Below are 72,089 nucleotides of genomic sequence, written 5' to 3'. Positions count from 1 at the left end.
ATAAAATACGGACAAGGTAAACTAAAATAGAGCATAGAACATGTAGTGCACAATAGACTGCACTACATCCGTGATGGGCACACCTGGCATTCTGGCAAAAAAAAAGAAGTGTCAACCAACGTCCACGCAAAATACGATTATGTCGACGTACATACGCGTAAAGAAATAATTGAAAAAACAGTTAATGAAAGAAATTCGACCTGAATAAAATAAACAGAGGGTCCGGAAAAAAAGGTAAGGTGTGACAGTGGAACGAAGATAATATTGCAAACAATGCCAAAATACCATGCCATTATGCAACATGCACTGCATCATCTTTAATGCCTCCTCGCCCCGCCTCCCAATTTCAGTACATATATATGCATATAACATGTACGTCTACCTTGTCTGCTATCGCTTCGACTTTGGTTTACATGCCTTTCCATTATGTACACATAGCTCACTCTCCCCAAACCTCAATAGGAGTGGAGGACGAGAAGTTTCTTAATTACCGGTGTCCGTAAGATGTCCGTCTAATCTTTTATTCATGGGCTGTCCTGTTCACCGATGTATTGTTTGTGGCAAAACGAACATTCCAGCAAATAAGTAACGTTAGAACTCGTGCAGGTAAAACTTAAGTTTAACTTTTGTGCACATAATAACTTGCAGTGTTCCTAACGTTTACATCGTTTTGAACAGGGCTCTTGCACCTGGCGAAAGAGCAGGCTTTTACGTTGGTGTTAAATTGAGGGCTTACATTTGCGTGAACTAAGTCCTTGAAGTTTCGATTGCAACGATACCAGATCCTTGGTATACCTCCGGGAACACTTTTATAAGGCACCTATTGCTTGATATCGGCGAAGAGGACAGCCAATGAATGTTAAATTAGACGGACATCGTACGGACACTGGTAAGAAACTTTGGAAAGCACTCACACAGCATTTAACCTGACAGGCCACAATTTTGACGAACTTGAACTTCATATTCTACAGTCTCACTTTCGTTCGCCCAGATGCAGAAAATATACAAAATAATATCCTATCAACAGGTTCACTACACTGCAACCAATAAGCATCGCTGTTTCAAAGGGTGCACTTGAATCCATTCGTTACCCCAATAGCACGAATATAACAAGCAACCCATAAGCCACGTTTACATGAATGCGACAGAATGCGACAGTAGTAGCGCATCACATTTCCTAGCGCATCACGAGTAATGCGATGCGCCAGCGTTTACATGCAGCGCATCAGCCCTGGTGCAAAGGTAGCGGTGTCGCACATCGAAGGCAAACCAGCGCTTGCAGACGCATCCGGCGTCCCGCCACGCCGCAGCTCGGCGAGCGTAGCAGATCCACACCAAATTGCATTGGTCATAATTCTTAATGCGATGCGATCGCGTTTACATGCACTGCGAAAGTCGACTTACTCGTCTCAATCCACGTATTAATGCGACGCGCTTACTTAGCGCATTATCTTCGTTAACATGGATATGATGGGCTAGAAAGTTAATGTGATGCGATGCGACGCGCCAGTTGTCGCGTTCATGTAAACGCGGCTATAGTTTCTCGCCAATCTTACACCCGAGTATACCAGAGGTGATCATATCATTACCTCATCAGATGTCCCTGTTTATTTTATTTGTTTTATCTCCTCACAAGCGATGCTCTACTAATATACTTTTGCCAGGAATTTGTTTCTTGTTGCATTTATTTAATATTTGGTTAATGTCGTTTTTTTCATCCTCAGCTCTAGTAAATATGTGTATACGTACCTTCACTCCCAACCTATCCTGTCTCTATAAAACTCGGTTTCTTCTACCGGTTTTCCTCTTCTTTTCACATTTTTAAACAGCATATTTCCTTATTTCTTGTATTCCCGGAACATAGGCCCGTGGTGTCAGCGGTTGTCAGCGTGTGTTTGCACGCTTGGAATGTTTTTTTTTTATTTTTATCAGCCAGGCTTTTAAACCAGCAGCAGTACCCCCGACCTGATGCCTCTCTGTAACTACTAAACTCCCCCTCCCCCTCACACCCGCCTCCTCTAGTTTCTTTTTCGCGCTCATTTGAACAATTTGACTTCCGCTTACTCGGCGCACCGGCTTATTCACCATCACCTCCCGCACTCAGGATGGGGGAACCGTGCATAAAAACCCTGCTAAGGAAAGAACTTGCTACCCTGACGAAGACAAGCCCCCTTGTCGAAACATTGGCTTAAGGCGAAATTTCTTGTGCGACCACTGCTCCTCGCTTCAAGCCTCCACCTTCCTGTGGACCTGTCTCTCTCTCTCTCTCTCTTGTTTTGGAGTAGTATACATCAAGTTAAGCAAGTTAGTTTCCCTTCATCATGAATATGTAAAACAAAAAGCGAAAAAAGACAGCTACCTTGTCCCTGACGTTATTTTAGCAGTTCGTACAGTCATCATAAATCATTCTATGACATCCCTGTTGAATTTCCGCTTGGCACTCCAGACCAATGGCGTGTACTCATGTTGACGAAGACATATGAATGTGCACAATTCGAGGAAAGGTGTTGGCGAATTGAATTATCTCGATAGACTGCAAGCAGAACCGAGCGTTGGCAGAGACCGCATTGCAACACGTGAAAGTCATAAGTTACCCTTAGCAGCATTTAGATGCCGTTCAGAAAACGAAAAGAAGCAGAACTGCAGAATACGACAGTCATAAGTACAGTGCGAATTTCCTTTGAAATCGTGATGTCATCGGCATATAGAAGGAAGGAGGAATTCCGGATACCGGAAGAAACGTCATTAACAAAACTTCAGAGAAGTGATCCTATAATACTGAGGGATGAGAAGCGGCGCTAGTGACCTTTTACAAAAAAAAAAAAAAAAAGAAAAAGAATATTGGTCATTGGCGCAAACATAACATAACCTATCAGGGAGACAGCAGTGCGGGAGAGGGACAATTGAAGAGTCAACACCAAGTCTGTAAGCACTTTAAAGGGACACAAAAGAGAGAGCGAGTGAAGTTGCATTGGTGAATCACGCTTCAACAATAAAAAACCGCACCAGCTTGGCGTGATGTCATGGATTTTGACAGCGTCTACTCGAACCTAATTAATTACTTCTCGGTAAAGAAGGACCGCATTGCATGTTAAAGGAATCAAGGGTCCCTAGAAGCAAGTTTCGACATTTTCGTAGCCAAAATGGTGCAAATACTTTGACAACTAGCTGTGACGTCAAACTAACTGACGTAGCGGCGCTAATGCTTCGGAACTAAATTCAATAAGGATAAATTGGGTTTCTTTTCACCAGTAATAATATTTTTCCTAAATAATATTTACGATAAGGTTCTGAAACAATATTTTACTCGCATAAACTGAGTTAGTATTGTTCTTCAGTGCCCCTTGAAAATCTCACTATGGTGTTGGGACTCGGGGTAGCGTTTGGGCCGGTGATCCTTCAGCCAAAGAGATGAGTACGTCCGGGAGTAAGAGCTAGAGAAAAAAGGGTTTATTCTACATATTTACAGTGGCTCCAGATATGGAAGCCCACTCCATGGGGGAACACTTTGAAAGTCTCAGCTCACTACATGTCTGAGCACCTATCAGAACACGTCAGGACACACCACTGCACCCGAAGGTGCCCAATTATAAAACAGTCGTCTTCCCTAGTTGACCCGACTAGGGAATCTGATGAGCTTGGTGCGGCCAATAAGAGGTGTCGTATTGTTCACAAAACTCCGCCTCTAATGCTGCACCCTCGCATGTGCCGCAACTGCGTGGCCATCTGGGAAACCGACATCGTCGCGTTCCCACTGTAGTAATTCCACGAAGTTGGTGGTTGTGGTCGCTTCTAAGCGAGCTTCTTTGTCATCGCGTCTCAGCCGGTGTCGGACCGCATCGCCAGGTAGGCGGCCGCTGATGAAGGGGTGGCATCGGGGGAAGCACGCAAACGATGCGCACTGCCGATTTCAGACGCTTGCTTGCCCGTCACCGTCGGTGTCGGGCACTGTCGCCGTCTGGGCGACGCTGATGAAAGGGCCTGCCTCGATGGAAACAACCAAAGAATACGCCCGGCCGATTCGGGACGCAACAATGGGCTTCATTTGACGTACCAAATCTGTGAGAGACACCGCGGGGCTCCGGGTTAATGTCGACCACCTCGCGTTCTTTATGGTGCATGCACCTAAATATAGGTACACGTTTTGGCATTGCGCCCAAGTCGAAACGCAAAGCTTCTTGTAACAGCACTTAGATGGGGCGGAGGGGGGGGGGGGGGGGGGACCTGGACTTGGACTCGACCCCTCTCTTCGGTTCACGTGCTACTCGGGCCATTTTCCCTTAGCAATCACTGGGGACGCGCCATTCCAGTCTTGCGGATATTCTCGACGGCCGCTAGCGCCGCCGTGACTGGGAGCCCGTGCGCTCGGATTAGGAGCGGAGCCGTCTGCGGCCCTCGACTCGGCGTCTCTCTCCTGCATCATCCGTGGCGCGTGGGTGCCTTATTTCACCGGCAGATTCACCTTCGGCGCTCTTGGCTGTGGGATCCGTGTGGTTGCGCGTCCCTCTGAGCAAGGCGCGGAACCAGATGTACAGGGTTTGTCCGGGAAATAGTAGGACTGATTTTTTCCCGCCAAAACGTGGTGAAGGAGGGGAATGTTACTGCACTGGTTGAGTGGTGGGGGTCTTAGCTACGAGCGCACCAGTCGCCAGTCGCCTCCAAGCCTTCACGGAGTGTAGATTGAGTTTCAGGTGAACACCTTTCAAGGTGCCTTGTCATCTGCACAATGAATCGTTTGTTAGAGCAGCGTTATGCGGTGAAGTTTTGCGTCAAACTGGGTAAAACTGCGAGTGAGAGTTTTTTTTTTCGGTTTTTTTTTTTCATTCAGACTTACTACTTTCTGGGCATGTATTACGCCAGAATGGCATCCGAGATTTGCGCGCACCGGCTGGTTGAGAAAAACGTGCCGGCGCGCGGTTTTCATCACTGAGAATATTATCACTGAGAACCGCCAGCCAAGAAAATACCTCCGACGAAGGGTGTGAGAAGTCGCTTATACAGAGCTTCGCTGCCTTTGATGTGCCAGTTGCACATCAGAATTAGATGCCCCTCACGGTATGACTGATTTTTCATACATTCCAGAAGTGTACTTCACCGATACAGTTCACTTAATAATGAGCTTTAGTGCCCCTTTAAGTAGTTCAAGTCTCGTGGTCTGGACCTAATCCACGAGGCCATATCTACAGGTAATTTAAAATAGCAACAGACGAGCAACAGACCAGCACTGCTACATGTGTGCTGATACTAGAGACCGGAGCTTTAGGCAAAATGCCTATTTTTTCCTTACGTCCTTATCGTGCCTATTTAACACATAAGCACAAACTACGGGTGTAGAAACATTTTAGTGGCACCTTTAGTGTGCCTATATAAATGCCTATTTCGATGTTGACCCCTATATTGGATTTTCGGGGCCTAAAAATGTATTTTTCCATGTCTTGTCCTATCCTCATCTTGTTTATAATATTATAACCCGCTGAGAACTAGGCTGAAGGCAGCCACAATTACCAAAAACACTTTGCCGGTGTAAAGGCTGTTTAACAGCTTTACAGTAGACTAGAGCATTGCTGTGGGAAGGGTTCAAACCATAGTATACGCGACGATGTGGTGGCGTGGAGCAAAGGTAGAAGACCCGGCTTCTAATCTGAAGGTCGTAAGTTCGAATCCTCCTTCAGTCCACTACATTTTCAGGCATGGAGTGGTGCCTGTCACCAGCAAAAAAAAATATATATATATCGCCGAGAGCTAGTGGGGCTATACTAGTCCAGGTGCAACCAAATTAGGAAGGGCCACTAAGCTTCAACAGTCACTCCCTTACAAAAACATGATTTGGCCTCCCTGGTGCAGTATTCGGCCACTACCTCCCTCATGACTCCTACAATTAACCCATGGCCCTCAGTCCCCAGCGGCTGCGGAGCACCTGACCAAGGCGGCGGTCAGACCTGCGACGCGGCAGAGGGTGCTAAGAATCTCTGGGTCCGGACAGGTCGCCACTGGAAACTGAATCTGGCAAAGTTCAACACGCGCACCCTATCGAGTGAGGCTAGCTTAGCAGGGCTATTTGAAGAATTATCAGGCATTGCCTGGGATATTATTGGCCTTAGTGAGGCGAGAACAACTGGTGAGGCTTATCCAGTGCTGACTAACGGCCACGTCCTCTGCTACAGAGGTCTTCCAGATAAGAGAGAATTCGGAGTAGTACTTCTAGTCCATAAGGACATAGCGGGCAGCATTGATGAATTCTACAGCATTAATCAGAGCGTAGCAGTCGTCGTAATAAAGCTGAGTAGGAGGTATAGAATGAAGGTAGTACAAGCCGACGCCCCAACCTCCAGTCATGATGATGAAGAAATAGAACATTTTTATGAGGATATTGGATTAGCAATGGGAAAGGTGCAAACTCAGTATACTGTAGTCATGGGCGACTTCAATGCAGAAGGGGAGAAAAAGCAGGCTGGTGGCAACTATGGCATCGGTTCTAGGAACACTAGAGGATAGATGTTGGTAGAATTCGCGGAAAGGACCATGGCTACGATTAATGAATGCCTTCTTCAGGAAGCGCAGCAACAGGAAGTGGACCTGCAAAAGCCCTAATGGCGAAACAAGAAATAATATAGATCTCATACTCTCTGCCGATCCCAGCATAGTGCAGGATGCAGCAGTGTTAGGTAGGGTAAAGTGCAGTGACCATAGGTTAATGAGGTCTAGGATTTCTCTCAATTTGAAAAGAGAAAGAATAAAATTAGTCAAAATGGAAAACAGCGCGAAAAAACACGTCAAGAAGACAAGAAGGGGGGCACACACCAGCGCTGCGGAGCGTGTCCCCCTTCTTGTCTTCTTGACGTGTTTTTTCGCGCTGTTTTCCCTTTCGAGTATGCACCGACTAGCCCAAGCCTCTACGGTCTTGAAAATTAGTCAAGAAGAAACAGGCCAACCTAAACGCAGTAAGGGTAAAAACAGACCAATTCAGGCTGGTGCTCGCACACAAATATGTAGCTTTAGATCAGGAAGTTGAAGACAACGTAGAGGTGATGAATAAAACCGTAACTAGGCTGATCTCAGAAGCAGCAATTGAAGTGGGAGGTAAGGCACCAAGGCAACCAGTAGGTAAGCTCTCCCATGTAACAAAGCACCTAATAAAGAAACGGCAAAACATGAAAGTGTCAAACTCGAGAGATCAGATAGGATTCGCTGAACTGTCGAAATTGATCAACAAGAAGAAAGTAAGGGATATCCGAAATTATAACGTGGAAAATATAGAGGAAGCAATAAAATATGGACGCAGCATGAAATCAGTGAGAAGAAAACTTGGCATATGATGAGGCAAAATGTATGCACTGAAAGATAAGCAGGGCAATGTTATCAGCAATTTAGATGACATAGTAAAAGCAGCAGAAGAATTCTATACTGCCGTGTACAGTGCCCAGAGCAGCCAAGCTACTTTCATTCGAAGTAGTGATGAACAGGATACAGAGGCTCTTTCTATAACTAGCGATGAAGTTAGATGGGCCTTGAAAGACATGACCAGGGGAAAAGCTGCTGGAGAAGATGGAATAACAGTCGATTTGATCAAAGATGGCGGAGATATCATGCTTGAAAAGCTTTCGGCCCTTTATACGCAATGCCTCATGACTTCAAGTGTACCAGAGAGCTGGAAGAACGCCAACATTATACTAATCCATAAGAAGGGAGACGTTAAAGAACTGAAGAATTATAGACCCATTAGCTTGCTTTCAGTATTGTATAAAATATTCACCAAGATAATTTCCAATAGAATCAGGGCAACACTTGACTTCAGCCAACCAAGAGAACAGGCTGGCTTCAGGAAGGTATATTCTACGATGGATCATATTCATGTCATCAATCAGGTAATAGAGAAATCTGCAGAGTGCAATCAACCTCTCTATATGGCTTTCATAGATTATGAAAATGCATTTGATTCAGTAGAGATACCAGCAGTCATAGAGGCACTGAGAAATCAAGGAGTACAGGAGGCATACGTGAATATTTTGGCAAGTATCTACAAAGAAGATTATGGGGTTTTACGTACCAAAACCACGATCTGATTATGAGGCACGCCGTAGTGGGGGACTCTAGCAATTTGGACCACCTGGGGTTCTTTAACGTGCACTTAAATCTAAGTACACGGGTGTTTCCGCATTTCGCCCCCATCGAAATGCGGCCGCCGTGGCCGGGATTCGATCCCGCGACCTCATGCTCAGCAGCCCAACACCATAGCCACTGAGCAACCACGGCGGGTAAATATCTACAAGGATTGCACAGCAACCTTGGTTCTCCACAAGAAAAGTAGAAAGATACCTATCAAGAAAGGGGGTCATGCAAGGAGACACAATCCCTCCGCTGCTATACACTGCATGCTTAGAAGTAGTATTGAAGCTCTTAGACTGCATGAGACTGTATGGGAAGGCTTAGGAGTAAGGATCAACGGCGAATATCTCAACAACCTTCGGTTTGCAGATAACAGTGTCCTATTCAGCAACAATGAGGATGAATTACAGCTAATGATTGAATACCTTAACTGAGAAAGTGTAAGAGTAGGGTTGAAGATTAACATGCAGAAGACAAAGATAACGTTAAATAGCCTGGCAAGAGAACAATAATTTAGGATCGCCAGTCAGCCTCTAGAGTCTGTAAAGGAGTACGTTTATCTAAGTCAATTGCTCACAGGGGACTCTGATCATGAGAAAGAAATTTACGGACGAATAAAATTGGGTCGGAGTGCATACGGCAGGCATTCCGACTGGGAGCTTATAACACTACATGTCGTTGAAAAGAAAAGTGTACAATCATTGCCTTCTACCGCTACTAACATATGGGACAGAAACTCGGAGGTTAACAAAGAATCTCGAGAACAAGTTAAGGACCACACAAAGAGTGATGGAACGAAATGTGTTAGGCCTAACGTTAAGAGACAGGAAGATAGCGGTGTGGATCAGAGAGCAGACAGGGATAGCCGATATTCTAATTGACATTTAAGAGAAAGAAATGGAGCTGGGCAGGCCACGTAATGCGTAGGATGGAGAACCGGCATAGGCGTATCTACCGGGGGGGGGGGCACTAGCCCCCCAACTGTCAAAAGTGTGTGTGTGTGGGGGGGGGGGGGCAAAGCATGCCATTTGCCCCCCCCCCCTTTTGAAAGTCAACACTTTCCAACAAAACACAGCTGAAGCAAAATTTTATTTCTTTTCGGTGACGGAAGCCGATTGCCAATCAATACTGTGTTTTTTCGTGATGCTCCGCCAGTGCGCTTGACACCGTGTACCCTTTGGCTACACCATTGCGGTGCTGCCTGTAGGCTTGTTTTTAAGTTCCCAGTTCCGCCTTATAGCACGCCTGGCAGTCTTGGCGCAAATTTTTGTAGAACGATGTCAGGGTAATTTCTTTTTTTGAGATGGTCTTTGACTCTCACGAGTTGCTGCGTTATTTGCTGGCAGATTCGCACTTCGTAACCTTTGAAAATACTTGAAATGACTCGCTCACCCCTCGTGCCAAAGGAAGTGAAGCCCGTTTACTTGTTGTCCTTGCTCTGTCAGGAGGGTTAGCAGCACGCCTTTTTGCCGTCGTTATAAGCTGGTCGGGATAGCCATTGTCGAAGAAGTCTTCAGCTCAAGTTTTCGTGCGACAGCAGTGGAGCATAAAACTGGAATGCAAAATATATAGGCGAAACTGGGAACTTAAAAGGAAGGCTACAACAGCGCCGCAATGATGTAACCAAGTGACATACTGTCAAACGCACTGCCAGAGCATCACAAAAAAACAGGACACGGTATTGATTGGAAATCGACTTTCGTCATCGAAAAGGAGAATAAATTGTCATCCCGCTTGTTCCTTGAATCATTTTGCATAGAATCTACGGCACACACAATTGACCGGACACGGGTACTCCCCCTGAGCTATACGCAAACGCATTACGTCATTCGGCATGTATATAATAAAGACCGTCATAGCACCTCGTTCATTGTGAACAAGGCACCCGTATTGGGTGCAAAAACGCCAAAAACATTCTCGTTTATTTTTTTGTTTTTCGGTTGGCGAGTGCTCGTTTTCTTAAACCATCTCGCCATTTTTATGCGTTATACACGGCATTTAGGTGTTTTTTTCCGGTATCCTCGGAAACTATGCGAGGAACGTTGCTTATATTTCTTCGAAGTATGAAGCAATGTTCTGAGTGAAGAGCGATAAATGTTTATTCTGTGTAGGTTCATTACAGAGTTTGTAGAAAGTTACTCATCCAAGCATTCCAGGGTGCCATAATGCCACAAATGTAAATGTGTTCCGGACTCATAAAACAACTGCACGTTATAAGAACTTGAAATTTTGTCAGAATATGTAGAATTTTGAGTGAGATGCGTTGCTAAACATTCACGTTCCTGCTTTAAATGAAATTACTGCAGATAATTACTAAACCCTTGTTTTCCATGTGCTTCTTGTGCATCATATGAGATTCGTAATTTGTTTCTCTGGTGTCTTCGGTGAGCGAAACAAGGCATCTTGTTTATATCTGGGGAAAGCTAGGGGCATGGTATGGGTAATGTGTAAGGGATGTTTCAAATGAGTAGGTTAAATGCGCCTTTTCAAGTAACTTAATGGGAACAACACGCCAAGTTTATGTATGATGGTAAATGCGTGTTGATCAAACACAGTTTTGAAACATCGCAAGCAAGCATTTGAAAATATCACACTACTGTTATTGGAGCGATAGCTCTACTACTCCAGGTACTAACCCAGAAAACGCCTGGTTTTCAAATCTGACCTTCAAGCTCAGCAAAGGTCAAACTGGGACTACCACTACCGGCGGCTGCTGCGTACGCCGCGTGGGCGCTCATATCTCGAAAGCGATCTGCGATGTGGACAAAGTGCGCCGAGTGCTGGTAGCTTCTTACGCGCTTTGCTTTTGACCCTTAGTTCGCGTTGAAGCGAGACGCAGCATGAAGGTCAATTCGCTCGCTGCTGCTGCCGCGCCGAGCAGCGTCTGCGTGTTGTATTGTGGAATAATTGCAGATGCGGTAGTTGCTGACCGCGCTGAGCAATGTGGTTTAACTTGGTTTAACCGCGTTGAATCACGGCAAATATTTACCTAGGTTTCCCAATGTCCCAAGACAAATCTGCGTTTCAGAAATTTTATACTTTGAAGGAATAAGTAGCATTTTAAATGCAATGTGCCGCGAATTTCTAACGTTAGTGGCTTATTTAGAAGCGTTACGAATAATTCTTGAACTTTCTTCTTTTTCTTGCGTGATATATTAGGCTCGCCTGGTGTTCTCACTGAACTAAAGGCAGCTTCTATATGTTTGGTAACTGTAAGGACCAAGTAATGGGTGATGTGTAGGTAAAGCTTAAAATAGATAGGTAATCAATAAATTACTTATGCAAGTGCTCTAAAGCGTTATGAGCGTGTCTAACGAGCGGGGCAGAATTGAGACCGCTACCCTGGTACACTATGGTAAATGTTCCGGCGAAGTAACATGTGTGTTGAATTACTGGCTTTTTAAAAATGTATCCCAACACGAAGAGCTCCAAAACATTACACGTGGGCATGGTTTCAAACCGAACAGTCATACACGGGCAACGTTTTCAAGCATGCGATATAATTACAGGAAATTTAAACTTTTATTGCAACTGCTCGAAACAAACAGCTTCGCTGGAAATGGGGTAGTAATTCTCCAAGGTCGCACACATTTGCTGTCTTTCTTTCTTGTGAATATTGCAAGTAATTTATGTGTATTGTATTTTGATGCGTATGACCTCAACAATACTATTACGTTAACTAGCGATACATTCGTGCTGTACACTTCAACACCAAGTAGAATTCTTTGTCTAATTATTAAAATTGTTTGTAGCAAATGTACTTTTTTATTATTGCGCGCCGTACTGCTGCTACAGTGCGGGATCAGGGACCTCTGTGAGGAACTCATTGCCTTAGTACATGGATAATCTTGAAATTTAGTATAGTTCCAAGAAATAAATGCAAATTAAAATAATTTCTCGGGCCCTGACGGTTCACCATGTGTGATTGATAAATAGGCCATACAAAAATAATTACCAGACGCCTTTTCCGGGCTCTATCACATAATATAATTGTAATTCGCAATTATAATATATATATATATATATATATATATATATATATATATATATATATATATATAAGATCACGTGCTCGTGACGCCTGCGGCAGAAAGGATGTTCCACATCCGCCCTATGGTTTGTGAGTGGTGGCGCTGGCTAACACTCCAAGGGTTAGTTCTAGTTGTAAAAACATAAATACCCCAGAAAGTGGATGGGAAAACGGTTCCGCGGTAGCTCAATGGTGAGAGCATCGCACGCGTAATGCGAAGACGTGGGTTCGTTCCCCACCTGCAGACAGTTGTTTTTTTCATCCATTTTCATTTTCATTAATTTATCATTTCTTTAATTCAATTAATAAGTACAAGTAATTTCCCCTACGTAGTCCTTGGTACTATTGTTTGTTGGCTTCTTATGATATACTTTATATATATATATATATATATATATATATATAGAGAGAGAGAGAGAGAGAGAGAGGAGCAGGTGGTTTGCGGTTTGCCCCCCCCCCCCCCCCCACTCGAGAAATAGTTGGTACGCCACTGAGAACCGGTAGACCATTAGAGTTACAGAATGGATACGAAGAGACGGGAAGCGCAGTTGAGGACGGCAGAAAACTAGGTGGGGTGATGAAGTTAGGAAATTTGCAGGCGCAAGTTGGAATCAGCTAGCGCAAGACACTGGACAGGGTTAATTGGAGATCACAGGGAGAGACCTTCGTCCTGCAGTCGGCATAGATATAGGTTGATGCTGATGATGATGATGATGCTGATGATGATGATACGCGACGATACACTAGAAGGCGACTTTGTGTACTTGTGCGCTGACGTCACGTTTTTTGCCGACATCATCTAGAAGCTTGAATGCTCGCGTGCAACTCTAGTGCGGAATATGGGCTCACTTTGGACGTTCAAGCAAGGTTGGCCACCATCCACAACGGACCTGTTGCTGATATATAGTTAGATAGAGACTTCAATCTGTCATGGACAAAAATCCTGGGTTGTCGGCACTAAAAGTATTATCACAAGTTCTGATCGGTGAATATTCCACATTTCCAGAGCGCATTGGATCATCGAACATGCCGAAAACAAGTATGTGCCGCTAACTTCAGTAGATGTTGAGCGTCCCTCTTTTTCATACAAACTAATAATCAGTGAAAAATGGCTCATGAAACCCGACAATCTTGGGATTGTGCTTGTTGTCACTGTTCTCACAGCTTTTTTCGTGGTGTCTAGTTACCCTAGATTTCAGATAAATCTTGTAACCTACGTGACCTGCCTCATTCCGTTTTATTGAGAAAGTAAAACGAATTTCACAAAACAGGGGTTTAGTAGGCTGTGTTCCTTAGAAAATCATAATTTATCCTCAAATGCCCAGCTGAAGTTCTTATTGAGCTTACACATACCTAAAGTAGAGTAATTTCTGCCTATATTGCCTAAAATGGCAGCTTTAGTGCCTGTTATAGATGCCTAAAACAGCAATTTTTAGCGCCTAAACATTCTGACGCTAACGGTGAAGACATGAACAGTGGCGAGCGGAAACCCCCATGGTGTTATCAAAAAAAAAAAAAAAAAAAAATCCAGCACAGCTCCGCAACCTGGAACTGCCTGACTGAATTGCATTGGTCGAACAGCGCTTGTCGGCATTACCACTTGACTTCAGCCGGCATGATCAGCAGCGAAGAAAAAGAGGAAGCATCTTTTGTCTCCAATGCTATCTTCTGCTCGCCATCGCAGACAACGCAAACGCCACACCATGCCTTGTAGAGCCGCATACCATTTAGAAAGGACGTGACTCATGTTATCCACGCACGATGGCACCGATTCAGATCACGGGCACTCACCGATATTGTTATCGGCGCAAACAGCTGGCACAAATGCTGAGCGTTATCGGTGAGGGTCAATGCCGGCCATGCAGCCCAATCTACCCCTTCTGAATGAACCCAGTACACAGATACCACCCATTATTCTATAGTATCGCCGGATGCGAATACCGCGACGACCACGACTAGCGTCGTTCGCAATTGCGCGAAGACGGACGTCTCGCTCCGCAGCGCATCCGACGACGCCAGATGTTTATCTCCAAGAATAAGGAACCGGCTGGCCATCTGCAAGTGGCGCCTATGACGGGACTACGCGCCGCCGAATTCTTGCCACAAGTCGAGTTCTTGCTACCACCATGCCATCTTATTGCATACATGTCGTTTCGTTACGTGATCTCGACACGCGCTAATTGAATACTATACATGGTGCATGCTCGCAGCGCAGCCGCCGACGCAGGCACCCGCTTTCCTCGCCTGCCCCACAAGGTCAATGTGCCCTATTAAAACAGAAAAAGAAATAAAGTAGAACCTCGTTGATATGCTATTTAGGGTACCACGGAGAAATAACGTATGATCTGGGAAACGTAACAGATAAGCTTGCGGTTTCACTACTCATGGTTCAAAAAGCTACTCTCACACGAAACCTTATTGGAAGTTGAATAGGGAGCTAACAAACTAATGAAAAATTTCGACAGCCTTTATGTCCTCCTTGTATTACTGCATAGGTACTGCCAGTTGTCATCCAACGTGTCTCTGCTCGATAAATCATTGACTCAAAGCCGTGGCCACCACCCCATGGTGCGCGCACTCATTGTTCATCGCAATTAAGCTCTTGTTTTTATTGCGATACCAATTATACGGATGCTCGCGGCGCGTTGATGCAGTCAGCGCCGCCGCCGACGTCGTGCTGTCCTGCTGTCAACGGCGAATCCACAGCTCGCGCGCGGAGGGCCTCCTGAGACGCGGAGTGCGTTTGGCTGCAAAAACGACGAAGCGAAGTAGGCTCGCCCTTCGCGCGATACAGCCAATATAGTATAGTAAAGCCTTCTTCGCCTACCATCCCATGGTTTGGTCTGGGTCGGTCGGGCGGTAGCTGGTCAGGTTCTCGCCGAGTAGATTCAACCTCACTTTAAAAAGTAAAACGTATAATTTGGCGTCAGGATTCGAGCCTCGGCCGGGCAGCGCAGCAGCCCGTTGCTCTAATCATTAAGCCACAAACGCACGTATACCTCTCACACGCCAACGCCAGCTATATAGCTATTTCAGAAGGCCACCAAGTGCTGATTACGATAATGATTTCTATACTATGTCCACAGATCCACAACGGCGAAGTATTTGAGCGGGCGGTGCATATCATGCTACCAATTAGCCAACATTGTTTATCTGCGGGAAAAAGAAAAGAAGAAAAAAAAAAAAAAAACCGGACCACAGAGACAGCACGGAACAAGGACGGGCGCAGACTTGCAACTAAAGTTTATTCCACAAATACCACATATAAGTACAACCCAGGCATACACCACTGCGCGTGCGCGAATAAAGAAAATATACAAAAACCTTGTTTATACCAAACGCAACCTACCTACGCTCGTCAATAAACCTCATCTCACTGTTGTGCAGATAAACTGAGATAAACTGAGTTCCTGCCCCATGTATACGTTATAGTAGCAGTAGAATGCAATGATTGCAGGTACATATACGTCTGCCGTATGCGCTACAACTCCTTCTTAATTTTTTTTTTCTTTTTTTTTTTTAGATTTCCTTCTCTAGATCGGGGTCCCCTGACTAAATTTAACTGGCCTAGATAAACGTACACTTGCACATATTCTAGAGGCTGCAGACTGCCAATCACGAATCCTCGTTCGATCTCTTGCCAGACTCAGTAGCGCACCCAGGATCTCTGCGAGGGGGGGGGGGGGGGGGGGGGTGACAGTTTGCCAATACCATCTAAACAGCACTAATTTCGATTTCTTCACGGAAAATTGCAAAAAAAAAATGTGTTTTTTGCGAGTGTGCAGACGATTGCGCGTCTTACATCTTAGTTGCAGTACTCAAATGCGTAAGGAAAGAAAAGGGTTACACAAAAGGGGCGGTTAAGTCGGCCTCAGGGGGGGGGGGGGGGGGTACAACCCCCGAATCCCCCTCCGTCGGTGCGCCACTCAGACTATATCTTGAACAATATACCTTTGTCTTCTGTATATTAATCTTCAACTCTACTCCGACGCTTTGTCGGCTATGAAATCCTGAAATCATTTGGTGCTCCAGTGTTGCTGAATCGGACAATGTTGTTCGCTCTTCGATAATCGCGCGTTGCCCCTTAGCTTTGCCTACTAAGTGGTTCCTTTGGGAAAGGAAAGGTTGGCGCTATCTTCTGCAGCCCTTGAGGGAGCACGGCTCAGCGCCAAGCTTTTCCGGCTAAATGTGCTGTTTTGCACATTTTCAGCTCCCCCCCTACCCCCCCCCCCCCCCCCCTCCAATCGGTGCGCCACGGATTCAGGCCCTCGTGGTTACATTTCGGCATCGCTTGCGAACGGTGTAGTGCATAAAAGTAAACATTACATGAGATAAAAGTTGGGATCTGTGCGGTGCATAAAATTAACATTCCATGAGATCGCATTTAGTTCTATTAGCAATTAATTCATGGCTTCATTAAAGGTTCGCTTCACACAAGTTGAAATATCTTGTAAAAGTATGTATGTTACAGTACTAAATACTGCATTGTAAAAGTATTGTGAAAAACCAAAATGATCACAAAAGCGTTTGAAATACAGTATTTTAAGCGGGCGCGCTTCGCGTACTCCGCGTGCGATCGTCGCGCCGCGTCAGGTTTCATACAAGTGGTTGACTCGGCTCAGAGTCGCCTGCGCACTCGGCTCACTTGCTCAGCTGTGCGTAGGCGGAGGCTGCTTTCGTCTGGCTGACTGTGTTTGCGTTCGGCCGCATAGTGTAATCCAGGCGCAACAAAGGTTTGTCCCCGTCGCAACAAAAGCTGCCGGCGTGTTTGTTGTGAGCCAGCAGCAGTAAGAGGAGAAGATGAAATTTGTCCCGTTGTTTCGTTTCTGCGCGTCAAATTAGGATGAAGGAGGCAGTGCGCCGTGTGAACTTATCCCGTGCCAAGATTGTTCACGTGTTTACTGGTTGTGCTTCAACTGTTTGATCGCGGAGTATCGTGAATGTAGTATGAAGGTGACGACACATTTCAAGATTGCGCCGTCCGTGCATCATTTGTCGCTTGGCTCTGCCAAAATTTTTATTCTGTTCGGTAAGTTCAAGCATAGCCTCGAAAGTATATAGGAGGCTATGGTTCAAGGCAAGGAGGCACAATTACAAAAAAACAAAAACAAAACAAAAAAAAAGTGCACGATTACCTGCACATCCCGTGCCGATCGCCCGCGTTGTTCGTTCTTCGACAATCGCGCGTTGCCCTTTAGCTTTGCCGGCTTACTGTGTTTGTTTTGCACATTTTCAGCTTTTACTAGTCACGTTAGCAGCACGACTGTGAAGAACTGCACGAGAGAATGCGAAGCATGTGTTCCAGGGACGCACGCAAGCTCAGGTGAAAAACAAGCCATGTTGGAGAAGCGCCTATTTTTGGCACGAAATAGTGCCGGGCATTTGAGGGTAACGATTTCCTGTTTTCGCCTGCAGCGTGCAACTGTTGCCCCACCCGAGGCCACTGTCCGAAACCAGCAGCCGACGATGCCTCTAATAGACTGTGTGTGCCATGCAACACCGGAACGTTCTGCAAGTAAGTGATGGATTTGTCTGTGTTATTATACAGTACGTATCTAAATACGCAACAATTCTAGGGACCCGGGTTGTCCAGCTTGCGAGCCTTGCCCACCGGGCACATTCACAGCTCAACGAAGCACACAGAACTGCACACCTTGCGAAGCAGGTAAGGAACGACGCAGCACTTGAATAGCCCATCATTTATGCAGCCCGTCGCAGCTGGCATTCCACCTAGATGACTGAATCAAAGACGTATTTAATCCAACTATAGCCTTACGAAATTGTACATTTGCCTTTTGCATACTGCCATCAATTCAATTAAAAAGCTGAGCACTCAGTACACCTTGCATTTCAGAGATTTCTTTTGATGACACGATTGCCTAGGTATGTTCTATCACATGCTATTATCAGCCTTAACCCATTGCTGCATACATTTTTCTTTTCTTTTAAGGAAATGAAACAAGCCATTGTTTAGGCCAGAAATGCCCAAACAAATGTCAATATTCTAAACAAATACATGCTTGTGATTTGATAAATGGAAACTCTGTATCATATTTAATACATTGTGACAGTTATGGGTTTATTTTAGGGCCACACAGAAAGACATACGAGTTGCATAGAACAAACAAAAATATCAGTCACTGAAAACTTTGGTGTAAAAAATAGGTGACATTAATTATAGCTCCAGCTAGAACTAGGTTTTTAAAATTTTGATAACATTATATTTGATAGACCATATGATAGCTGGATGTAAGATCTAAGTGTGCTTCATATGTGTATTTTTGCTTTGCATAGTCTTTTGGAGCTTCATGCAAATAGAAAAAGAATGCTTTCTTCCTTGTCTTTCAAGAGTTTTTTTTTTTTTTTTCTTAATGCTTCTCTCCTTAGCTCTTGGAACATGGCAGGCCCCGTGCTTTGTTTATCATAAACATTGCTGGAATTTTCGTTTTCTGCCATATTCATTGCAATTATAGTTCTAAGAAGCAGTGCACGCCAGTAAAAAAAAAAATTGCCCCCCACTTCCCCCAACATGATTAACAAATCTCTGCTTTCCTTGAAAAAACAGTCCATGCAGGCTGTTGCATATATGAAACACCAATTAATGTTTGCCTCACAGAACAACAAGAATGTATCTCTCATTGAAAAGATCAAAGTAGGCTGGTAAAAAGCAAAAATAATTTTTGTGGAATTTTATATGCACTCACTTGGGGTGTAAGAATATCCTGTTTGTTTACAGACTGTAAATATCTTTTTTGTTCACAAACCTTTAGCAAGTTGTGTTGCCATACACATTTCAACAACAGCAAAAAAAAAAAAAAAAAAGTTACTCAAAAATTATTTACGAATTAAGCTAGAGCTGCTATATCTTTTATTGGTAGACATGACACAGATTCAAAGTAAAAATGTTGGATTTTCTTTTTTGATTCTGTATAAGTTTGATGTACGTCTTTGTGTAACATATGATGCGCTGATGGGTTAAAGGGATACAGTCGTTCCTGTTTAATATCAACATTTTAGTTCCTGATCAATATTGTCTATAAAGTGCGTCGTCCATAATAATGAATCTTGATGGAAAACTAAGAACATTTATTGGGAAAAGAAATCACTGTAGAATTTGTTCCTATGCATTGCACTGTGAACTGGAATTGGAAGTTTGAGAAAACCTGACTCATGAAGTGCATTATTCTGGTCGCTGCTGTGTGTGAAAGAAATCGCCATGCAGTTTGAAGCATCCCATGCGCCATTTGGGCTGTGACAGTATGTAGCTTTCACTCAAAGAAAGTGAATCATACAGAGGGAGAGTGCAGCATAGGAAGATAAACAGCTTGTTGACCAAGTTAGCAACAAGAGGAAAAACTGCTGTCTCCATAGACTTTTGTGTAAAGGATGCCAGTAGAAGAACTGGAAGACATAAGAGTGACAGTCTTTGTCTCAGAAAGCACTTTTGCTTCAAAAAACACGTACTGAAGCTATCGTGTGACTGCCGCAGCATGTCTTGCCGCCACCGGCACACCATGGGCGTTTCACTTTCATTGTGAGTAAGCCTGTTGGCTTCCTTTATGAAGAGGAGGTCCTGGGCATACCGGTGATTAGCGAGACAAAAATACCTGGGCTTCTATGTGCTTTGTGCTTTTCCTCCCTCGTCATTGTCCAGCAGTACAAATACATTGGAAAGGTTTGGTACTTGCAAAAGATTGCCACAAGTCAAGTTGATCATAATAATGAGACACAACTGTACTTGCCTCAGTGGCTGATTAGTTGTGGCATCTTGCTGCCCAGAACGAAGTTGTGCCTCTGATTCCCTGCCCCTCATTAGGATGTCACATTCTGGCACACATGCACACTAGATGTGTGATACTAACAAAGGGTTGTATGTTTAATGGCGATGTCCGCTATAGGTTTCAGATTTCTTTTTTATTGTTTTATTTGAATATACTGTTAGTCCCACTTGGGACTGTTACAGGAGTGGATTTATGTGAAAAAAATAATAAAAGCAAATTAAAATCAATAGTACAATAAAATAGCAATAAGGTGTAAAAAGACAAGAAATAAAAGCATTCATAAGCTGACACATCGAAGGCCAAACATGAGAGACCGAAGAGAGCCGTCAATTTTGGTCATCAAAGCTAGCGTTCATACACATCGCAAAGCATTCATTCGTACACTCATACAAAGAGTATACATAGAGCAAGTAACGACATAAATCAATAACATACTGAAGATGGTCATCAAATCTGGCTTGTTGACATGACTGATGCAGCCGTGAGCTCAATGAACTTTTTAAGGTATCCTGCGAAGTTGTGAATTTATCTAGGGCATTCCAGTCCCAAGTGGCTCAGGGGAAGAAAGATAAGTAATATATGTTGTTAACACAAGAGTACCCATTTATGGTAAATTCATGCTTGTGACGCGCTCCCTAGAATGTTTAAAACTAATGTAAGTAGCAGGATCCATATTGAATTCATTATGTATTAATTGATATAAGAACTTGACTCTATGATGTGTTACGCGACTTGATAATGTGTGTAGGCCTGCACGGGAAAGTAGCTTCATGGGGGAGTCAGTGAGTCGGTATCTGCTGTAGATAAAGCGAACCGCTTTTCGTTGCACAGATTTGAGCATGTGTATATCTTTGCATATACGGAAACCAGACGATGTTTGCGTATTCTAAGATTGGACGGATAAGGACCTTATATGCGAGTAACTTGGTATCTGAAGTTGCAAAATGCAAGGCGCGCTTAAGAAAACATAAACTGTTCATTGCTTTTTTGGTTATGTTTTGCACTTGGGTTTTTGAGCATAGATCATCAGAAATATGACACCAAGGTATTTCTTTTCGGTTACTGTTGTAAGAATGCCATTGCCAAAGCCATAGAGGAAACTAAGTTTTGATTTCTTATTTGTGACTGACATCGCTATAATTTTTTCTAGATTGATCACCATTTGCCAGGTATTACACCATTGTATTATGTTGCTTAAAGCTGTATTTAGTCGTACTTGGTCTTCCTGAGTATTTATTTTTTTGATATAGAGATCTAATGTGTAATGTCATTTATGTATAAAATAAATAAAAATGGTGCTAGCACAGAGTCCCTGTGGCACTCCAGAAAAGACTGGCACGATATCGGAGGCATGGTTTTATATTGGATGTATTGTCGGCGTTCCGATAAGTAGCTGGCTATCCATCTCGTAACTGAACCATCGGCAAGTATTTGATTTAGTTTGAAGTTCACTTTAGCATGTAACACACGGTCAAACGCCTTCGAGTAATCAAGGAAAATTAAAGCAGTTTGGGGACTTTGATCGGTGATTCCCTGCGCGAGGTCATGAAAAATTTCTGCAAGCTGAGTAACAGTGGACAATTCCTGCTCTGAAGCCATGCTGGTTGTGATGTTGTTAGTTTCAGTATGTTGTTTGAGAAATTTTAATAACTTACGCTCAAGAGTTTTGCAACAGGTACAAGTTAGAGATATAGGTTGGTAATTAGATGGGGACATTATGTCACCTGATTTGTGAATGGGGGACTATTTTTGCTACCTTCCATTCAGCTGGCAGACAGCTGTCCTGAAGTGACATAAAAAATATAAGGTAGAGGTATTCACTGATTCACTCAGCATAATGCCTAAGAGAACAGTTTGGAATTCCATCAGGACCACAACTCTTTTTGTCATCAAAGTTCAACAACAGAGAAAGAATCCCAGGTACATTTATGGCCGGAGCGCCTAAAAGTTGTGTTGACTCAGTACTATTACATGGTATTGTCCCTAGAACATTGTTGCCGGCAGTGAAAATTGACTGGAAGTAACTGTTAAATGGGAGTCAGCTTGCTGTTTTTGTGTGTAGGCGAACTTGCAGTAACATTCTTTCTGTTGCTTTATCTCCAGAACTTGTGCGGTGAATCTTTAATGAAGTTGTTGAGCGAAGTGCCACTAAATCGTTTTCTGGCCTCGAGTACTTTCTTCTTTAACTGTTTTGTTAGCAAACTTATGTTCACCTTTAGTTCTAAGTATGTACGCTGCCTATTTCTTTTCCTTAATCTTTTAATTTTTCGTTTCATGTGGATTATTTCTCCACGTGAGTATAGCATACAGTATAGCATACATAGTACCATTTCATGGACAGAAATTCCCTGTGATACTTCCACTTTACAGTCATCTGTTCTAAAGTGGTTACTAACAAAGACCAAATCTAGTAAAGAATTAGATGTTCTTTGCACACGAGTAGGCTCACTAACAATTTGTACAAGTTCCAAAGTAAACAGGATATGATACATAGCATTGCTTGTTGCATCGACTGAACTTAAAAGTATTCCAATCAACAACTGGGCAGTTGAAGTTACGAGCTAATATTATCATAGACCCGTGGACGTATCTATACATGTAATCAAAAAGATCTAGATACACAATTTCAGCATTTGGCAGCCTGTAGACCGCACCAACGTTAACAGAATTACTTTTAGGTGAACTTTGCACCAAATGGCTTCTACACCTGGAATATCAGGCATTTTTGAAAAGGAGAAATCATTCTTCAAGATCAAAGCCACTCCCTCGCCTCTAGATTCCGTGTCTTTGCAGATGATTACACAGCCCAGGGGAACGATTTCGTGATCTTGAACGCCTGAATGCAGCCAAGTCTCAGTGATCACAACAATATCCGGATTCAGGGCAAGAAAGATAGCTTCCAAGTGGTTGATTTTATTTAGAATGCTGTGCGCATTAATATTCAACAGGGTTATCGGCATCTGCATGTTCTTTTAGCCAGATTGCTCGCATTTTCATGTTCTTCCACTTCTTTTTTATCATTTTTTTCTATTTCGACCATGCTGTCAAATTCCTCATCCCATTTAAGAAGCTGGCCATTGATACTTTATCGTATGTTAAAAAGACCTTCTTCTTTCTGTCACGGTTTGCTTTTGTTTTGTCCCACAGTTTCTTTCTAATCTCCTTGAGAGTACTTGAGAAGTCTTCACTAATATCCTGAATTCTTTAATTTTGAGCAGCATTTGAAGATCTTGACCTTATCTCGATAGTCCAAAAGTTTCAAAATTACTGGCCTATTGGCTGTTACTTGGGCATTTCGTATTCGTCCAAGACAATGAATCTTTTCAATACCTGCTATTTCAATTTGTAATTTATCTTTCACGAAGACTTTGAGTGGATTCACTCTCTTGTTCATCCAATCCATAGATGATGAGGTTCAACCTACAACTTCTTTTTTCGAGTTCGTCTACTTTTCTTGCAAAAAAAGACATGTTCTGTTCGATTTTAACTATTTTTTCATTACTCTCAGTGACTTGTTTCTCAAGTATGCCGATCCTTTCCAACTTTTTGTTGACTGCATCAAGCTTTTGGTTAGTTTCTGTTCTACCTTTCTTTATGTCCTGGATATCTTTTGCAATGGCTTTTAGCTGTTCTGCAATTGACACATCATCTAGGCCTGGATTTGTTTCAACGTCACCTCTCAGTAGTAAAAGAGTCCGAAAAAGAGCATGCATCGAAGACGCAACTTCGATCAAGGGCCGTGGGCACGGCAGCAGGAGCAGACCGACATTGTTACTGCGGTGAGCTTTTTCATAGCACTTTCTCGCCTGTAGAAGGTAAAGAAAAGGGTTGGCCTGCATCGTAGCACCGCTGCCACGCCCACTGGCTGGTGATCTGCTGCATCTTGTATTTATGGTGTGGCCGTATGATGTCAACAATGGTGCGCTTTCCGTTTCTGGTGTTGACAGCGTGGCTCCTGATGGCACCACAAAGCTGATGTCAAGCAGAGCTTTAGAATTCTGGTCAACAGTTGTCGATCCGAAGATAGGCAGCAGCAATTCCAGCGTTGAAGAGTTCACTGTTGGTCCCACTGGCACGAGCAGCAAACCGAGCGAAACCTGTAGAAGGTAAAGAAAAGGGTTGGGGGGGGGGGGGGGGGGACCTGCATTTTAGCACCCCTGTTGCGCCTACTCCGTTTCTACAACTTTCTACATTAAGAAGAAATCTGTTTTTGCTTGCTAATTATATTTTGGATATTGTGTTCTTTTCCACTCTTGCAAACTGTGCAAACAAAGTGGCAAATGGGAACAAAATGATATATTGGCCCTCATTTTTGAAGGCATGCCATCACCTGTGCGATTTTCTGTGTTCAGCAATATGCTCCCATACCTTGCATTGTTTTACAAAGTGGACGCAGTGAATGAACATAGCTCCCTTTTAACTGTTTCTGGTAGCTGTTCAAGGAAACCATTAAGTAATAATATTGATTTATACTTCCCTCCGCATACTAGAATGTTCTGATTTGTCATACATTTTCTGGCTGGTGACAGTTATGAGCGCTATGGAAAATCAATATAGATCACATTTGAATTCTTCCTTCTTGTGGCCCCCATCACTTTGTCAATACAGAAGCAATTGGTACAACGCATTGTGACCAACTACCCTTTTTTTGGCATTCACACTACATAGCATTAGCTTGTGTCTCACTTGTGAGCTTCCTAAAATAAAAGTTTAAAAATTTCCCACTTTTTAAAAGTTACTACAGCAAATGGTCATCGCTGTCAAGGTGAGCAAGCAGTCTATGAAAGGTGCACAGCCACACAGTGTGCTTGCTGCAGCTATCAACACTGTTATTACAGAAACGCTTGTTGCTGGTTGCTTGCTCTGTCAGCTGAGGACATTTTTTACACCCGGCACTTTTGCATTGCCTCACTTGTCTTTTGCACTGCCTCACCTTGCACTTGGCACTTACTACCACTGTGAACATACCATTTGTCATACATGAATGTCCCCTTATCTAGGCTTGCCATCCCATGTTTCAGCTTTGAGTTTGCAAAGCGCTAGAACATGCAGTTGAGCATGGAAAGAGCTGTGAGGAGCTGCATCCTCAGCATTACAAGCTTGACATTGTTCACTTACGCTATTGTTGTGGCATTTGAATGACCTCAAATATTGCGCTCGTAAGGCAACTTATTCAATATTTGATTAATTCAACAATGCAAGTTTGGATAAATGCTACCCCATTTACATTCGCCATATGACCTCTCTTTAGCAAAACTTGTACTAAACATTTAAAAAATGGATCGTTAATCAGTCTTTTCATATATACTAGTTGTGCTAGGCTGGACCAGATAGCAAATAAGTTAACTCTAGATAATTTCATACTTCTTTCATTGAACCGCCTTACGTACCATGATGTCTACTTATAATGATTCCACATGACATAATCAGTTACTCCGGTATCATCATGTTACACGTTGGCTGTTTGCAAAATAATAAACTCTGTACTGACATACAGATATGTCACTGATAGCATGCGATGCGGCAGCAAAATTTGGTCATTTGAAAAGCTTTGCTTTTTGTGGGGAGATACAGGCATCAAATGAAATACAAAGGATGTTTCTTTAAGCAAGCTAGGCTGTAATAATTGCAGGTGTACCATTGAGCATGTGCAATTTGATGCAGCTCAAGCAGCTGCTGTTGGCTTTTATTAAAGGGCCTGAGAAATTCAAAACTTTATTGCAATGTGATGACCACTCGTCACAATAAACCATCACTGAGGTAAAAAAGTTTAAACAAAGCCAGCATTAAATGAAACGAAGGATAGATAAGAGGAGGGAAAATGCTGTGCCTCTCAACTTCTCCAGCACCGGAGAGTCCTACTTCCGCAAAAGATGATGACTTACATTTGCTCATGTGCATCTGTGAATCTTTACTGCAAATGTACACTATGACATCTCCTATATGACTGCGATTAGTGATAGCTAGTTTGTGTCATCTCAAACTAGTCCCTTTGAAAAATGTTTGTTGTTTCTACTTTTACGCAACCGATGCACCTTCAGAAATGAATATCTGGTATCCCAGCTGTCCAAGTAGGTGGAAAACATAGACTTCTGTCATATGTTATGTTCAGCACGCATTGTTCCAGCAAGCAAGCGGTCGCCAAGCTTTATGTCCTTGTTTTCATTTCAGCTATTCTGAGAAATTTATGAAGAAGTGAAGTATGCAGCTACAAAATTTTGCCACTGCATTCATCATTGGTTTTAACAAAGCTCAGCACAATGTAACACTATTGTTTGGCATTGTTTTTTACTCCTGTTGAAGACAGCCTATTCTAAATTTAATAAAGAAATATTGCATTAGTTACTATAAAATATAGCCTTGGAGTACACATGCATCAGCAGACAGTATACAAAAGAAAAAAAATTATTTATCATGTATTCATATTTGTTCAAAAGACAAGCTAGTGAGACATGGATCTGCCTAGCAAAATGTATTGCAGTGCTGTTAGCACAGAAAAATTATCAAGGCTCATATCAAGTTGTTTCTGTTTGTGCCTATGGGATGCTTTGCAACAAGTTGTCAGGAACGTGCATCAGCTTTTGTGAACCGAATAATGGCCAACTCTTGCTTTTTTTTTTTTTTTTTTTTGCATTGACTCTAGCACCTGACAAAGCAGCGGTTGCTATGTAACATCAGTATGCTGCACGAGGTGTGGCTCACATGGCTTGCATCAACTGAAGGCGGCAGGCATTATTTGTAGCCTTCAAAATTGGTCGGCCTCATTTTTCCGTGTAAATCTTGGTGTGCTATTGTAGGTGTGTGCAGTTTCTAATCCATAGGTTAGCTGTGTGCAGCTGTTGTTGGCCAGGCGTTGCTCTCATGACTGTACAATGCGACAATTAGTTGCCTGCAATCACAAGATCATCTCTGGAATTTCTGCTGAAATTTTACTTTGCTTTTTCATGAAATGTTGCCAAAGTATGTGTTCTGGGAACATGAAAAATTATGTTACTAAAATGTACAATGTTTTAATAAAGTTTCTGAGTAAGCACATGACCTTCTAATGCAGGATTTCTGCCATTACAGACAAGCTTTTGCTTTTCTTAGTCACATCGAATCCTTAGTTATTGTGATTTTGAATAAGAGTTTTGCATAAATTTTTATTGTTTAGGTTATACTGCCCTGCTTTTTCATTTATGTTAGCCTGATCCTCTAGCAGTACCAGTTATTTTACAGTCCCGGTGATTTATTTCTATATTTCTGATCCTGTGCTTAGCACCATAGTGAATGCAGACTGCAGAAAACTCTAAAACATAGAGTTGCTCATGGGTGCATCATTGCGCGAAGTTATTCTTACAAATGGACCAAGAGTGATCATTTACAACATCGTAAATTACAGACCATATGGCGCATTGGCTATGGTGTTGTGCTTCCGAGCGCAGGGTTGCAGGTTTGATTCCTGGCCACAATAATGGCATTCAGGTAGGAGCAGAATGCAAAAATGCTCTTGTGCTGAGCTTTGGTTGCATGTCTCAGGCAGTCAAAATCAGTTCAGAGCTTTCCATACAGTGTCTCTCACTGGCCATGTGTTACGTAGGAATGGTAAACCCACACCAATCAATCGCCACAAATTTCTCCACTGAAATGTGCACAATACTTCACAGGTTTCTACAAGCCCTTGCTTGGATCTGGAACGTGCAGTGCCTGCTCTCAAGGTAGCTACACTTTGCTGAAAGGCTCTACTGAATGCACGGTCTGTCCTGCTGGCTTCTACTGCTCGGTAAGTGACGTGAGCGGTGTTTCGTTTTCGAGACCAGAACATTCACGCTTGTCATTTTTGCATGCTAGCATGTTTAGTATTGCTAGTAAATAGCTGTCGCAAGGAGACCCAGTCAAGTGTAATGTAAATTGTTTCATTCTTTATAAATAACCTGAAATTTTCTGTGTTTGAGCTATCCAAATTGTGACTCTACATTGCTGCATAATTTTGCTAGAATGGCAAAGCTTTCACTGCATTCTAGCACATTTATATCATCATCAGTACCTTTATCTCTCAAGCCACCAGCCCTGTCAGGCGTGTACATGTAGGTTAAACATAGCTTGTACAGTCTGGGTTCAGTAGTCTTCGATCATAATACTATTGTGTTGGGTAATATCATTAAACATAAGGAAAACATGTTTCAGCTGAGTAGCAAGCTACAAAGAAGAACATTTCTAGTACTCTTCAGTACCAGCTTGAATGCAGTAAACAGATGTGAAGAAAGCTTGCACTACATTTTTGAAAACCACTGAGTTGAAGAAATATATTCCCCCACCCTAAACTCAGAAAAGATATCAATTCTATAGTGCAGCAGATAGCACAGTTATTTTGTAATTACATCAAGTTTTTTAGATGTAAGCCCGGTTTTATGAATACAGTAGAACCCCGCTGTTACGTTCCCAGGCGATCCTGGCACAGCTCCCATAGAACCCAATGCATTGGTAACCCCGCTGTTACGTCGCAACTGTGGGACCGTTCCCGCATCATACGTTGCAAACTGCCACCCCGCGCCGGCCCGAGCGGCCATTTTGACTTTTCATGTCGCTTGGCTTGGTTGCTTGACGATGGCATTGGCCGCCCAAAGTGCCGGGGGCGACACTTATGATGTATTTTCGGTTTCCGCCAGCAAAAGTATTGCCCTTGAGATCCGTATTTGCTATCTAAAGATGGTGTCTATGACGCGTTGAGGCCCTAAAATTGGTTTTGGCTCATAGATGTTCCGTATAAAGTCCAAGGGCGATAACGCCATCGCCGCGCGCCGTATGCTGTATGTGCGAGTGAAAGCGTGCAAGGGGACCCGAAGACCGCGTCTAAATCTCGCGCGCAAAGGAAAGAAAAGCAGGGAGGAAGCGCGCCTTCTTCCGTTGCGCTCGAGGCACTTGCGAGGGAGCGAGGGGGAAAGGATAGCGGGCAGCGTTGTGCTCTGGCATCAACTGCGTACTGCGCGGCGGCGCGCGCGCGTGCGGGCCTCATCTTCAAAGTAATCTGCGTTGGGGGCAGAGTCTACGCAGTGTAGGTGCGTCGGCGGCTCGTAGCTTTGTGCGTGCCGTGTGTTCTCGGCGCTCAGTTTGCGTTAGACAACAGTACGAAGGTCACTTTGCTCGCTTCTGCAATGGCGCTTAAATTTCTCACGCTAGCGTTTCACAGCACGTGTCCGCGCTCATCGAGTGTGATGTGTTCATGTTTGCCTGTGGGCGCTGACATCATGCTTGTTAATATAGTTAGTAAGCGAACATTTACAAGTTTATACGGACGATAAAACTACTATTCTTACTTTGTATAGCTGTCTACTAATTTGCTATCGCAATCGATACTTTGGCTGTCGGGCGAAACTGCGACTTTCTTTCACACGTAAGAATTAAAATAATATTGTGTGCAGTTCAACACTACTCCCATTTCTCAATTTTTCCTGCTTCCTGGCGCTTGCGTTTCCCGGCTCTTAAGTTTTCTTTAACGGTCCCGTGAAAAACGTATCAGCGGGGTTCTACTGTATCATTATTTAATAACATAGCTTTGGGTCTGGCTCAGCTACTCTCTGAAAAAAAAATAAAAAATTTCATTACAAGTGCATTTGATCTTTTTCTCTTGAGGTTTGATAGCTGGCCTTCTAGGAGTTCTACACGCCCTAGGTTTTGGTTGTAAAAAATGAAACTGCACAGAGCTGCAGGTTCAGTGCACCAAGATATTACACAGCATTGAGCGAGCTAGAAAAGCCTCGGCCAGGAGTTGTGTTTTGATGAGGGAATTTGTCAAAATACTAGCTCTCCTGACCTTGCCTATCATCCTTCGATGGTTTCGGCCCAATTTTTTTCTATTTCCCTTCTTTTCTTGCTTCATGGTGTGTTTCCTGTGGCAGTTTGCTAGCTATACGTTTCACTGTGTTGCTGCTTGCTATTTGTGCAGTGCATGTGAAGCAAGAGGCAACAGCCATGATGTTCTCTAAAACTGGATGAGAGGCCTTTTAAGAAAAGTGAAGGCTTTATTGCTATTTTGCACTGTGCAGACATAAAGCATTGGCACTGCTGTTTACAGAGTATGGAAAGCCACTGAGCATGTTTGTGAATGTAATGTCTGTCTAGAGCAAGTTTAAACAAAAGTTTCCCATGAAAAAGTAGGGAGCTGGTATCTTGCGCCTTCCTGTACAAGTATAACAGAATTCATGAATCATCATCTCTGCCTATGCAGACTTGCAGGCTTGTAGAAGTGTCACACGTATGTGCTGAATAAAATTCCACTAACACAGTGCAGCCCGCTTGTAACAACAATAAATGATTTGGTATCTGACTTTACTGCATTGTATATTCTAGGTATATAAAATTGGCCTGGTTACCACTCTGTATGGTTATAACGATCCAACATTAGGAGTTTGTGAGCATCACTATAAGAGCACTTTAATCATTTAAGTGTCACTGGAGGTACTGGTATTATTCCACGTGCGCGTCAAAATGAAATAGGTAGGAGATAGGAAACGAAGGTAGGCATGTGAGGACCATACCACGGGTACATTTGCCATTATCTGTGGCATTTTTTCCATTCTACATAACCAAAAGTAAATCGTTGTGTTCGTTTTATAATAACCAAGAAAAAAACGCGACACTGGGGGTGTAACACTTCTGAAAAAACCCGACACTGATAAAGTTAAAGACCTTAAAACATTTTATTTAATTTTCATTTCATTTCAAAAATTGTGGCTGTCAAACAAAATGGCAGTATTCTGCTTAAGAGTACTGTGACACAAACAAATTGTCTGAAATATGTTGGTACACTGTATTATGCTCCTTCATATTTCCAGTCGTGCTGTGGGACTGCTGGTGATGGTCTGCCTTCACAAGCAGTCCTCTTTCACTTCATGTATCAGTACATTCAGTTTCCTTACCACAGACTATATTATGTAGATTTTAGTATGAAATAAGTTGTAATTTGACGATTTATGATGCATATTTTTTCACATTTTTTTGTCTAAAATGTGCTTTTCAGTGCACATTTTTTTACCCGAAACAGTGTTTTGTGCACAAAGATGTCATCTCTAATGGTGCTATAAACGTCAATTTCACGCCGGCTTTGATGATTGTGACAATGGTGGAAAAACCCAGGTGTTTAGTGCTGTTGCTATAGGTTGGCATAATCACTCACGAGTACGCCGACTCATACTCGCTCCACACTCATTTCACAAGTGCGAGATAGAGCATTAATTAGTGACGAAGGGTGTGAGTGGACGATATTATTAACAGGAGTGAATGCTGGCGAGTTTGAGTGGATGTGAGTGTGAACAGGAGTTAGTGCCGGTTAACAAGAGTATGAATGAAAGTCATTGACGGTGAGTTTGAATAGACATGGGTATGAACATGAGTGACTGTTGGCAAGTGTTGGTCGATGCAAGTACGAGTGTGAGTTGGCACCAGTGAGTGTGAATGGAAGCGACTATGAGCACAAGTGTTGACGAGTATCTGTGCTCGCGAGTAGGAACCTGGAGTGAGTACTGATGAGTGCGAGTGGGAGTGAGTACGTAGCCTGCAAAAATATTGCTGATTGTGTATTGAACATGAGTGAGTATCCATTCATTCTGCCAACCTGTGGTTGTTGGAGACTGCACTAGGCATCACTGCTGGCCATGCCTCTCAGTAGTTACAACACTGATGAGCTATGCATTTCTTACTTATACTGATGCGGTTGCCATTACCATTGAATGTTTGTGTTTGTGTGTGCGTGCATCTATGCATGCCTGTGTGTGGCTTAACAAAGTGCACCCTTCCTTCGCTTTATTTGAACAATATTTAGTGCTGTTGATCATATAGCTAATCTGCCTTTTTCATTTTCCTGTGCTGCCCTCTGCCGCACGCCACCGTAAACGTTTTGGTAGGGTGCCGGGGCTTTCGCCGGTTGATTTGTGAACCTGCGCCCTTGTTGAGTGCGCATCGGTTGTGCATTTCGTGGATCGCGAATAATTATTAATGGATTCTGCGGGGCAGCATGCCGTTCCTGGAAGCCATGTAGCACTCACCAACTATATATATAGGGTGAGCAGGCGTGATAGCGCTGTTTTGTTTATAGTGTGGCCTATAAAGGTACGCTGAGTACCCTCTGCCGGCGCGGCTGCTTTGGAGTTTGTTGTCGCTGACTCCTGCACTTGCACCTCGCTTTTCTTTCAATTCTTTTTGCACATTCTTTAGACATTTTGCATAAACAAGAAGTATTCGAGCACGCAGCCTTCCGCGTCGGATTTAGCAAAGCGGTGCGCTTGTTTACATCGACATCTACAGCCACAGATCGTTGTTAGCGTCAAAAATTGGGAAAAGGTGCATCGCTGATATGAAAAAAAAAAATGTCAAAACGTCGAATAAAACCCACATATCTGCTCAATGAGCCGCGTTACTCCACCGTGAGACGAGTCAGTATGAGCGCCTGAGCTACTCAACGGCAACTGTGATCCAGTTACAAATATCGGGCTGTTAATTTATTACTGATTCTCGCTTTTCTTTAACTTCATCATACTTAGTTAGCGTGTTTCATAAAGCATTATTAGAGAAAAATGTGCTCACATAAGCGATCATTTACAGGCCGTGTTGTTCTCCCACAAAAACGCGGATGCCATCGCAGAACTGAACTATAAAAGCAGTTTCCTTCGTCCTAACTTGCTTACTTTTCAGTACAGGTCCGCCGGTAGCGGGTGCACGAACTCGCCGGAGCCAGGCCTAAGCTTCGCTGAAATCAACATTGGCTCAAACTTCATGTGCACGGCTTTATACTGCCGCAGTAGCAAACACTCAAGGGAAGGTGCAAGATGCCATCACTGTATTTACCAAAGATTCCATGGTGGCGGAGCAAGTGGCAATTGCTCTAGCCCTCAGGAACAATAAATGGACTTTTATTTACAACGATTCCAAAGCTGCTATAAAGGGTTTCGATAAAGGCCACGTGGCCGCGATTGCAGCTAAACTTATTGAAAACACTATGAGTATGAGAACTGAAATCCAATGGTTTCCTGCGCATATGGGAGAAGTGGGCGAGACCCGGGCTAACCTCAATGAGGTTACTCATAACTTGGCACGAGGACTTGCTAGCCGTGACAGTCACAACCGAGCCGTCCACCACCAGGCCGGGGAATTTAGAGATCATTAACATATAACGAGATTACTAAAGACTACTATCTAGGACGCAGACAATTTCCATTGCCACATTCAAAGCAGAACAGGGCTCAGGCAGTTTCAATGAGACTATTACAAACAGGAAATTATCCGACGCCGTACCACCTTGATAAATTGTATCCAGAAGGAGAGGTCAAGAAAGATTGTCATGCGTGTAATGGCATCATTGGGATCAGACACATGCTCGCGGGATGCCCTGCGACTCTCACCAACCCTGAAGAAGAATGGCTCCATTGGAAGAAGATGCTACAGAGTTCATCTTTTCAAGATCAGCTACGGGCTGTCCAGAGGGCCCACGATGTCGCTGAAGGGCTGGGCCTAACGGTGCCATCGTGGGAGCGGCCCGCCTCGACTTGAAATAGTCGAGCCTCAGGACTTTTGTAAATAAAAAAGTGTTTACACACACACATGGCTTGAGAGGGTTGAAGCCTTGCGCATTTCAACCTTTCAACTTCGTAGGCATGTTTTGACTCACTTTGAGCGCGATTATTTACATATACCAACGAAGGCGTTGCGGCTATCGCGTTATCGGTTCGACGGCTATCGCGCGGGTTTCGGTCGAACGATGGTTTAGGCACGGTGATTTTATCGGTGCCGTCGACAAGAAAGCCCGTCGCAGTACCAAAGCCAGTCTTACGCTATACGCACACTTTCAGTACTGCACTGACGTCGAGCTACCAGTGGAGTTCCAACGCGGTACACGGCACGAGTTGTCAGTAGAGCGCGTCCGAGCGCTTTTTTCTTTCTTTTTTTTTTTTTTTCCGGGGACGTTTCCCCGAGGTGGGGGCCGCACGGCCGCGCGCGAGACCCTTCCAAAACGTTTCGCGACTAATCCGCCAGGGCAAGGCGCATGCGCCGTCGGGCCGTGAAAAAGGCGGATTGTGCAATCTTGAGAGCATTAAGTCTATGCTATGTCCTTATCATTAATATCTGCATGTGAAGGTTTTGTCAGAAAGGTTAGGCTAAGGCTGCCATGATGCATCCCTTATTTGTTTCCGGATTAATCCCTTGCAGTGCACACATTGCGGACCACTGCCTTGCCCTGATGACGCTATTTGTCCTGTTGGGAGCACTCACCCGACTTATTGTTACAAACCACTGTTCGTCAAGCACGGCTATTCCTGCTACATGTCTGATTCAGCGATTGGAATCATCATTGGTGTCTGCATCTGTAAGTTACTTTCTCTGCTTTATGGACCACTGTATGGTGAACTTAAACTAAGGTCATCTCTGTTTGCTGGCTTGTACACAAATGTAAAAAAATGGCATCTGTTGTGGCAATGACAAGTTAACACACCGATGCCGAAGAAATTCTTGGCTAGAACAGGCTATGACAACTTCATTTTTTTTTCACTTGGTGCCTACTGCTTTTCGAATTGAAGCTCTAGGAAAGCAGTGATAAAAATGTGACTATTTTTCTATTTAAGAAACAGTGAATTTGTTGTCAGTCACTCAGAATTATTAAAGGAATATACAGGTACTACACAACTTCAAGCAGCCAACTGAGCAAACCATATTTGGTAACTGTTGCATCCCGAATCGGCAGGGCGCATTCTTTGGCTGTTTCCATCGAGGCAGGCCCTTTCATCAGTGTCGCCCAGACGGCGACAGTGCCGGACAGCGATGGTGACGGGCAAACAAGCACCCCAAATCGGCAGTGCGCATCCTTTGAGTGTTTCTCCCAATGCCACCCCCTTCATCAGCGGCCGCCTACCTGGCGACAGTGCCCGACACCGACCATGACAAGCTGACCGTCGCGGAGATGCCACTGATTGATGGGAGGGGCCAACTTCGTGGAATTACTACCGTGGGAACGGCAGCGATCTCGGTTTCCCAGATGGCTACGCAGTTGCGGCAAATGCGAGGGCGAGGGTGCAACATTAGAGGCGGAGTTCTGTGGACAATACGATCCCTCTGATTGGTCGCACAAAGGTCATCAGATTCCCTAGTCGGGTCAACTAGGGAAGACGAATGTTTTATAAGCAGACACCATGGGTGCAGTGGTGTGTCCTGACGTGTTCTGTTATGTGCTCAGACATGTAGTGATCTGAGACATTCAAAGTGCTACCCCATGAAGTGGGCTTCCATATTTGGAGCCACTGTAAATATGTAGAATAAGCCCTTTTTCTATCGCTCTTACTCCCAGATGTACAGTTCCCTGTGGCTGGAAAGATCACCAGCCTAAACGCTACCCCAAGTCCCAAGATAACATACTTAGGTTGTATGGCTGCATTCCTGGCCACTTTCGTTTAACGGGAAATTTAAATAAGTGGTGTGCATTGCCAAATGCGCAAAAATTTGTTCGGAAAAGGTTTAATTGTTCTCAAAGATGATGTATTCTTGAGGATGAAGTTTACAAATGTGATTGTTGCCAAGGACAGCAACAGGTAGCCCTTTGTTACATACGACTAGTTCTTCATTTATTAGACAAATTTTTTAGCACTATGTATTTGTGACTTATAGTTTAGAACTAGGATAGCACAACTTCCACACTATTGTGTTGTAGCACACAGTGTTCTTAGAAGGCTACAAAATAATTTGGAAGGATATCTGGTGCAGGTTTTCGATGTGTGGTGACAACTTTACATCTATCAGAGCCGTGTCAGATTGATGGACTGAGACTGGCCTAGCAAAACCTGTCTGCTAGAGTAAAGTAGCGTAGCGTAAATGAGGTCATTATGAGAGAGATCCACACGCTGGACGACTTTTATCCTAGTTTTATTCGAAAATGGCACTGTATAGTAATATATGCAACAGGTGTCCCTTTTAAAGAGCCTTTCTTTCTGTCTTTTTTCATACATGTTATTTCTCTCACTACTAGATCATAAGGAAAAAAAAAATGCATGAACACCGTATTACAGTTTGCTACTGAGGACACTGTAGTCACAAGTTCACAAAATGTATTGTGTTCTTGGCTAGCTCTCTAGCTTCACGTCAAAAGAGAGATATATACATAAATTGATAAAAGAAGCATGCAGCTTATGACACACTATAGTATGTGCAAGTTTTACATCGGGTACCATTAAGTCATGGCACTTAGAGTAGTGAACAAAAAGATATATTTTGCATTTGGGCCCTTTGAGCTAAACTGCTCAGAATGTGGGTGCTGTGTTAAGACAGACCACTAGCCTAAGGCAATAGTCTCTGGAACATGCACCTTGTGGCTGCACCACGGAGTTGGATAACATTTTGGTTATTGATGGTGCCACAATACTTATTAATGGTGCCACAAGAAGAGAACACAACGATACTCGAGCGGGCATGTAAGCACTGGCTATCTCTCGGTGCATGCGCAGCCAGCAGTAGTTTGCGAGCCCACAATTATGACACGGGAATGGCTTATCGCATGACGGATGACGTCACAACACTTCCTTCATGCACAGTTTTAGAAATTATCATGTTAGGCAATCAGGTGGGCGCCGCTCCCTTGTGCTCCTTCGTAAAGGCAACGGCTGCTCGTGATTGCCTGGATGCAGTGGAGTCGTTGCTGGTGACGACGACTCCGGGCGTTCGTCTGTCGTCGGTGTAGTATCGGTGACGTCGGATGCATGTGGCAGTTCCACTTCAGCCACTGGGTCATGTCGTACCTTTGGCTTGATGTTCGATGGTCGCAGGTGGTTCGCGTGCACGAATTGCACTGTGTTTCGCACGTACACTAGATATGTTGAAGATTACTTTACACGCGTCACTTCTCCACGCACAGAACACACCAGTACACGATCACCCACTGCAAACACTCGCGGTGACCCTCTGCGCATATCAGTGGATGTTTTTATTTTTGCGGTCATAGCGCTCATTGCATCTTTTACGTCTGGGCGCATCAGCGACACTCGGGTCCGCAGCCTCCTTCGTACAAATAATTCAGCAGGTGTTCTTCCCGTGAAGGTGTTATTATTCCCGTGAATACAAAGTTATCTATTCTGTGTTGAAGCGTTTTATTAGTGCCATTTTCTGTGTCTTGTAATACCTTTTTGAGAAGTGCTTTTTTAGTTGTCTGAACTGTGCGCTCCTCTGCACCGTTAGACTGTGGGTGGTACGGTGGCATCAGTGTGTGCCTCACACCATTAGCTTGAAGGAAGTCTTTGAACTCGGCGGCTCGAAACTGCAGCCCGTTGTCCATCACTACCTCCAGAGAAAGGCCATGCGCCGCGAACCAAGAACGCACGACCTCAACTGTCTTCGAGGCGGTTGTTACATTCATTGTTTTAATTTCCAACCATTTGGAATACGTGTTGATAGCGACAAGAAATATTTTCCCTTTTTTTTTTCGGCGAAATCTAAATGTACTCGTTCCCATGGATTTTGACATACAGTGTAGACCGCTTACAACGTAAATCGCCGGAGTCGCGAATATCCGCACTGTAAGCGGTACCGCACTATAACCAAAGCAACAATTTTCAAGGCCCGCACATATGCAAAACGTACACTGAACCGCCACGCGTATGCGACAGTCGATGAATGCGGCTAGAACGTTTGCATTCAATTTACAGTCGAATCTGGTTAATTCGAACCAAATCACGCGGCGGCACCTCCGACCGGCATTGCTCCAGCACCACCATAGAGTAAAAGCTTAGGAGAGACCCCTCAATGTCGCGCGCGAACAAAACACACAAAAAAAAAAGAAAACGCGGCAGGAATTTCACTCTCTCTCAAATGGCAATTCTGAAATTCTGCGTTGCGCCGGAACATGCGTGTATGTGCCGACGTCGCAGCCACGCTACCGTAGCCACGCATAGAAAATGGCAGTGAACCCTTCTTTCTCCTTTATGCTTCCTCTACTTTCTAGTCACGTGTTGACCTTGCACGCTGCGGCTAAAGCGCAGAGGGAAGCAGTGGCGCTGTCCCAGGCCGGCCAACGAAACTGCCCACGCCGGCAAACGGCCGCTTCCCGATAACGGCAGAAAACGAAACTTCGGGGAGCTGGCGCCGGGCCGGCTGGAGCGGCGGCGCCTGCACGGTGGTGGGTGCGCACGGTGACAGTCGAAAGTGAGGGAGGGCGAGGGGAGCCACCGAAGCGGTGGAGTTGCCGAGGCGAAATCCGCTTCCCTGCCGCCCTCCTCCCTCACATTCCACGGTCTCCGCGTGCGCCCTTCGCTGTGCCGTGCCGGCGCCGCCTGCTCCCTGAAGTTTCGTTCACTGCTGTTATCGTGAAGCGAGCGTTGGCCGGCGTTGGCAGTTTCGTGGCCCTCGCTCGCTATGCGCGCCGTGATATTTCACGACTCGCACTCAAGATTCTGGTTTCAGCCTCACTGGCTGTTCGTTCGCACCACGTGCCCTTCTCCTCCACTTCGTCTCTCTTTCTTCCTTGAGCACTCCTTAGGGCGCCTATTTGAGGGGAGCGTTCGCCGTCTCCGCTGACTTCTGTACTCCCAGGCAGCCGCACTGTAACTGTTATTTCGTTTCCCGCAACTGCACAATAAGCGATACGTATATACATGGAGTGCAATGGGAAAATTAACGGGAGTCTGAAAAGACCGCACTATATCCGGTCCTGCACTATAAGCGGTTACGTTATAAGTGGTCTATACTGTACTTGCCATGACAACAAAGGAACTGGTGACGCTGCTGGTTGAACTGTCTGGCATATTTCACATTTGTGCACAATGTTTTCGAGGGCCGTGTCCATTCCAGGCCACCATACTATTGACCTCGCTAATGCTTTCATTTGGGTTATTCCCAACTGCTGTTAATGCAGCAATTGCAAAAGACCATTTTGCAATGACTCCAGTATGACAACTCTGTTTGTCCATATAACGCACTCGTTGTCTACACTGATGTCCAACCGGCATATCCAGAATGGCTTTAGCTCCTCGGACACTGCTTTGGGCCATCCATGCCAAATCATGTCACGCAAAGCCCTCAGCACTCCATCGCAGTCCCGTTTCCCGGGTGACATCCTTTGATGTTAATAGCAAGTCATTTAGGGCCGAAAAGTAAAATATTTCCTTACAGCTGCTGCCTGTGTCGAGTAGCGGCAAACGAGACAATGCGTCTGCATGCTGGATGGCTCTTCCTGGCTTGTGCTTGATTCTATAGCTGTAGTCGGCCAAAAATGTCAACCAGCGATGCACTCTTGCAGTGGCCACTGCACTGCCCTGCCGTTTAGGATCAAACAAAATTGTCAACGGCTGATGATCGGTTATTATATCATAGGGTCGCCCGTTGAGGTACTTGTGAAATTTTTTTTTACAGCAAACACAATACTAAGTGCTTCTTTTTCAATTTGTCCGTAGTTACGTTCGGACGCAGACAACGACCATGAAGCAAGAGCAACTGGCTTTTCTTCACTGTTTACCACGTGCGATAGCACTGCACCTGACCCATAATCAGATGCATCACATGTGATCCAAATTAATTTTTTTACATAGTAGAGTTGCAGCACACTTTTATCACTCAACATTTCTTTGCATCTTCCGAATGCCTCATCACACTCGCATGACCAGTGCCACGTAGTTTCTTTTCGCAGCAAGTCGTGCAATGGCTCCAAGACTGAGGCCAAATTTGGCAAAAATTTCCCATAGTAGTTTATCAAACCAAAAAAGGCCTTCAGCTGGGTCACGCTAGTGGGCCTTGGTGCTTTTCTAATGGCTTCTACTTTTTCCGCCGTTGGGTGCAAGCCATCCTTGTTGATCTCGTGCCCCAAGTATGTGACGCACTGCTGAAAGAAGCTGCATTTCTTAGCGTTCACTTTTATGCCATATTCACTTAGGCATCGCAGTACTTGCTCCACTCGTTCGTAGCACTGCTTGTAATTCCCACCTGAGATGACTATATCATCTAAGTAGCAGGCAGTTCCCGGTATATTGTGCAGTATCTGGTCCATGACTACCTGGAAAATAGCCGGTGCGCACGCTACGCCATAAGGCAAGCGGTAGAACCTAAAGAGTCCTAAGTAGGGTGTTTATTGTGAGCAGTTCTTGAGCTTGTTTCTTTAGTTCAAGCTGCAAGTACGCTTTGGAGAGATCTATGATAAAAAACACAGTTCCACCCTGCAGGTTTGCGAATATATCTTCAGGCAGGGGCAAGGGATATTGATCGACCTCAGGCCGGCCAGCCGGCACAGTGGGCAGCGTGCCGCAGTGGTGGAAACATATCTTCAACCCATTTCATCACCGATAGGAAAATAAAAATCTTTCCGTTTTTTGGGGGGGTTGTGTAGGGAAACTGTCATTTGACGGCAACCGGCATACGGGAAAGGCGGACAGCAAGGCACCCCTCCACTATAGTGTGGCCGTACAATTACTGCATAAATTTGTTTCAGTTAGTAATTATTTTAATTTCTATTTTTTTTTCATCGGTTTTGCAATCGCCTCCGGGTTCCAATAAGCAAACCCTAGAGTATGCGAAGTTCCGCTATTTCACCGAATACCACAACCCTAATTTGGATAGAACAGGCTTCCGGTAAAGCATACCTTTCTCACTGGATTATTATGGTTCGTTGTAACGAGCGTCGACTGGTAGCAGGAATGCCTGATCTGCCTAATGTACTAAATGAAGCTAGCAGTGCACTTTGAGTGCTATGCTGTGCTCACTGCTGTTGTTGCCTGCTAGTAATGCTCTGGCTTTGTCAAGCTGCATTCTTGCAGCTTTCTTGCCAGAGTGGCCTTCAACGCTGTACTTTGTACATGTAAATAAATCTTGACTTGACTTCGCTGCCTCAGTGGGCCACATTCTGCATCTGGTAACAACACTGTGCGGAACCCCCCAAAAATTCCAGGTAGCTCGTTACATGCAAAATGCTTTGCATAACACCGATTCACACAGTGTGTGGGACCTGCATAATTTTTAGTGCTTGATTTGCATGCAAAAACCACAAATGTTCTAGCATGCATTGAATAATTCCTATAATACTGCTCTTTTGTTTTATATTTTCTCCATCCCGTCTGCCAAATCCCTGTATAAATGAACTGATTTTGAAGATTTTTCATCTCTGCAAATTAAAGCACTGCTGCTGTATGGGCTTTCACGCTCCTTGCACTGTCTTACACAAAATGAGTAGTTTGTGTTACATAGGCAAGCAATCCGATTTTTTTTTTTTTTTTTTTTTTTGAGACAGTAATATGAGAACACAGGAGACAATAAGGAAACACAAATGCAGGGTTCATTTGTGATCATATAGATCTATTGCAAGGATCACAATATATATAACTACAATTGAAAGAATCAAACAAACAAAAAATAAGACTTCATGTTAAGCTGCACAGTGCGAAAAAACTTGAACATGAGGTGAAGAGTGGACAGGACGAGCGCTGTGTCACCTTGTGTTCATTCACCTCGTGTCCACGTGCTGTCGTGCTGTGCATCATGCATACTTGCCCAAGCTTTCGCGCTTCTGAGAGATAAAGAGGCACATACACTATGTAAGCACAAAAGGGGTTACAAAAAACGAGTAAAAATGCGGCAGCCACGCATGCGTCAGTCTGCGAGACAAGTGAGCTCGATACCGTGCTGTGCTACATACAAACAGCTAACAGAGCTATCTCCTTCCTTGAGGGTCATGAATGCTTCCTTAATCTCCCCTGCCCATTATTGACTGCACTTTGCCACAATTATGCACTTCTGGAAGGCCAGATTGCACGAGCATCTAGAGTAGTGAATAGCCAAATGACTACCATGGTACCCACACAGTGAGTTCGCAGTTCTGTTGTTCCACTCATTGCCGCGGAGGCAGCGCCACTTGTTTGCGCGAAATTTTTTCAGATTGTAATACGTGTAGAATAAAAGCACAAATGCCTATTTAATATAAAGACTACTTTTAAACAATACACATGGTGCACTTAATAACAGCCCACTTACGTACTTAAATACTCATATTTATAGCCTCTTGTGTTCCAAAATGAAGGACATCAAACTGACAAAGGAATTTCCTGAGAACTTCAAAATAATGTTTCCAGAATTAGACACATGTCTTTTCAAATAAGCACGTATGCTGGCAGTGCGCCCCCTGCTTGCTGAAAAGCTTACTTCCCTTCAGCTCAGCGCATTCCAAGCTAGTTAAGCGTGGTATCGCAAAATCTTACATGAAATCTACTTTGTCAAAATCTTGCCACCACTTAGTGGAAAATAGCTTCACTAATCAGGTGCTTTGTCTTGAAGCAGATTGTTTTCCAGCAGCAGCGCTTTCTAGCATAGCAGAATTGCTTATCGCTGAATTCAAGGAAGGAAAGATGTCAACAACGAAGGAAAATCAACCGTCATCCTAATAGCGCTGCTTCCATACCATATTTACATAGTGTATCCCATCGCCTAAAAAGGATTGTTAGCAAAATAGGCTTGAAGTTGCTGTTCACTGCAAGGAACAAGTTTGGTAATCTGCATGAGCACGGTAACAAATTGGAGCGCTTGTGTACCTCGGCTTGTGAAAAGAAACACGCAAAAAACTGTATGAATTGTCAATATGGTGTATTAAAATTCCCTTGTCATGTGGTCGTTGCTACATTGGTCAAATAGGCTGGTGTGTTAACAACCGCCTGCGCGAGCACATGAACTAACTGCATGGGTAACGTGGCAGTCATTTGGCTGTTCACTGTTCTAAATGCTTGTGCAGTCTGGCCTTCCTGAAGGGCACAATTGTGGCCAAGTGCAGTCAGCAATGGGCACGAGAGATTAGGGAAGCATTCATGATCCACAAGGCCAGAGATACCTGTGTTAGCTGTCCATCTTTAGCACTGCACAGTAGCAAATTGACGCATGTGTGACCACATTCCCCCCCCCCCCCTTTTTTTTTGTAACCGCTTTTGTGTTTCCATGGTGTGTGTGCCTCTTATCTTTTGTTTGTTTGATTATTTCAGTGGTGATTATATATCGCAATACCTGCAATAAATCTATATGATTGTAAGTCAGCACTGCATGTTTGTTCGCTTCATTTTATTCAATGTGGCAGTGAAAAAAAAAAAACATTTGGGGAGGGGGGGGGGGGGGGGCTTATTATGATACTGACCTGTTTGCTTGCAAAAAACAAGAACAAAAAGTCGCAGCTTCGCCCGAAAGGCAAAGCATCGATTGCGATAGCAAATTAGTAGACAGCTATCCGAAGTAAGGATAGTAGTTTTATCAGCCGTATAAAGTTGTAAATGTTCGCTTACTAACTAAATAAACAAGCATGGTGTCATACACATACAGGTAAACATGAACACATCTCGCTCAATGACTGCGGAAACTTGTAAAAACGCTGGAAAGCGCACCAGCAGCAGCGGGCAAATTGACCTTTGTGCTGTCTCTTGTCTCGCTTCAACGCGGACGTCGAAAGCATAGCGCATACAAAGCTACCGGCACTCGGTGCATGCACTTCGTACCCATCCCAGATCACTTTGAAGATGAGGACCCACGGGCGCACACTTTGGCCGCATAGCAGATCGCTTGACGGCGCTGCCGCGCGGGCAGCGCCTGTCAGCAGCAGCCGCAAAAGCAGAACGCACCCCCCCACCCCTACCGTCTCCGTCGCCTCCTCCCTGTGCACCGCGAGTGAACGAAGGCCGCGCGCTTCTGGCAGCCTTCCTCTCTCGCGTGCGCGAGATTAAGCTACAGTTGGCAGCTCACCCTTGCACGCTTTCACTCGCACACACAGTGTGCAGCGACGGTTTTATCGCCGTTGTACTTTATACGGAACCTCACGGCGATGACGACGACGGCAAAAATGTGCTTGGAGTGTCCATATAATTGCTATCACAATAAAAAGGCAATGAGCAAAACAGGATTATTCAAAGCCTATGATGCACTCTCAGCTGAGAATAGGCAGCATGCGCGTGTGTGCACGCACAGTGCTGCCACTGAAAACTGTCACATGCATGTTGGTTCTGATATTGATGAGCTGTAGATTTTTTTTTATGGTGATGTTATTCCTGTTTGTCTTTGCAGCTGCTGTCATAATGTTGGGATTCTTATCAGCCCGATACTACTACACCAGATGGAAGCATCAGTCAAAGAATCCAACAGAAATCAGCTCCCTGGTTGCAGAAAGTCGCCAGGACCCAGTCTACACTGGCCTCTAGTCATGGTTGACACTGGCAATTCTTGCAAAGTATCTGCTCATCTATGTTGACTTAAGGCCTGTTTCAAAGTATGCACCTGCTTGTTTTCTGTACCAAAGACCAGATTCATGGCTTTGAAGTGGTGGAAGTTTTGCAGTTTGATTGCCAAACCACGAGCCACTCATGAAAGAAAGATGTGAGATGTGAATGAATAAGTGGCATTTTATCATCATCCAGTAACAATGCTTGGTACCTGTGTTCTATGGAGGGCCTACTCTTCTGATATTTTGCTACCTTTCTTCCTGAACTGCCATGACCCTGGCCTCTGGTAAGATTAGGGTGCAACTACAGCTGGGCTTTATTTACTGTTTTGGAGTCTACCTAGTCGCTCAGCTGTGTTAATCGCCTTTTCCCAAGATATGGAGTGCATGCAGGTGAAGTGTTGCCAAATGTGCAGCTGTGCACATCCTGTTCATAACCAGAAGTATAGAATGTCCTGCAAATAAGGTATTTCCATAGGTACAGGTGTCAACATTTCCATGTGAAACCAATTTTCTGAGAATGCTCCATTGTTCTTTGCAATGAGTGTAACTTGCTAAGAAATTCTGTATGTTCACTTGTGAAAAGCATCTATAATAGCACCTGTATCACATATGCACAAAATATGGCAATGTTATCTAACATCATTAGAGCTCTGAATGCTTTTTAGGAGTGAGTGCCATACATCTGCATCCCCATAATGTTAGTGATCTTCATGGTTATTGTTATCTAGGCCTTCTAATTAGTGCAAACACTTGCAGCAATACGAGGAATGAAACTGCTTTGCAAAGCTTATCAGCAACCTCAGTATTGTATCTTAAGGATGTCTTGCAGCAGATGGTCTGACTTTTTAAAATATACTTTTAATTGTTAGTTGCAGCAGATGGTCTGACTTTTTAAAATATCCTTTTAATTGTTAGTTGGCTCACAAGATGTCTTAAGTTGCCTTGAAATCGAGTGACTTACTGTGTGGCTTTCTATGGCTACATCACAAAAATGGAAATAATTAGCAGGAAATTGTCTTCTTGATTTAACTTAACATGATCTCTCATCAGTCATCATAATTTTTTGCTGTACGTTCATAGTATAGTTCAAAATGAGTAAGCCTTGGAGAGCTCTTCAATAAAGCTTTTAAGGCAACGAGCATATTAGTGCATCATATTTTCGGGTGTGTGGAAGGTAGTATAAATGTAGTAAAACCTGTTATGCTTTTATTCTATCTTTTTATTGGGTGTTCAAATATTAAATGTTTTCAAATTGAATCAAGTACCATGTATTGATTCATACAAGAGAAGTAAGGACAGAAGGAGCAGTTTAAAGGCTGAAGGAAAGGGTGATTAGTATCCCTTAAAAGATGCATTACAGCTTGCAAGCGGAGGTGAAAAAATGTACTCTCAGCTGCATCAGCACAGGGATGAGTGGCAGGTAGAAGGTTAATACAATATGCTTGACATTGAAAACAAAATTATGGAATGCAGGAAATGCAGGAAATGCATTCAACCTAGGGCCATATTTATTGATCAGTCATTTTTCTGGACACCACCCAGAACAATCACTTGTGACAATAACAACTCTTGTCTAGGTGTGCCTCAAATAAGGGTTATTTTCAAGTCGTGCAGTTTGTGGTGTGCACTGAAATAATACATCACGCTGAACAGGATGTCACATAAAAATGCAAGCACCTTCAAATGTTATCAAGAATACGACCGGTATCAGAGACACCTGTGGAGTTTGGTGAGTTGTAACATGCAGATAAAAATGCTGTTCACTAAAAAAGGAAGTAAACATAGCTCAAGAATACCACACATGTTAGTGATGCAAACATGGTGGGTTCCATGAGAGTAATCAAATTTAACATTGATTTTTTTTTCTAGGCTAGACATCTGTAAGCAGTCTAAATTCAAGGCATATATTACTACATTAGTTAGTCATTATGGAAGCAGTTGAATTCTCTACATGCTTGTTCAGCATGTGCCGCAATAATTGGCCTCCGGTTGCACCACTGGAGAGGTGGGCACTGGTCAAGGTGAGATGCTGGTTGGGATCACATGACAAAATTTTGCTGTGTCCACTGTAGCAGGAGCAAGATAAGATGTAAGGAAATCCACAAAAGTAGAACTACACTGCTGCTATGTGTCCAGCACAATGGTTTACTGTTCAGTGCTGCAATGTTGGATGCATGAGAGCCAGCCCAGTGTAAGATCCCACTCATGTTCAGAAGATAAGAAACCCTGACAAGTTAGGTTATTCAAACCAGTAAATAACCTGCAAAGATGATCTGTTGGGCTTTTCGGTTTGAAATAGTGCTATTTTCCAGCACAAAAATGGGACAACCAACTAGACAACAGCGCTCTACCATGTCTTGTCTATTCGGTTGTCCCATTTCCGGACCGGAAAATAGCACCAATAAGTAACCTTGCATGACCATTAGAGCAAGCTCTTCTATGAGGAATATATTTTGTACAACTTAAGGGCCAAGATGTTCTGTTTGTAGTATGCAAGGTTAAGTGAACATGTGGGCGTTAACATTGCAATGCATCGCACAGCCATTAAAAATTGTTGAAAGCACTGGCATTGACTCAGAGTGCTATGTGCTATGTTAGCCTTTGTGATCCCTCCGTTCTACCGATCCCATTGATAATCATTGATCTGTTATGGCTCATGCACACTATACACAAGGCATTCATAGTGTCTGGAAAAACAGAAAGCAAACTTAAAGGCACTGACTGACTGCACTAGCCGCCAGAGTAATGTGCTGCATTTGTTAACGACCCACCTCTTCATGTTTAGGTGAAGAGCTGCAGAGTCTCTATAAATATAGAAGCCTCTTTTATTACATTAATCAAATGGAAAACTAATCGTATTAATATTGGACATTCACTGACGTTTGAAATCACTGGTGCTGCTACAAGCTCAGCTACTCTCACAGCAATGAAATGAAACTAATTTGCTCACTCGCAAACTGCATATCATGGGCAAGAACTTGCTGTAACACACCACTACCCGTTTAATGAAATGACTTCGCAACTTCTTTGCATAGGCAGCTTAATGTACGATAGTTATTTCACATGGCAGTAGGAATTGCTTGACTTACACAAAAGCAGCAGATTTGTTAGTCAGCATAATGTAACTGATACAGCAATGGTTGTGTATGCCTCACTGTGATGATGCAGCCTTTATAATGCACTCAAAACTTCTTATACTAATGATGGCTATATGGGGAATGAGCAAGCCAAGCAATTGTGCACAAACATAAAACTATATAAAAGCTGATATTCGCACATCCTCAAATCTAATGTCTTCAGCACAAACACTCTGCCTCACTGCAGTATTCCGCATTATCCTGACATGATGACATACAGCACTTCCAGAAGTTAGTACCACCATATGCCATGCAACTAGTGCCTCCGTAGCAGAAAATAAGCTATCACTTCAACCAATGGTTTCAGGAATAGCTAGGCAGCTCTGGCAGAGGTGGTTTAATGGCAACCAGAAGGCACTTGAAACTGCCAAATATGTTAAGCCTCATGCAAGTTTACTAAATGTACTGTGCCAGATGTATCACAAAATAGAATTTTTGAAACTACCAAAGATCAACTTCTCTAATAATATGAATTGAATAGTGCTAAGTATTTTATTTATGCTTGAAACCTTCTAATATTTGCACACCCCCAGTTCTCTTTATTCATTGCTAGCAGTGTAGTGAAATCTGTTTGTAGTGATTTACATGCAATAGGACCAGCAGTATTGGTATTTGTTTATCTTTGTTTAGCCTCATTTAGCATAATTTGTGAACAGGAGTGAGTGCTGTCACTTGCTGATCTAGCTTTTGTGCTAATGGGCTTGTACTCTGTGATTCTTGGGGTGCTATGTGTCCTCACTTTGAGGGCTGCTACATGCTGAAGCCACATTGTGCTTTTATTGTGAGAATGAAGAAACAGGGTGCCCAATGTTGACATTGGAAGCCATGCATGTTTGACTACCGTGATGTGCTCATTATCACAGAATGACCTAGTCAAAATAATATTAGCCAGGAGCAGTATTTTGTAACAGTCCAGTTTTATTTTGCATTTTTTTCATCTTTCATCATTGGCTCGGACATTTCTGTGCTGTTATCACCATGGTTGACCGCGTGACACAACATTGTTAAGAATTTAATTATGGAGAATGACATGAATCATTACCAAATACATATACAGTCTCTGCTGTGCTTAAGCTGATGGGAAGCTTCAAGCAGCCATAATTAAGAAAGCATCCTGTGTGACTGTTCTAGCTGCACGAACATTTTCAATAGGGAGTATTGGCCACATTGAAAATTTATCAGCTGCAGATAAAATGTTTATACATAAGGAAATTCAGCCATAATTAAAAAGATACGTCGTGTCACAAGCTCAATAGCCTAGAAAGACCATTTCTGAAATGAACTTGCTTACACCTTCCTATAATTTATGTGTTAAAAACCAGTTATAGCTTATCTTGTTTATTTTTATTATTCAAAAATGGCTTTGTTTTTATTGACTTTTGTCATACCCACATACAGCTGGCCCAGTAAAGCTAATGGTATTAGCATGTGTTGTCCATGTAGTTGATATGTCCAGAATTTAGCTGTAACACTGTTTTCAGATACCACATGTCACGAAACAAATTTTATACATACGCAATATTCTACTTTTTCTGTGCTTGCATATAAGCGTGTCTAGTTTTATTTAGGAAACATACTAACCCACAGATCGAGAAGAATCAGGAGATCCAAAGTGCTTGATTTTTGGCGGGTAACAACCATATGAAACCAACATTGAAGCCTGGGAAATCTTACCAGAAGTTAACTTTGTTTTAGTTCAAATATAAAATTATTAAGGAGAAGGGAAATAAAAGTGTAAGAAGAAGGGAAATGGAAGTGTAAAAGAAGACAATATGCTACCAATGGGAGCCGAACCCACAGCCTCCGCATGATGCATGTGATGCTCTACCAATTGAGAAACAGCAGTGACTAATCTGCCATAGACTTTATAGGGTATTCATGTATGTAACCTAGCACTGGAAGTGTTCGCCAGCAGGGGCGGATCCAGGTTTTTTCTGAGGGGGGGGTCAGCTTCTGTCAATGATGATGATGATGATAGTAGCCTTTCTCATTTACCGAAATTCACCGTTTCTGCTCACGATAAACCCACGTTTTATACGGCTAGAGCAACACCTGTAGCCCGCTGTGGTGGCTCAGTCAGATCAGGCGTTGCGCTGCTGAGCACGAGATCGCGCGATTGAATCTCGGCCGCGGCGGCCGCATTTCGATGGAGGCGAAATGCAAAAACGCCCGTGTTCTTGCGTTGTAGTGCACGTTGGTGGTCAAAATTAACCCGGAGTCTTCCATTACAGCACGATTCATAATCAGAACTGGTTTTGGCACGTAAAACCCCAGAAAGAGGAAGAAGCCCTATAGCGAAGCCAGGTATCCGTTTCTCCGAGCTATAGGAAAAGGACGTTACCCAATACAGCCATGTGCTTGGTAGCTGTGCCTGATAATACAGGGTGTTCAAAACTAAGCTTTATGGTTTTCTTAAAATTAGGCACTGGGAGGCACGCGAAGACCACCTGTGAAAAATAAGTTATGTGGCCAGGGGGGGGGGGGGGGGGCACAAAGTGAGATGATAATTATCGCTGTGAGCAGCCCAATTAACTAAAATTGAACAAATATTTTTGTCGACTGCAGTAAGTGGGTATGTTTGTATTGAAAACTTGGAGGCAGTCGTGTTTTTACAGAGTATCAGTCGGAAGAATTATTCTAGCGTGTTCGTGCTCCGAGATATCCGACTCCGAATTTCAATTGTCGTACTGCGCAGAGTTATCGAGTCGACGCGAGAGCGGTTTATGCTTTGCGTTGCTGTGGAAGGGAGGAATTTTGAACATTTTTAGGGCATTGACATCTTGATGGGTGAAGTGTTGTCATGAGATTTGTGCATGACAACACCAAACTTAATTAAAGCGGCAGTATGAAATATTCGTTAGCATAGCTAAAAAGGTTTCTGCTGCTGATGGTGCAGTTGTTGCTATTGATTTCAATAAAACTTACAATAATTGGAAATCTAGCAGTCACTTTATTTGCGTAGCCCAAACAAGGACCATGCCCGATCGTCTAGTCACCATTACGCACGCGCACTGCCCTCCGGCTTCTCCGCTCGCGCCATTATCTCTTCATGGCAGCTGCCGCCATCTTTACAGGTTGCGCGATCGCATGTTACGACAGCGGTTACGGGTTCTTCGAATTTTTTTTTCGCCAGCCGTGAGGGGAAGGGGGGCAGTTATTATCTTTGCCAATGCCTCCGCAGCGTTGTCAGACTCAACGCCGCACCCAACAGCCGCGTCACATCAGGGAGGAGCTTTGCGCCGATCCTCATTCTCTTGCATGCGTAATCATGCGAACGACAATTAAAATTTGGAGTTGGATGTCTCGGAGCATAGACATGCTAGAAGAATTCTTCCAAGTGAAACTGTGTGGAAACACGACTGCCTCTAACTTTTGAATACAAACATACACACTTACTGCAGTCAATAAAAAGTTAATTATTCAATTTTAGTTAATTCGGCTGCTGACAGCGATAATTATCTCAATTTGTGTCCCCCTGGCCACACAACTTATTTGCGCAGGTGGTCTTCACATGCCTCCCAGTGCCTAATATTAAGAAAACCATAAAGCTTAATTTTGAACACCCGGTATATCTAGCCTGTATTGTTTCTTAAAATAGAATTTGGGATGATCTGTCGCAGGTTCGTTATAAATGCGTAAGCACGGGTCCGTCTTTGGAGTTCTGTTGGGACCCCTTGATTTCCTTAAGAAGATTCTTTGTGTTCGGCTGAGACACCTTAGTTTTAACGCTCCGCTCCAACGCGGCAACCACTACGCTGGTTGTTTACGATATGCGAATCACCGCGTATGAAGACTCACGACGCCACCTACAAGAAGAACGATGTGGCGTAGTAGCCGAGAGCGGGAACCAGCGTCTTCATGTTTTGTTTGCCACGCGACGTCATCCTTTTACACAAGGCGCGCATCTGCTCCCGTTTCTCTAACCACACGACGCCATCCTAGGCCCGCGCGCTGGCGTTGGGCGCTGACGTCACGCTCCCACACTTCGCAGCCGCTGCTCGAAGCTTCGCCCCGCTCCGTGAGAACGCCCACTCAGATAAACGGATCTGGCGGCTTTGAGCCTCCTATGCCTAATGCCTAATGTACGACAATAAAACTGCGAAGTTACAATGAAAAACTTGTAGCGTACGAACGGTACTGTGCTCGTAGTGGATATTGCCAACCTGTAACTGTGATCACAATGAGTGCTACAGTTAAAAAAAGTTGCCTATGCATAGTTTTTTGTTTAGCTGTTAATTGTTATTATTTATATATGAACACTTCAGCGAGAGATCTATTTCATTAAGCAAGTTGGTCGCGGAACCGATGACAGCAAATGAGGCAACCGATGACACCCCAATGCGCAACTAAGTTGATCAGGCGCGAAGGCGCTCGCGTGGACATCGGCATGCTTGGCAAAAGGGACGTCGCCTCATTCATTTGACGCCACCGACGGGACGAGAAATGCACGGTCGGCGCCAGAAGGTCCAAGGTGTTCATGAGAAAAATTAACTACGGCAACTTCACAACACCACACCCCTACGGAGTACAACTAAGCTTGTGAGCGAGCTAGCTTTACTTCTACATGGCTGATACCACTGGTACTCACGAAAAATAATTTTGAAGAATGCTGGTGGTCATATTTTTTTGTGACAGGGCCATCCCCGTGTCAGCGAGGGGGCGATGCAGAAATCTGAGGGGGGGGGTCAGGACATCCGGACATCCCCCCTGGATCCGCGCCTGTTCGCCAGTGGCACTCATGGCTATGGTAGAAGATGTGGAACATCTTTTCAACCACAGGCATCACACGGTACCTAAGCTTAGGATCAGGCAACTGAGGCCGCATTCTTGGTCTATCACTTTCCCAGATACTTTCACTTTTGTGTGATGTGGTGTCAGGCACGATGTCTCACTGGAGGGATGGCCATTCTTTTGGCTGGCTTAACCAGTTAGCATCCTGGAAGTGCTATCTCTGAAAGTGATCAACTGAGAATACCACTCCTAGCCAATAAATCCTTGTTCATATGCTACCTCAAGGCATCAAGGTTGCCAGAGTTGAGACCCTACTACACAATGAGTTAGAAGGGTCGAGGGAACCATGGGCATATTGCTTTTATAGATTTTTTTGTCAATTGAGGATGCATCTCTGCATCCAGATAACATAGCGCTTGCTGTATGATGCCTTCCATGAAGCATTCTACAAGGACACCAACACCTTGGATTTCCTTGTTACAAACTTACTTAGTGTTTAAGCTGCTACATGGATTCTCCTCTCTCTGCATCTTTGTCCATGCCCTCACACCTTGTGAGACAGTAACATCTGAGTAACAGTTTCTTTAACTTGCTAATGTTCCAGATTCTTATCAAATTTGATTTTCGTGAAGCAGTAGTGTCAGTGGTAAATGGCACTTTAAAAGTTTGAGGTGTAATACCCCAGTCCATATGGGCACTTTCAAAGTCCTTTGAACCAAAGATCCTTACTTCAAGGGAAGATGTGCATTGTCACATGGGCACACAAAAGGAGGCCTAGTCGAAGGGAGCTTTGAGTCAAAGGAGTCTGCATTTGTCCTTTGAAATCTCAAGGGGATCCTAGAGGGCGTCCAACAGAAGAAGACAATTCTGTATTAATCCAGAAGTTCAATTTTTACCTGTTAAAACCAGTTTCACTGCATTATAGAAGTTTCTAAGCACTAAACACTTTCGTGACACCTGCAATTTCAATCATGAATGTGCTGGTACAGCAGCACCGGCATGGCCTGTTTCCATCAGCAATATTGACACATTATGGGTGCCATGTGCGATTTGGTTGTCGGCTGCTATGCATTGAAGTATCCATGTTATTTTTCTGTGCGTTGTTAGCTTTTTTTGTTCCTTGTCACTTTTGCGTTTTATAATATGTTGCGGTTTCTGTTAAAAGCTTCAGCGCAGACCATCTGAAGACCATTTAGCACTGACACATATCCCTTGAACTAATGTTCCTTTGGAAGCTCTGTGCTACTTAACTTCAAAGGACCTTTGGTATGCCCGTCTGACTAGAGTATAAGAGGCATGTGTGGGCTAGGAGGTGACATACACCATAGCAGCAGTACTGGCAGCAACAAAATTTTTGCATTACATTATGTACTTGTTTATAAATTTTTGTCCTCTGAGATCCTCCCAATGCAATACACACCATGCCCATCAGCACTCTGAAAAGTATGTTGTGTCCCCCCCAAAAATTGGCTGTGGCTTAACTCAGTTATGCCTGGGTGTGTGTAGCAAGAGGTACAGTTAATCTTATTGTTTAGCTTGGTTCTCTTTACGGTTACATCTTTATCGTTTAGCTTCATACGTCTGAATGTTTAGGTTTGGTTGTTGCCTCTCGTTAAGTTATGGTTACATTAAAGACTAGACATTTTTAAAGCGTAACACATTTATTTTGAAAGTCTTCATCTTGTTTCTCAATTGCCACAAAGATGGCCCGATGGTCGGTGATGCGGGAGGAAAAGGGGTTGTCGTCCAGTGACTTGAACACGTTTCGGGTGCTATCCTCATCTGAATCCACTCGCCTGGCCGCTTCGTACTTACGACGCTTCTCGAGGCGTGCAGCTCGTTCTTCCTCCCGTCTCCTCGGCTCGCTGCCTCCTCTTGGTTTCATTCCGATGACGAAGCCTGGCTTCTTTCAGTCGCTCCGACTCACTTTCCATATCTGCCGACGAATCCCACCGAGCCGCCCCTTCTATATATACGATGTAACGCCAGCTCCTCCTCTGTTGTTGCAACGTGGTTTCACCAGCTCCTCCTCTGATGTCATGCCAGATGGCGCGGTGAGCGGCGCTGCCAGCTGCGACGGTTGCTAGGCAACGGCTCAGCTCGCTGTGTGGCCACCGGCCACAGTGAAACTGCGAGAATATGTCCAATGTCGCTCTCGCTACAAAATGCCAGCTGTGACCTCAACAATTGCTTCGAATACCTGCATTACAGCAAAGCATGGCCTTTGAGATTGGCTTTCATTACATTTAGGGAGCGTGCTAGCTATTCTAACTTAAGAGAAGTGAAGCTACATAAGTGCGTACAAATTTCTGTGATATGTACTCTCTGTTGATCTTTCCAAAAGCCATAATTGCATAAATTGTTTTGTAACACTGTGCCCAGAACTAACCTCTGGCTGGGGGATCAAGCATTTCCTGCAACTTTATAAGTTTTGATTTTGGGAATAAACATTGAACTGAATTGATTAAAAGAATGCGAAACAAAGGGGTCAACATAAAGCACATAATATATAAAAAAATTGAGTTTGTAGATGCGTCTACTGATCCTGCCAATTTTCTCGGCTGAAAACTACTGCTATTTTTTTCTGTGCCTGTGGCAACTGTGTAAAGTAGCTGACTGTTGCTCCCACTGGAGCGACAGTTTCCAGCTTGGCAAATGGCCGTCAACACGTGCAAGGCTGAAATGATGCAGCAAGGCACCTTGATTTTCACGAATGCTACAGCCAGGTATTTAGTGTGTGTGCATAGCCTGCCTATTGCAAGGCATGAGAGGTGGGAATGTGACATCGATTGGAGCTGTTGAGGGCTAGTGGACATGTTTGGCACATAGTTCTTTTATGATGATCGCTGGTGCCAGAAGTGGACTTGTAAATTGGAAAGTGGACTTAACAGTTAGGCTTCTGTTGCATATAATACTGGTCAGAGAATTACTTGTTATTGCAGCATGTAGGCAAGCAGACCTATCCATATGCATCAATTTAGCATTTACATGTTTTTATACATTAGCGTTTTTTCACCATATTGCAAGGTTGGCTGGTATACTTGGGCTCATTGTCTGCAATTATTGGAACACTAAAGTTCGACGAGCACTAAAACCTGTGCTCATTGAAGGGAAAATTCTGAAGTTCCTATAGGCAATACAGAAAGCTATGCTCACAGACAGATTCACCTCTGAAATCTGCCACTGAGTGTCAGTAATTTGGATAAAGGATACTTGCAATGCGTTCCATTGTCCTGAGAATGGTTTATATGTCACTGTTGTAGTTGCCTCATTTCACGAGTCCACTTAATAAGAGACCTGGAAATTTTTACCTCTTTGCTCTACTGACTATTCTAAGTCAGCAATGACTTTGAAGCTTTTAACATGCTCAAATGCTTTGTTTCAGATTGTCTTTTCTAAAAGTTTACTTTCATGCATAATTCAACTTGTGGAGTTCTGTAAGTACCCAGTAAAGGTCATTCGGTCTGGTTGTGCCTAACTTCCTAGGTATTCACAATATGCATTACATGTGAACAAAAGTTGGTTGTTTGGTCATAAGGGCTTTCATACTGAGACCTTGGTGCACTTGTTTTAATCTTGTGGCAGGTACCACATCAGTTACTTATGCAAGCGAGGTCCTGTAACTTGTGTGCTACAGGAATAGATGCCATTGTATTTGGAATTGTGCATACTGTTTTGCATTCATGTGCTACCAGCATTTGTTGCAGCTTGTTTTGTTGCTGTGGACATTATTCTACATGTCATAGCCCATGGGTGGTGGACCGTGGTGTGTGCCAACCGTGGTGTCCACCACACACACATTAGATTGGCCAACTTTATGATTTCTGCATTGTTGCCAAGTTTTAGGTTCCTTGACAATGCAGAAAATGTGCTTGGTATCCTTCTTTTTTTGTTGCTTGTTAAAAAAAAGGAACAAAAGAAAGGCAAAAGTGGGCATCAGTGACATTTTTTATCATAAGAATTTGACCATCTTGTCTCGAAATTTGACACAAATAATCTGTATTAGAGCATCTATGCTGACATTTCCTGGAAGTCCTGCAGACTAAGTGTCATTGTGGAATGAAAGTGACGGTGTTAGAGATTGTTTGGCCTCTTATCAAAAACCATAAAACCATTATTTCCCTTGTAAATCTAAGCTTAGTATACATAAATCATACCATGTGTTAAAGTAATACAGACTACCTGATTCAGCCATTTAATAAGCCTTGCAACATTTAAAGGGCTTTAACACAAACATTTTAATGTTTCAGCTTCATGAACAAGTAGAAACGCTTCAACTGCTGCTGCTGATGTGTACATGTATGCTATTGCAGGGGGGGGGGGGGAGGGGGAATAGTGCAATTGCTGCCATAACGTACTTGTCGAGTTAATTTTTGGGCTTCATTCTTCTGTTGTTAGGCAACGTTGTTTCTCATCTCACATCACAATTATTTCTGTTGTTTGCAGGTATAGATTTTTGTATATTTGTTCTGAAGCACAAAATAATATCTGTAACATTCTTATGCAGTATCTGTTTGTATACAGCAAAGTGCAATATATTGGATATGCTTTCGTGTAAGAAAATACAGGCTGGTTGTATAAGTTCATAATATGATGGAATCCTATCTGGTCAGGACAAATCATGGTACATGAAGCCATTTGCGAGATGACCATGTAAGAATAGCTAAAACTGTGCACTTTGGGAACATTTATTTTGTATATTAGGCTTTACTTGGCTGATGTACTGGTTTCCTTTACTAGGAGTATGTCATGTGTGCTTTGATGTTCAGACTGCTGTCTCAGTTCTGTCAGTTCCTGGAGAATTGCAACTTTTTGTTTTTGGACTTTCTTATGCAAAGTTTTGATTATGCAAAGCAGGTTTGCAATCTTGCTAGTTGCGCTTCCTTCATTCTAAGCATGACCAAAGAGGTCTCATTCATAGCTTTTAGCCCGCTGGAGTGGTATTTTCCATTTTGCCAAACTAGTACAAATCTTTAAAGCAAAGATGGTCTTTTCTGCTTTAGCTTGTTTTACTATAACTGATCTTACCAATGCTGCCAATTCTATTTTTAGTTCTAATTTAAAGGTAGTTCATGTTGCATCAATGAAGTGTTTTCATTTTATTTACATTTCCAGAAATTTTCAGCATGTTTTATTCGCTTCTTGTATTCATGTTCATATGTATGGATCTAGTCTTCTTTTTACATTGTTATATTTTGGGGGTATTTATTGGCTGCAAAAGTTAGTACAGTGTAAACGCTGATCTTATGCCAGAAATACATGCACAGAGCAAATGTTGCTTCTCTGAAATACCTTAATACCTTAAAATGCAAACAACACCTGCATTCTTGTTTCCACTTTTAGCACAGAAACATGATTTGGTCTGAAACATCATCAAAACTGAGGGCCGTGTGTGTGTGTGTGCTGTGAAAAATACCATCCGTCCAGTACAGATGCATACTTCCACCTTCTGTATGTGTTGGTTTAGTGGTTGTTCACAGCTTTTTTTGAAGAAGTGACAGCAACCATTGAGGTCTGTGATCATTATATAGCATTGAGCTATGGACAATATTTAGAGTCTTTCTTGTTTTCTCACTTGTGCATATGTTCTGAAATAAACAGTGCATTTGGGATGTTTGCACCATTTTTTCTTTTGCATTCTTCATCATGCAAACTTGTCATGCAGTGGTTCTGTTGTTACTTCGAAATAGGCAGCTTCATCTTGCCTAAATATAAATTTACTTGCATCTGAATTTCATTTTGTCAAGTCAGACATTTTGGTACCAAAAATATGTTGTGGACGATTATTTTGCACATTATTCTTCCTTATTTCTCTGGAAACAATGACATCAACAAAATGTGTTAAAGCTGTTTTTTTCTGTGCCTTTATTATTTTAATGGTTTTATTACATTTGTTTGCTTGTGCCTGACTTAGTCACAGGGTTGTGGACCTTTCTTTTCCACAGTGTTTAAAGTGAGCTTTCGTTTTTATATTAAGCTGTTACCAAGTTGTGACCTGTGAAGTATGGTTTTTGCCTGCATTTTGTTAGAGCCACGGCTCAGAAACAAAGGCTTGAATAAAACATGAGACATTTTACATTACTGTATAAGTGTTCTTTGGACCATCCCTTTGTAAAAGCGGGCTAGACTGTGTGGCTGTGCAGTCCAAGGATGGTGAAAAGGCAACCTGTAAATATATGGCACGTATGTGTGTGTTGTGTACATGCATTCTATCACACTGGCAGTGATTTCCAAGACTAGTGATCATCCTTGGCCTTTTGTGGTTTTGGTGGAGACTGCACTATAACACACTAGAGTAGGTGTTTGAAAACATAATTTTCACCTTCCCATTCTCCAGGAACTTTAGACCTGTTCAGATGCTTGTTACTGGTGCTCAAAAAAATATTTCACTGTCAGGGCACCAACCACTGCTAGTGCTCTCTGAGATCATTACATGAAGGAGGTGTTGTGCTGGCTTCCGAGAAGCCCCGGCCCAACCCTCAGGGCTCTGTACATATGACGGCTAGAGATGTGAGGGCTCAGCAAAAAACTGAGAATTTTGGACAAAAATGTTTTTTTCTTGTTTTTTTTTCCAAGGCATGAAAAGCCTGAAAATTTAAAAGGGTACAGTTTACCAAATAAAATCGAGTGTACTGATGATAATTATGCAAAAGTTAGATTGGTGTTACTTTGTGAGTATAAACATTCAGGCGACATATTTTTCATCCAGTTTGTGTAGAATTTTTTATGGTGGTGTTGTGCTGAGAAAGGCGACCTCAACTTGCGTCATTTATGGCGGAATACAGGATTCGTCCTTGGGGCACACAATTTTCGTGTCAGTATTCCTTTAACTATAATGTAAAGTGCGTGTGAGCCAAGAGGTTGGAAGTTCTATGCTGCATTTTTAAGCTTGCGTCTTTTGATGTCAAAGCAAGGGCACCATCCTGTAGTAGTTCCGTATTACTTTACACCGTAATGTAATACGGAACTACTACAGGATGGTGCCCTTGCTTTGACATTAGCGCGGACAGATGTTTATAGTGTGGCAAGTGCTACTGTGCTGTGCCACCTGTAACCGATTGTGATTGTGTATCTGTGCTCCTTTCTTTATCTCTACTTTCGTGTCACTTTACCTCCCCCTCCCCTCTCTCCCCAGCGTAGGGTAGCAAACGGGATCTTTCCATCTGGTTAACCTCCCTGCCTTTCCCCTTTCTTCTTTCTCTCTCTACACCGTAATAACACATAAGTGACAACTCCCCCTTCTGCCCCCGTTGTACATTTAAAAATTACTCCGCAAGTAGCTGTTCTCTCCAAAGGAACAGCTTGGTTTGGCTTTCTGGGTCGCAAACAAGGCAAGAAGACCGCAAAATGCCCGCACAGCAGTGATTAATTTTTCCCTTGTGATTTGCTTCACTTTTACAGCGTAAGCTGTTATAGGCTCATTCCAATAGCCGTTTCGGTTCGCGATGGTGTCCGCCACCGCCGCTGGTGACCGTAACTGCTATCGCTGGAAATGCGAAAAAAAAATACCCGGTCACTGCCGGGATCGAACCCAGACCCGCTGCGCGGGAGTAAAATACTGTACCACTGAGCCACGCAAGCACTTGCTATCAGGCAGCGGGAAAATGCCCTATAAGCGCGCCCTAGGCAGGCGCAAACGAAGAGATGCGATTCAGACGAGGTGAGCAGTCAACGCGGGATCGCGTTGACTGCCAGTATGGTAGCGCCATCTAGTTAAGTCGCCTGCAAACGCAGAGTGCGCAGGCGCAGATGACCAGATGCGATTCAGACGAGGCGCGCGATCCCGAGCCTGCGCCAGTATGGTGGCGCCATCTAGTTAAGGTGCCTGCAAACGCAGCGTGCCCGACATGTAAGTTGCATATAGCAATTGCATGCTGCATGTAACTGGGTCTGGTTAACTCAAGCAGGCTAGGGTACTATTTGTCACCAGCCCGTTTTGAAGATTCCAATAAACAATCATTATCATCAACAACAACAACGTACCGTGCCACGGGTCAAGGGATGTGAAATGTGCGCCACGTATTCTGGATACCTCTTCGGTACACGTTATGGCCTCTCCTCGCAAGGTACGAACCGCTGCTGAAGAAGCGAATCGTAGAGCTACGTGCGCGGCTACAACCAGGCATCAGCGGGCTCAGCAAACTGCTGTGCAGAGAGCATTACAAGCCGCAGCTCGCCGTCGACGCTGGGCGAAGACCCTGTTGTGCGTGGTGCCGAAATTGGAGCTACTCTTGAGCCGCTCCACCAAGCTTATGCTGTGACTGTGCTGCGTAGGCCTGTGTCTTTTTATTTTATTTTATTTTTTGGCCCCGGCAGGATGGGGCTATAGCCCCTAGATATTTTTGCGGAAAATCTATAGGGAACTCGGATGGGGCTGGGCGTGCCTTCCCCATTTCTGTTTACACGTCGGCATGGCATTCATAGTTGTTATTTCAGACCCACTCCGGCTTTGAATCCCTTTTCCTGCCACGATGATCGGATATGTGCGTTTACCCACTGTAGTGGCGTTGGCTTTGCGCTGCTCAGCCCGAGGGCGCGGTATCAAACCCCGGCCACAGCGGCTGCAATTTGATGGGGGGCGAAATGCACAAACGCCCGTGTACTGTGCATTCGGCACACGTTAAAGATCCCTAGGTGGTCAAAGCTAATCCGGAGTCCTTCAGTACGGCGTGCCTCATAATCGTGGTTTTGGCACATAAAATCCCAGTGTTCAATTCAATGTCTTCGCAACGAATAAGAGGGACGCGATGACCGCCGAAAATTTTTAGAAGCAGTTTTTAGTGCAGATAAGCAATGTATGAAGGGCTGCAGAGGACGCACTCTAAAAATGCCAGGCCGGCTCGTTCTCTTTACAGTATCAAGGCTTGCGAGTGCCATGATCGAACAGCTAATAGGTCGTCACGTAGAAGAGCGTCTAGTTTGCGCAAACGAACTTGTTGGTATAGTTCGCTCACTTTGCTCGCGCTGTTCAATATATTTAGAACGCTCCATTTTCTCAGTTTTATCCGGGAGAAAAGTTCCCGCACGTACGTTATGCATGGCATGAAAAATCGCAATACCGTCGAGCCGGCAGGTTAACTCTTGTCCAAAAAAAAAAAAAAAATCTAAATAACAAAAATAAAAACATGGGAGCGTAGGACAGACTGTAATTATGGATGGATCATTAGTCAAGGCTTGCGTTGAGATGTGCCAGATCTTCCTGTACACCGGATGCGCAAACTGACCTTTCGCGTATCTATGTTTCATACCGAACTTAGCGCGTTCTTTCTCATCTCGTTGTACAGTGACCTATTTCTCTTCGCATAACTTCTTTATTGCTCTTTCTTTTCCATTCCTTCTCATGTAGTACCTCCGCTGTTGCAACGCATCAATCTGAAAACGTAGCCGGCTTTGTTGATTCCCTTCACGCAGCCTGCGCATGCGCCGTCCACAATGGCTCCTCGTTGTGCACCCGTCGCCTTGGGTCTGCGATCTGTGGTGACGCGTATCCAAACGAGTCGCGAGACGGCCACTCGTAGGCAAACGTTAGCGTTAATTAGGGATACCTCGTCATTTGGCTCTCGAAGTTAGAGTGGTAAATTACGCTTCTAGTGCCAGGAACACGAGTCTTACTTGAATAATATGAAACTCTATGGCGTGAGCCGAGACTTCGAACGCCAGAAAAGACGCAAGAACGAGCGACAGGTTTGGAGTCACCGCGATAGCTCTTGAAACTATAAAATATATAGTTGACTTGATGAACAGTGACTATACATTGGATTCTAAAGGAAGCAAAAAGTCAACCTGATGGTAATTGAGAGTTTTTTTTTTTTTTTTAACAAAAACGGCCTAAACGGGTGAAGATACGTTGGTAAACGCGACGTCATCCAAGCTACCGGCGCAAATTGTATCTTGAAAATTCGGGCGTAACTCATCTACGATGACTCAAAATATGCGAATAGCCGAAGCGCGCCATATGTGAGGCTGGTACTACAGCCGGGCTACACTGTAGCCGGGCTCTTCTCTCGTGCTTCTGATGATGATGATGATTTATTGGCATCCCCTTTGAAACGGGGCGGCGACAAATAGTCTCTCTGGACATGCTGTGCCATCTATAGCGGCACCCCCGCGACGTCCTTTTCGTGGCCTCCGAGATGGCGTGGCTTCCGAGATTGAACCGTTGGCGCGCCGGTGCATATGAGCCGTGTATTGCAGTCGGGCTCCCATAGGCCTGTACACTTCACCTTTCACCTTGTGTAGATTCTAGCCCTAAATCGGACGCATGCAGAAACGACATAATTCTGCGCTGCGAATGTTATGCAAATTGACATGGGTAAGCAAATTGGCGTCAGCGTAACGTGCGTTCTAGTGGAAGTATACTGATGCATACTTCCACTAGGGTGCATCTATGGGCCGTATTCTGAAACGTTCGCCTAGGCGAAATTTCTTTTTTCGCTTTCAGGCGTGCGCCGATTGGCTGTTTTAGCAAAATTGGATGAGCTGATTGGGTGGTTGAGCCCGACGTCATTCAATTTTGCTCAACCAGCCAATCAGCGCGCACGCTGATTTCGCCTAGGCGAACGTTTCAGAATACGGCCCTATCTCTGTTGAGTATCTGCGCGCAAAAATAAAATAAAACAGCGATATCTAATCTCTTGACTACTACGAAGTAGTAGAGATCTAAGCGGAGCGACAAAATGAATAAAACTATGAAGGAGACAAGGCATTTTTCAAGTACTGCCACTTCACTTGCTGTCGAAAATAAAATCCCAGATATCGTTACCAAACACAGATGACGAAAAGGAGAATCTATACCGCCATCAAGTGGCCGCGCGGTGCTATATGAGCCGTTGCTCAGGGCTGCGCATTTAAACCTTTCAGACACCAAGTAGTTCTGCTGATTGAAAACTTACTTTCACCGCATTTCTTACTTCTTCAGAATCATAAAAAGCTTACAGCTGCAGAATAGATTAAGAGTTTTCAGTTCTTTAGTGAGTTTTGCCGTGTTTACGAAATGTGGACTTTCTGCAAAAACTCACTACAGGAACATCAGATATGCAAACATAAACTATTTCATGTACAGCAGGCTTGAAAGGCACCTATCCAGCCACTCAAAAGTTATGACTGGTGCAACACATTGTTAAAAACAATGAAAGAAGTGAACATACATACAATGGTACATTCACACCAAGCAAAATATTTAACCATCTACCTTCATACTCGTTTTACTAATACAATTTGCCTGTGTAATTCAAACTTGCAGCACTGTTTCAATCAGAAGCGTTTCAAGATGTACGGATGGATGGATGGATGAAAACCTTTATTAGGGTCCTTTAGGGCGCGCTAGCGCGCAGCGGGCCGTTCCCACGCGGGACAGAGATGCCGAGCCTCTCCGCCTCGTCGCGGGCCCGTTGGACAGCCCATAACTGTTCTTCGAAGTTGGGGCTGCGTAGAACCGCATCCCAGCGTGAAGAAGTGTTGTTTTCATGGCCGCGTAACGCGGGACACCGCCAGAGCATGTGAGCTAAGTTCGCTAAGTCATTGAAAAGTGCACATACATTTGTTGTCTGAATTTCGGGGTAAATCTTGTGAAGAAGTAGGGGGTTTGGGTATGCCCCCGTCTGTAGAAGCCTTAGTGGTGTCAAAGACTGAAGTCTATTGAGTTTACAATGTGGGAGGGGGTAGATCCTCTGAGCCAAGTAAAAGTGCTTAGTAATTTCGTTGTACGAGGAAGGAGAGTCCCGATTGTCAGTACCCCCAACGTCACGATGCCCGGTAGCTACGCTGTTGATGATCTCTCGCACAGCACTGTATGCCGACTCATTGAGGTTAGGCGGGGCACCCTCGATCTGTCCCATGTGGGCTGGAAACCAGATGACTGTGTGTGGCTTGATCTCCTTGCTTCCTAGTATCCCTAGGGCCAGCTCGGATATGGTTCCTTTGGCAAATGCCCGAACGGCTGATCTCGAGTCACTGTAGACTGTATTGTCCTCTTGTCGTCCAATAAGGCCATAGCTATTGGAGCCTGCTCTGCGATCTCAGAGGACGTTGTCCGAATCGAGATTGAGTTCGTTACTTGACTTTCATGGTCTACGCTAACCGCAGTGAAGGCCTGTCCGTCGGCCTAGCGCGCTGCGTCTCCGAAACAGTTCTCCGAAGCCCGTTCACGAGCCTTTTCCAGGAGGGCCCTCGCGCACGCCCGACGTCTTCCCGCGTTGTTTTCCGGATGGACGTTTCGTGAGATGTACGGGACACATTTTAATTACGCTACTTTAGTGAATGCTTTTGCTCTTGATGCACAATCTTGGTGCACACAATTGTGTACATAGCGTCTGAAAGGGTAACAAAGTTAGTAAATACCTAGTAAATGCGTGCGTTCACTAGTTTCCAGTGTGCTTACTTTTTTTGTAGCCATAGCTACATTACGCCAGGTTTTCGCCTCTTCGCCGTCGCCGCACTTTGAGCCGTGGCCGCACTGTGACGTCACACCACGGCCTTCGATTCTCCGGCAACTCGGCTCGTCGCGGCCGCCGCGCGGCCACCGCTCCTACAGGCGCGCGTCCGCCGTTGCCTGGCAACGCGCTCACCGCGTCCTCTGTGTGACGTCACACCACGGGCCTCGATTCTCCGGCAACTCGCCTCGTCGCGGTCGCCGCGCGGCCATCGCTCCTGCCGTTGGTAAAGTCCCTATATAAGAAAAGTTCCGCCATCCTTCGACAAACGCCGCTTCTCTCTCTCCTGTATCTCCGATTGGACGATGAGAGCGCGCGCTTTTCACTTCTTTATATTTTATTTTTTTTCCGCCTCAGAGCCATGTTGAAAGTCCTCTGCGCAGCCGCAGTCGCCGGCGGCGGCGGCGGCGCGCGCCCGGCCTGAAAGCTTCAACGTGGACTTTCTAGGTGCGCCACCGTCGTTTTGGCTTTCGCAAGCAAAAAGTAAAGAAAAAAGCAAGCGCTTTAGGAGAGGAGGCGGCGGAGGAAATAGTAGATGGCGGTACTTTTCTTATATAGGGATTTTAGCCGTTGGGCGCTCGCTGCGCCCTCTGTATGACGTCACACCCCGCGCTCCGCAGCTGTGACAGAGCTCGCTTCGCCGCAGCCATAGTTGAGGCCGCAGTATGGATGGTGTATGGATGGCGCAACAAGCGAAGCCTAAGCGCAGCCGGGGGTCTGTAGCTATCGCTACTCGACTAGATTAACCACAGCTAAACCACAGCCAATTTTTTTTTTATGAGAAAGCATTATATGCCCCATTACGCGAAAATCTGTCGGCGTCAGCGTGACCGAAAGATGGTACCAAAAATGGCCGACGCCGCAAAGAGTAAGAAAATGTCAAACAATGCTCGGATTGACGTCATATTTCTCAACGAGGTACCTACAAACAAAGTGTATTAGTGGCTTCGAAAAGAAAATGTGGTACATTTCCGGTCTGGGTGGGAATCGAACCGGGGTGCGAGACGAGCACTCTTCCCCAATGCCACGGCGGCTCCACTGTTATGGTTTACTAAAGATGTGCCTAGTGCCTGCGTGATTACGCACGTCACGCCGCTGCCACTCGCTGACTGAAGATGTGGCCTAGTGCGTCCGTCATTGGACACGTGACGGCGCATATATTGCGGAGGAGGTGGCGCCCCGTCATGAGTATAAAATGAGCGCGTTCATGACGTTCCGAGGTCTACAAACGGTTTAGTGCTTTCGCATTCCCACACGTAAGCAGTCCTAAGGGTCTCTGCCGAATATTTTTCTTCTTTGTTAGCTCTGGGCTAGCCAGGACTTAGTAAAGCTAGCAAGTGCTGCCATTAGTCGACAGGAAGGTTTTCTTCATGGTTTTTACTAGCTAACTACTAAGCCACTCCTGTGTTGCCAGGTGCTTCGGCGTCGACTGCCCCTAATTAATTACTATAGGAGATTCAAGTCGCGACGATATTTTTGCTGCCATAGACTCACAGCAGTGGCGGATATCAGAAATTGCGCAAGTACGGCCGCAAATATAATTATTGAACATACTTTTACTAATTACGTCTTTAATAAACAAATGTAACAGTATGTTGTTATTGTATAAATGAAGTAAACTGTTACACAAGGCGTACCATTTTGATAAAGATGCAGCGCCTATCACCACTTCCGTGAAACGCGCCCTTAACACATGCGGCGAAATGTCTTCCTGTTCCAGTTAACACTTATAAGAACTGCATTCTCTCGTGTTGCAAAGGGCCATCTGCATTTTTAAACCAAGCAAAAAAAAAATGCAATCTTCTATGAAAGTTTGTCTTCGCCAAAGCAAGATTCATCGAAGCAGCGCAGGAATAAGAAATAGTAGTTGTCGCAAAATCATTGGGAAGATTTGATGCGTTTTGCAATTCGACTGAATGAGAGGCGTACGTCATACGTCTCCTTATATCATTCGACGTTTCGATCTCTCGCCCAGTTTTCCTTTCCCATTTTCATGTTTTTACGTCACATTACGCCTCTAGTAGGACTACACATGTAGCATTTCTTATTACCGACATCATATTTTATTGTCCACACGTCAAGTTTCGCATCAAAACCTAATTATAATAGCTTTGGTCGCCTGTCAGCGCTTGAAAAACATTTGACATACTGCAGATGCTTCAAGAATGACTGTTCATAGTTGTTGAAGAAGCACACGCAATATAAAGAGGTGGCATTTTAACAAAGAAATTATACGCACTTATGGACATCACGATATATCAGATAATCACCAATTGATTTAGTAGTGAACCAAATTATGCTGATGAGATAATTAACAGCAATAGGGGTGCACATTGCAATCGAAAAATGTTTAAATTGTTCATTTTTAGAAGCACGTTTATTTGTTAAATATTCTGATACCGACACTAGTTTGTGACCGAAATTTGTAGCAAAATGCGTTGGTGTTACAGTTAACAATTTCCTCTATTAAAAAAGCATTAAAATGTTAGTAAGCACATCAGTTACTCTGACTGACTGTTACTGACTTTTGACCACCTATTTACTAACACACAAGAGCATGTGCGGAGGCTAAGTTAGCAAAGTCTACTATCTCTTCTGACTGGGGTCTCATGAAATTTGATTGTGACAGTCTTATGAAAAGTTAGAATATAGCTGTACTTTCCTTCATTATGTTGGATTAACAGTTACGTGCTACCAGGGCTGGGCAGTATCGAAGATACATGTATCTTAGATATTGGCTTAAGATACTCTTTGAGTATCTTGAATCTGTATCATGATACATTCGGCAAAACATGTATCAGTATCTGTATTTTCGATACATCATACGAAACATCGTGTATCTTAAGATGCAAGATACACCAATGGCAAAATCCACAACGACACCCAGAGTCACTGACAGCAGTTAAAATTTATTCTGAGGCGACACTTTTATGCTAACTTATTTTTCGAATAACCAAATATGATTGAGAAAATATAATGCTGTGAGGCACTAGTATTATTAATGAATAAAGTTTTACTAATTAACTTTTTAATTATACTCGTTAGGTAGAATGTTCGAACCGCAGAATGGAAGTCAATCCGCTACTTATAGTATACCATTTTGCTAGAAACTTTGTGATTAGAAGCAGTTTCAAGAAATACAGACTGAACACGTGCACATGTCCTGAAATACATTGCTGTTCTGACTACAGTTTCATACACAGTATTTTGCACAATACAGAAACATATTATCTGCAACATCAGTGCATACCGCTGCAGATTTTAAGTACTTTTATTGCACTTTATGATCGCCTGATCTAGTCACTGCTAAATATCCGCACAGACGCTCCGGAATAGAAATAAAATTTCAAAAGGAGGCCCTAAAAAATTGCCAGTTTTACCTGAAAGTGAAGCATTGAAAGCGATGACAAGGTTCAGCGTTGCGCTGAAGGCGTCTCAGAACGCTGGCGTGACAGCGGCGTTGCAGGTGTCGCTCCTCGATGATGCACGAGACGGCATTAAAGAAAACCGTCGGCGTTGGTCAGCGTCCAAAGAAAGGATTACGTAAATCTAGCTTGACGTTCACCACGGTGCGGTATGCACACAGCTGCTCTGCACGAACGTTAATATGTACGCGCACAACGCCGATGCCTGTAGTGGAAGCCAGAACGCTGCCCTGGCTCCTGAAGAACCGACTGAGGGGAGTGCGTGCACTTGGTTTCGTCGCTTTTGGAAGAAAACGCACTGCGCTTCTCTGGAGGCCTTCTGCTGCCCTAAATTTGGTTAATAGTCCGCCATTAGGGAACAGTCACCTAGATAACGTGAGTCATAACATTTAGGCGGCTGTCACAATTAGAGAACAGCTTGAGGTGCACGCAACGGAACGCGGAGCCTGCTGTCGCCCTACTGCCTTTGTGCTCTCTATAACTGCAGCCGCCTATTGCTATTTTCAAACGCAAGTTCATTTGATTTTTTCCTATACTATCTTTAAGCGGACACTAAAGAAAACATTATGTGATCTGTATTAGCAAGCTACCTTTGTAAAACACCAAAGATACCGCTCTAATAATACTGCGAGAAGAGACTTGGTTAAACGACTCAAAAACCAAAGAAACCAAAGACTGGTGGCGCCGCTGCCTCCGAGTTCCCGCACCAGCCCAGCGTGACGTCGTGAACCTTTACCTCCTCTGCTCGGGCACAGTACATATTTTATCGGCAAAGACGGACTACGTTGGGTTCTAAAACAGCCAAGGACTGGACTTAGCAAGTTTTAAGAAGTTTTATTGAACTGAAATTGCGCAAATGCTAACAGTTACCTTGCAATTCGTAGAGTCACACTGACGTTCTGGCGCTCGGGTTTCGGCGCGATATTAAGAAAATAGAACTGTGACAGCCTTTTTCTATCCTAATAAACCTGTCACGGCTAAGTTAGCGAGAAGACAGTTTGGAAAGAATGTTCTTTATCAGTCTAAACTAGATTAGTGTTTGTCGCTTGTATCCCTTTAGAACTCAAGGCATTCGACAGAGTAACTATACAATTATTCACCTCTATGCGGGTACTTTGACGCTATAACAGAACATGCTCAATACTTTCTGCGTTAATTCCAGACGCCACAGACAAGTTGTTGTCATGGGCAGTATTTCTCCTAAAGCACCGCCGTTCAGAAGAACTTGATTAATTTTGACCCCCCTGTCCGGGGTTTCAAAGGATGTCCTAATATGACCTATGGTGGTGGCCTCTTGAAGTTTGTGGGAATGCGCGACTCTCGCGCGTCCCCTCATGTTGTTTTCTCCGCATAGCTCGCGTCTCCTGTAGTCCGGCTTCTCCGCGTGGCTAAGCGCCGGAGGCGTCGTAGTGGTTGGGGCGCGTTGCGAGAGATGGCGCGAGTGTCGCGATGCTAACGCCACCGAACGGCGAGGCGACTTGGGAGAAAAAGGTCGAAGGCGCTTCCTCTTTGGATTGGGATCGGCGACCAACACGCATGAACGCTTCGCGCGTGCGCCGGCCCGCTTCGCGGGACCGTCTCGCGAGGCTAAGAGCAGGACACCGTTATGGACGAACACGGATCGTTCGAACGCGCCACCGTTCGCGTGACCGTACGCGTGGACTAGGCGATGGTGTCATAGCATGGGGCGAACATATTCGCTCGCTATCCGGTCGCGGTGAGTCGGACTTCCTTCATTTGTCGCGCGCCCATGTGAATGTTCTATTGGTAGTAATTCGGCTAGCGTGTATTAGTGTATGAAAGGTGCAATAAATGCCCTTTTGATTGTTCGCACTACTGTATTGTCGTTCCTTTGTCCCAAGATCATGTGTGAGACCCCACATCTGGCTGCCCAACGTGGACTTCTTGGGACATCGGACGATAATTTTGAGTTTTGCTCGGTTCGACACAACCTTTGTTTGAACCGAAGCGTATTCCTAGCGTGGATTTTGATAGCTAGCGTCGGCGGCGTGCTTTCTTGCGCTAAGGCGACGGTTGCTATAGCGTGTTTGAACTTTTCAACATGCTAAGCCTTTTCGCGAGTGTTTTGAAGTACACTCGTCGGTACGAGAGCAACGTGGTCTGCATCCTGGGAGAGCGAGGCCTAGCGCACGCGGAGCATTGGCAAGCCTGAAGCGAGTGAGTACGGAAGCCTCGTGGGTGGTCCGAATTTCTTATGTAAATAGCTTCTTCTATATCTTTGACTTCGGAAGTCGCGGCTCAGGGAGCCGGGTGGCCGCGGGCCACGGGTGCCGCTACGGGCTGACTGGTATTGCGGCCTGGCACCGGGCGCTCCGACACCGTCTGGGATGGTGGGCGCCGTCAACTCGGATGCTGTGTGCACCGAGCGGGGTAGGACCACCTCACAGAGCTAACGTCTCCTCGCGGCTGCCTGTTCTTGTGCCCATTTTGGGTTTTTTTTTGGATGCCGGTTGTCAAAGTAGTGACGCATTAGGCATGAGGCTTTACAAAGCCGCCTGTCGCACGTTGAGGGACACAACCTGGTGGACCATGGTGTTGAGGTGTCGCACATTGCTTCCCTCATTAGTTCACCTCGCACGAATTGAAATTCTCGTTTGACTCAAGAAAGTAAGCTTTGTTCACGTGAACTTAGCATCTGAAATGCCGCCCGAAATTTTGCTAGCCGAATTGAACATCCTACCACGTGGGCGATGCGCATACAGAATTCCTCTCCCTTGCACTACTTCAGTGTTGGTCGAGTGCGTTGAGTGTACGTAGCGTGAGCGGAGCCCCCTGGTTTGCTGTCACCTGCACATCGTATGCGCTGCTGCCCCGGACTACGACCGAGCCACCCCAGGCGATGGACATGCCTGTGGCCAGTTCGGCGCAGCGAGTTCGGAGCCCGACCGTGTCCGGCTCGCAACCCTCGGCGGCTGGGAAAAGAGCCGGCAGTCACCAACGGCTACTGTGGCTCTCGCCAGCAGGGCGCGTCGGCGCGAGCGACGCTTGCTCGTCCAGACTTCTGCCGTCGCCGCTTCTGGAGTCCTGTGCTGGAGTCGTGACATCGAATCTGCAGAGGTAGTGCTGTGACCAACGGACGCCAGCGGTGAACCCAAGAGACAATGTCGGCTCGCATGCTGTGGATAACGTGTGGACATTTCCTCGGCGCCGCCACTGTCGCATGTACTAACTTTTGTTCGCGACGCGCGCGCTTATAGGCCGTGTGACATGTTTCGCCGGAGTATGTGTAGTGATTTAAGGTTGGGGGGATGTGGGAATGCGCGACTCTCGCGCGTCCCCTGATGTTGTTTTCTCCGCATAGCTCGCGTCTCCTGTAGTCCGGCTTCTCCTCGTGGCTAAGCGCCGGAGGCGTTCGTAGTGGTTGCGGCGCGTTGCGAGAGATGGCGCGAGTGTCGTGATGCTAATAGGGTGCCTCGATGCCAGCGCCGCCGTTGACGGCGGCGCTGGGCATCGAGGCACCCTAGGATGCTAACGCCACCGAACGGCGAGGTGACTTGGGAGAAAAAGGTCGAAGCCGCTTCCTCTTTGGATTGGGATCGGCGACCAACACGCACGAACGCTTTGCGCGTGCGCCGGCCCGCATCGCGGGACCGTCTTGCGAGGCTAAGAGTAGGACACCGGTATGGACGAACACGGATCGTTCGAACGCGCCACCGTTCGCGTGACCGTACGCGTGGACTAGGCGATGGTGTCATAGCATGGGGCGAACCTATTCGCTCGCTATTCGGTCGCGGTGAGTCGGACTTCCTTGATTTGTCGCGCGCCCATGTGAATGTTCTATTGGAAGTAATTCGGCTAGCTTGTATTAGTATGTGAAAGGTGCAATAAATGCCCTTTTGATTGTTCGCACTACTGTATTGTCGTTCCTTTGTCCCAAGAGCATGTGTGAGACCCCACAAGTTTGGTCTTTGGATATCGTCTGCTGCTTCTGCAAGGTGGAGTAAAGTGACGAGTTTGATCATCGCCGTAACGTTTTCCGCCGACGAGTAGACCAGCCACTCCTCGAGGGTCCTTGGTGGAATTTTGTGTTTCTTAAAGATTTCTGTTAATTTACCTTCATTGTATGGGCAATCTCACAGCATATGCTGAGTGTTTGGGTAGTCCCTACATCTGTCGCATGCAGGTAGTCCTTCTTTACCATGTATGTATTGCATGTAATGTGTCGGTCGCGAGAATGTTTATGCCTGTCTCCATTTGACGCCCTCCTTTCTATTTAGCGTACTTGGCGAGGCCGGAAGTGTATTGC

At 44.5% G+C, this 72,089-nt stretch overlaps 1 protein-coding gene across 2 annotated transcripts; it reads left to right on the top strand.

The window, feature by feature from the left end:
• Positions 1–16,785: 16,785 nt before the first annotated feature.
• On the top strand, positions 16,786–44,247 carry LOC119458084 (sushi, von Willebrand factor type A, EGF and pentraxin domain-containing protein 1-like). Of its 2 annotated transcripts, XM_049665515.1 has the most exons (8): positions 16,786–16,869; positions 16,979–17,165; positions 17,373–17,459; positions 17,552–17,651; positions 17,713–17,801; positions 27,564–27,679; positions 34,099–34,255; positions 43,942–44,247. In XM_049665515.1, exons 2-8 carry the CDS (start codon positions 17,084–17,086, stop codon positions 44,073–44,075), a joined length of 765 nt encoding a protein of 254 aa, XP_049521472.1. In that variant the 5' UTR covers positions 16,786–16,869; positions 16,979–17,083; the 3' UTR covers positions 44,076–44,247. The 2 variants fall into 2 exon arrangements, with proteins under 2 accessions (XP_049521472.1, XP_049521468.1); XM_049665511.1 differs by lacking the exons at positions 16,786–16,869; positions 16,979–17,165 and having other exon boundaries at positions 17,179–17,459.
• The last annotated feature ends 27,842 nt before the right edge of the window (positions 44,248–72,089 follow it).

Source organism: Dermacentor silvarum, chromosome 1 (assembly GCF_013339745.2).
Source record: "Dermacentor silvarum isolate Dsil-2018 chromosome 1, BIME_Dsil_1.4, whole genome shotgun sequence".
In the NCBI taxonomy this organism is placed as follows: domain Eukaryota; kingdom Metazoa; phylum Arthropoda; class Arachnida; order Ixodida; family Ixodidae; genus Dermacentor; species Dermacentor silvarum.
This window is presented reverse-complemented; position numbering and strand designations above follow the sequence as displayed.

Coding starts and splice junctions, on each gene's coding strand:
- LOC119458084 (XM_049665511.1), top strand. CDS start 17,204: ATGGTTCAAGGCAAGGAGGCACAATTACAAAAAAACAAAAACAAAACA. Junction 17,652..17,712: donor AACACCGGAACGTTCTGCAA/GTAAGTGATGGA, acceptor CAACAATTCTAG/GGACCCGGGTTGTCCAGCTT. Junction 27,680..34,098: donor CTGCTGGCTTCTACTGCTCG/GTAAGTGACGTG, acceptor AATCCCTTGCAG/TGCACACATTGCGGACCACT.